The sequence below is a fragment of the Lithobates pipiens genome, unplaced genomic scaffold (assembly GCF_037356315.1).
Source record: "Lithobates pipiens isolate NorthernLeopardFrog02 unplaced genomic scaffold, aLitPip1_a1.2 Scaffold_30, whole genome shotgun sequence".
NCBI lineage: Eukaryota > Metazoa > Chordata > Amphibia > Anura > Ranidae > Lithobates > Lithobates pipiens.
The window spans coordinates 183,702,141-183,774,229 of NW_027507791.1; the positions used below are offsets into that span (position 1 = coordinate 183,702,141).

At 47.9% G+C, this 72,089-nt stretch overlaps 1 long non-coding RNA gene across 1 annotated transcript; it reads right to left on the bottom strand.

Annotated features, from left to right (window-relative positions):
- Positions 1-30,819: 30,819 nt before the first annotated feature.
- Positions 30,820-50,000, bottom strand: LOC143942300 (uncharacterized). Its single transcript, XR_013264750.1, has 2 exons — positions 49,844-50,000; positions 30,820-31,119 (listed from the first exon to the last, which is right to left on the bottom strand). It is a non-coding gene; the product is annotated as an uncharacterized LOC143942300 (long non-coding RNA).
- Positions 50,001-72,089: the final 22,089 nt, after the last annotated feature.

Sequence of the window (72,089 nt, forward strand, 5' to 3'; positions counted from 1 at the left end):
TCCACTAGCACAGCCCCCCCCCATCACTCCTCTCAGCACAAATTGCCTCAATCCTTCCTCCCAGCACATATCTTCCCATCACTCCTTACAGCACAAATCCTCCTAGTCCCTGCTCACAGCACAAATCCCCCCCAATCCCCCTTCTAGCACAAATTCCCCTCCAATCCCTCCTCACAGCAAAAATACCCCCAATCCCTCCTCCTAACAAAAATACCCCCAATCTTTTGTCCTAGCCCAAATCCCCCCCCCAATCCCTCCTCAAGCACAAATCCCTCCTCCTAGCAACAACTCCACCCCAATCCCTCCCCGTAGCACAAACCCCCCACCAAAAAAAATCTCCTTGCAGCACAACTCCCCCCAATCCTTTCTCCTAGCACACATCCCCTCCAATTGCTCCTCCTAGCAGAAATCCCCCAATGACTTCTTCTAGCATAGATCCCCCAATCCCCCTAGTACAAATCCCCCCCCAATCCATCCTCCTAGCCCAAATCCCCTCAATCACTTCCTCTAGCACAAATCCCCCCAATCACTTCCTCTATTCCTCTAGCACATGGAAGGAAGGGCTGGGGAGGGGCACGACTGAAATCTGGGTGGAAATTAGCACCCCCATGGATCCGCCTTGTCTGTGTCTCTCCATCTAGCAGCTAAAAGCTGGCGAGAGGAAGAAACCAGCTTTAAGATGCTGCAGAGAGCAGCACAGGGCATCGTTCTGCAATTGCTCTTACCCACCCCACCGTCTGATCCACCTGCTGTCCGAGCCCCCTACAGGAGAACCGTGGAACAACCCTGATGATGGCCCTGCTCAGGATCATTCAGTGACACAGTATGAAGTCACATACAATAATAAGTTACTTATTACACCAAAAGAAAGCTCTATTTGTGGAGAAAAAAAGGGCGGTAATTTTGTTTGGGTACAAAGTCGAACGACAGCGCAATTATCAGTTAAAGCGACATAGTGCTGAAACGCAAAAAGTGCTCTGGTCATTAAGGGAGTAAAATCTTCCGGGACTGAAGTGGTAAAATTTCCATATATATATATATATAAAATCTATAAAATGATATAACATTTATTTGGCTACAGTGTTACATGACCGAGGTATTCCCAGTCAAAGTTTCCAGGCCTGAAAAGTATTAGTTGGTGTGATCAGTTATTAGCACTTTATTAATCGCCCCCCCATCAATGTTACATATTACTCAAGTTTGTCTGAGGGGAGCAGCTCTTATTGATCACTGATTCTTCATTTATCATAGAGCAAGGGTGACACTTCATTTTCACATTGTCAGATTGTTTCCTGCGATTATTAGCATTTTTATTTACATTTTTTCTATTATTATTGTATATATTAATATTATTATTCATATTAATATTTTTAGTTTGTTATTTTCTTCAGTTACACCATCATTAAGATGCCACGACTCTCGCGTCAACGGCCCCGTGGAAGGCGATCCCGCCAGGAGGGAGGAGAGGCACCCATCGCCCACCGCACACGAGCACAGCTTCGGAGGAGACGAGAGGACGAAGCCAACAACGTGCGCCATCCTCCTGGAGACCACATCAGGGATCAGCAACCAGCACCCCAGAGACCGCCGGCACTGGAGCAGCCTCCTCAGAGACCGCCGGCACTGGAGCAGCCTCCTCAGAGACCGCCGGCACTGGAGCAGCCTCCTCAGAGACCGCCGGCACTGGAGCAGCCTCCTCAGAGACCACCGGCACTGGAGCAGCCTCCTCAGAGACCACCGGCACTGGAGCAGCCTCCTCAGAGACCACCGGCACTGGAGCAGCCTCCTCAGAGACCACCGTGCACCATCTGCCTCAGTGAGTATAGTGCAGAGGAGTCTATTACCTTATTTTGTGATCACGTATTCCATGCCGATTGTATCAACAGATGGCTCCAACTGAACGTGACTTGTCCTCTGTGCCGAGCGTTTACTCCATATTTTTTGGTTGTTCCACATGAAGACGGCGAGTTCCTGTATCCTGTCATGGGGCATGATGAAAATGGAGACCCCATCCTGGAAATCTAGACGGTATTGTATTCTATTTCTGATCCCCTGGAAACAACATGGGGTAATGTATAACAATATGTATATTTTTTTGCTGTTTCTGCTTATAGTAGATGATGCCTAAAAAAAAATATACTTCGGACATTCACCACTGAAAAGGAGTCGCTTCACCCTAATTGAGCTACCACCGCTCGGGTGATCACTCCAGACATTCACTGCCGAAAAGGAGTCGCTTCACCCTAATTGAGCTACCACCGCTCGGGTGATCACTCCAGACATTCACTGCCGAAAAGGAGTCGCTTCACCCTAATTGAGCTACCACCGCTCGGGTGATCACTCCAGACATTCACTGCCGAAAAGGAGTCGCTTCACCCTAATTGAGCTACCACCGCTCGGGTGATCACTCCAGACATTCACTGCCGAAAAGGAGTCGCTTCACCCTAATTGAGCTACCACCGCTCGGGTGATCACTCCAGACATTCACTGCCGAAAAGGAGTCGCTTCACCCTAATTGAGCTACCACCGCTCGGGTGATCACTCCAGACATTCACTGCCGAAAAGGAGTCGCTTCACCCTAATTGAGCTACCACCGCTCGGGTGATCACTCCAGACATTCACTGCCGAAAAGGAGTCGCTTCACCCTAATTGAGCTACCACCTCTCGGGTGATCACTCCAGACATTCAATGCCGAAAAGGAGTCGCTTTACCCTGATTGAGCTACCACCTATTAGGTGAACGCTCCAGACATTCACTTTATTAACATCTCAGAAAAAAGGAGAGGCTAAGAGGTGGAGGAGACCGGATTTATTTATTTTGTTTTGTAAAATCTTTATTTAGAAACATTTCCGCCACTCCAGCAGGGCATGCCCCATCGGTCTCATGTTTGTGGTAGGGGGAGATACAGATGCCAGTCACAATAAGGGGATTCATTCCCCCTCACAGCTAGCCACTATGACCATAACTCCAGTTATTTTAAAAGGTAAAACATAGAACCACATCCTGGTACCAGGGAGGCATTGGATAGTTAATGAACAGAAGATAAAGAGAGAGAGAAAGGAAGAGATTAGAGGAGGGGAAGGGAAAGCTGAGGGGGGAGGGTGTAGGGAAAAAGGGAGATGGAGCATACCTGTGGTCTGTAGAAGTCTTTCGATCCCGCACCGGGATGTAGAGAAGAAGGGTGTCTTTCACTGGGCAGTATTACCCCTATCTATGCGAGATCTAAGGGATGGTTCAGCCACAGTGGTAGCCCGTCCATAGGGGCCGCCCCCGCCCTCCCCCACCTGTGTAGTAAAAAAAAGAAAAAAAAAAAATATATATATATATATATATTTTTTAAAACGGCCCCTCTGAAAAAAAAGTCCTTTAAGTAAGTGCAGTGTGTTCAGACACCAGACACAGTGCACTATGGTAAGCGCCACATCTATGCAATCACAAGACGAGATTGCAGATGTTGCGTTTCACTTGCGGGTGTCTAGCCCGCCTTGCGTCGCTTTCTGAAGCACGAAGTAGCTTCCGCCCAGCGCCCATAGTATATATTACTATGGCTGGGCGGTTTGATTGACACCTGTGTTAGATGTCACTTCCTGTTTTCTCTAATTGCGCCCGAGAGAGGAAACGGGAAGTATTAGGAGTGGACTCCTCCATCACCGCTGGAAGGAGACACCGCAGGAAAGGAGAGGACAACACAGTCAGCAAGGTAAGTGCCACTGCCGCTGTGCTCCCGCAGAGAGGGTGGGAAGGTGAAGACTGGCAGCCTAGTCTCAGCAGGGGTGACCCTATGGTGGGAGGTGGACTGATCCCCTGGATTGCTGGTCCCCGAGGAGGATAAACCTTCTAATGGATTGAAGTTGAGCAGACACAGCAGGTGGTAACAGAGTCCGGTCCTTGCTGACAACAGATCCATCATTCTGTAGATGTGTCCTCTATGGATAAGGATCATGCATGCTCCCAGTGCATGACATCTGTATTGCCTGACACCTCCCGTGCTCCAACCTTAACACCCCTCACCCCCAATTCCCCTCCAAACCCGACCCCCCATAAACAATGACCAGACTGCGTTTGGAGTAAATGGCCATCCAGCCTTGATTTATTAATCAAAATATATATCTATATATATATATATATATATATATATATATATATATATAACAAAAAATAAACTTTTCATAAATAACTTTATTAAACATGTAAACAACTATTAATTTGTCTTGTATCATGGGTCATAAGTATACCCATCCACCTACTGGTCACTGCACACTACATCAGTCAGTACTTTAACCTCTTGACCTCCAGACGGAATCCCATGTCTCGGAGGCTATACCCAAACCAGTGCAGTGACCTACCCCTTTTACCCTTCACGGTTAACCCCATGTAACCGGGAAGTACAGATCAAACCACCCCCATCACCATGGATGGGTACAAACATATTCTCTACCTGCACTACTTAACCTCCTCAACTGACCCCCAACAACTGCCACAGCTCGAAAGGTGGTAAAACCTTACCCTTTTGAGCAACGCCACACTAACACCCAACGCTGAATCCCCTCCTGAAGGCCCAAGGCCCACATGTCTGTACCTACATCATTTAAATGTACCCCATCACTCCTCAAATACTTCCAGGTCTTGCATTCTAACTCCCGATGGCGAATGGCCAGCCCCCCCATTCTTGATAAATAATCTACTAACTTCCTTATTGACCTTAATCCTGGCCCTGTCCACCTTTTTGTCCGACAGCCCCCACCTCCACGACGTCCTGCTAACCATATCGGACCACACCAGTACCATTCCCGGGTAGGAATCCCTCAACCTAAGAAAATCGCACTTTATGCCCCGGGTGAGGTCCCTCATAGACCTCACCCCCATTTCGTTGTCCCCCACATGCAGAAGCAAGACATCTGGCAGCCGGCCCAGGCGAGTGAATCTATGCACCTCGCCCAAAACCCTGTTCCACCGCATACCAGGGACCCCGTTCCACACAATCTGCGTCTCATCCTTGGGTATCCGAAGTTGTCTGCCGTTCGGCCGAATGTCAGCTCTCTTTGAACCCCAAAAATCTTAGGAATGGCCCAAAATCCATACCAGGCCAGCTTCATAACCTGCAAACAAAAAGAATTAGATACACGGAAGAAAAACACATTCTTCTGCATAACAACAACAACACCACAACCCCTCCCATCCAAACAAAAACCTCAAGCCATCAGTTGTGGGCGAACATACAGCTTAAACCGCTCTGAATCCCACCTCCCAATCCTCCTAACCGCCTCCGAACTCAGTCCAGCCCTGGACGACTCGGTAGCTGCACCAATGCGGAAGGAATGGGATGAAAAATTCTGCGGGTCGAACCCCGCCCCCACCACGCACTTCTTAAAGACCACACTGAACTGAAATTTAGACAGGAAAGAACCATCCGCTTGCACGAAAAATGGGCCCAGGATCCTTGGCCGCAGGAGCAAAAAAGCCTCCACCGCCCTCACCGGGCAGATGCTGCTCTCTAATTTTCCCACCTCTACAAGTACTCCTTTTCCCTCCTGGTCCATCTTGGGCCTTCTCAACCAAATCCTAACCACGGTTCGGCCCAGTTCTACCTCACCCACCTCCAAACCCCCATGTTTTCCGCCTGGCTGGGCAAAACAGTTCACCAATCCAAAAAGCCCCCAAGAAGATCAGGGAAAAAGCCACCCGAAAAAGGACTTGCTCATATTCGGAACTACAGACCGTCCCCACCACGCGACACAGGCCGCAGAGCACCTCAAAGGAAACTGGGCGGCTCCCATCCCTTTGCCTATGTGGCTTCCGGTAACCCTTCGCCGCCTGCCACAGCCAGAACTCCTTAGTGTAATCCCGTTGTCCTCCCCATTTAAAGAGAAAGGCCAACCCCGCAAGCTTTTTGTCAATAGAGGCTGCCGAAGCCCCCCCCTGGTCCATAGCAGTGCTAAGGAAGTAGAATACCGCCTGAGCCATGCCCGCCTCACCCGGGGCCATGCCGATCGCTGCCAAGCACTCCGACCATTCCTGCCATACCCTCGAATAGACCTTCCAGGTAGCCTTGCTCACAGAAAATTCGATCAACCTTGCGACGGCTCCAACGCTGTGGCCCAAATCCATGCCGGGCAGCTGATCCCGTGACGCTCTGCCTCCGGTGCCAGACCCCGGAACCTGTCCCACTGAAAACGAGACAGAGCGTCAGCCAACGTGTTGTCAACCCCCAGCAGATGCACAGCATAGATGAAAGCTTTCACCTGCAAGCAACGAAGAACCAAATGGCGTAGAAGCCTGACCACCGGCCCAGAGGCCACCGTCAGCCGATTGACCACTTGAACCACCCCCAAATTGTCACAATTGAAGCGCACTTTCAAGTTCCTAAAAGACTCCCCCCAGATTTCCATGGCCACCACAATGGGGAATAACTCAAAGAGAACCAGGTTCTTCAAGAACCCGGCCTCCGCCCACTCCGGGGGCCAATGCTCCGCACACCATTGCCCTTTAAAGTAAGCCCCGAAGCCCGTGGACCCCGCGGCATCTGTAAACAATTCCAGGTCCCACTTACTAATGGGGCCCGACATCCATATGGCCCGGCCATTAAACAATGTCAGGAATTCCTGCCACACCTTAAGGTCGTCCCTGTGGTCCTGCTTTAGGGTCAAATAATGGGTAGGTGCCCATATCCCCACAGTAGCCGCCGCCAGCCGGTGGCAGAAAATTCGCCCCATTGGAATAATCCAACACGCGAAATTAAGCTTGCCCAACAAAGATTGCAACTTACGCAGTTGCAACTTCCGAACTCGGACAGTCCCTCGAATTTCCTCCTGCAGCAGTTCCAATTTGTCCAAGGGCAGCCTGCATTCCATCCGCTCCGAATCAATGACGATCCCCAAGAAAGTGATGCAGGCTGCAGGACCTTCCGTCTTGCCCGGCGCCAAAGGGACACCAAATCGTTCCGCCAGGTGTTGCAGTGTCCCCAAGAAGACCGCGCAAACATTCATTCCCGCCGGGCCAACACACAGAAAGTCATCCAAGTAGTGAATGACCGAGTTGATGCCCGACACATCCTTAACCGCCCACTCCAAAAAGGAACTGAACTGTTCGAAAAGTGCATAGGAAACCGAACAACCCATGGGCAGGTAACATAAAATTCTCCTTCCCAGGTACACCCCAGTAGCCGAAAGCTCTCCGGGTGCACCGGCAAGAGTCGAAAAGCCGACCCGATGTCCGACTTAGCCATCAGCGCCCCCTGGCCATAACGCCGGACCCACGACACCGCTGCGTCAAAGGAAGTGTACGTAACCGCACATACCTCTGGCGAAATGGCGTCGTTAACCGAACCCCCTTTTGGGAAAAACAGGTGATGGGTCAGCCTGAACTTGTGGGGCTCCTTTTTCGGGACCATGCCCAATGGAGAGACCAGCAAGTTGGGGAGAGGCGCCTCCCGAAGTGGTGCGCGGTGCTTGACGCCAATCGGCCTATTTAGGCCTGCTGCTGTGATCATTCAGGTGCTGCCTGATCAACAGCTTCTCGGTTCCTGTCCCGTTGTCCGTATCCTGTGTTCCTGTTTGCAGATCTCCTGATGACCCGGCTCTCCTTAGACACCTCTGACCTCTGCCTGCACCTGACCTCGGCCTGTTTGACCTCTTTTGCCTGCTCCTTCTGTGCCTCTGCTGCCCGCCTGTTGCCATACCCTGCCTGCACCCGGACCTGCCTGCTCTGCTCCTGCTCCGTACCCAGTTTGCCTGTGTCCTACCTACGCACCTGCTGCTGGAAGTTTCCTGCAAGTTCCTGCTCCTGGAGCCATACCACAGGCTCTCTTACCACTCCGCACTCTCAGCCACCTGTCTGCTCTATCAGGGGTTGTAAGTCGGACACGTACGGGAGACCACCCTCTGCCCAAGCGGACTCACCGGTTCGGTAAGTGCCAGTCTGACAGTATCAGGCAGCCATGACTGAGTCCGGGCAGGGGGCCTCCCCCATGGATGAGTTATGCAGACATTTGGCTGACCCAAGCCGTGAAGAGTCTCCAGGATGGCTACTCAAGGTTGGAGGAGCAAGTCCAAGCCTTGTCCTCCTCATCTAACCCTCAAGGAACCTCTCCCACCGGTCTTTCATCTGCACCCTCCGTAGTGATGCTTCCTCCAGAGCCAAGGGTACCTACGCCCGAGAGGTTTTCTGGCGATCGCACCAAGTATCGTGCGTTTCGCAACTCTTGCAAACTGTACTTCGCACTGCAGCCCCGGACATTCTCTCTAGAGGCAACCAAGGTGGGCTTTGTAATATCCCTGTTGTCCGGCGAGCCTCAGACCTGAGCCCACCGTTTGCTGGAGCAGAAATCTGGAACCCTGGATAGCCTTGATAACTTCTTCTTGGCCATGTCTCAGCTATATGAGGACCCCCAGTTGACTGCGACTGCAGAAGCCGCACTGCACTCTCTCCAACAAGGTCGCAGAGCGGCCGAGGACTATGCAGTGGAATTTCGCCGTTGGAGCTCCGACACGGATTGGAATGACGCCGCCTTGCGCCACCAATTTCGGATGGGACTTTCTGACCCCCTTAAGGATGAGTTGGCACGGGTAGGAATACCACAAACCCTGGATGAGTTAGTCAACCTCTCCATTCAGATTGATCGCCGTTTAAGGGAACGCCGGTCGGAGAGGTCCTCCAGCCACTTCCGTCCCACCTGGGTGCTCCCCAAGGTTCCCAGTTCTGCTGGTCAGTTCTCTTCTACCTCTTCTGCTCCCGCTCTGGAAGCTCCTGAACCAATGCAGCTCGGGTTACTTCGGCCCTCGTTGACCCCTGAAGAAAAGCAGCGCAGACGTGCCCATAACTTATGTCTCTACTGTGGGGAACCTGGGCACTATGTCAGGGCTTGCCCCAACAAGACACGTAAGTGTGTTTCCTCTTCCTTCATGTGTGCCTCTGTTCTACGAAAAAAACCCAGTTCTCACCTTGCCCTTCTCCTCACTTTGCAGCTTCCAGGAGGGAGTTTCCCAGTGTCAGCCATCATTGATTCCGGAGCATGCAGCTGCTTTATCGATCTGACTTTCGCTGCCAACCATCACATCTCGCTCATACCTAAGGCTCAGGGGCTTGCTGTACATCTAGCCGATGGCTCCGCTCTTAGTTCCGGTCCTGTCACGCAAGAGACTGTCCCTTTGCTGGCTACTATGGGCACCTGTCACCAGGAGCACCTACGTCTGGATGCCATCTCCTCCCCCTTGTTTCCCATTATCCTGGGGATACCCTGGTTGCAGGCCCACAATCCAAGCATTAACTGGGCCACAGGAGAAGTCAAGTTTCTTTCCGAGTACTGTCAACAACACTGCTTGGCCCAACCAACATACAATTCCTCTCAACTTCTCTGTTTGGATGTCGATCCGAAATTGCATCAGTCCGTTCCTGAACCCTATAAGGACTTTCTGGATGTATTCAGTAAGAAAGGGGCAGACACTCTTCCCCCCCACAGGCCTTATGACTGCCCTATTGAACTGTTACCAGGTACTGTAGTCCCTTTTGGGAGAATTTTTCCATTAACGGAGCAGGAGTTAGGCACGCTGAAGGAGTATATTGATGAAAACCTGAAAAAAGGGTTTATCCGTCCTTCTACTTCCCCTGCCGGTGCTGGCATTTTTTTTGTCGAAAAAAAGGACCATTCCCTACGCCCCTGCATTGACTATCGGGAATTGAACAAGAAAACTGTCAAAAACCGCTACCCTTTACCCCTAGTACCCGAGTTATTCCAAAGGCTGGGGTCTGCAGTCATCTTTTCGAAATTGGATCTTCGCAGAGCTTACAATTTAATCCGTATCCGAGAAGGAGACGAATGGAAGACAGCGTTCCGTACTCGTTTTGGGAACTTCGAGTACCTTGTCATGTCCTTCGGGTTGTGTAATGCACCCGCGACCTTTCAACATTTTGTCAACGACATCTTTCGCGACTACCTGGATCTATATGTAATTGCATACCTGGACGATATCCTAATCTTTTCCTCATCATTGGAAGACCATCGTAGACCTGTCCGTAGCGTTTTAGCTCGTCTCAGGGTACACGGGCTCTACGCAAAACTCAAAAAGTGTGAGTTTGAACGCCAGTCCATCCAATTCCTGGGCCTGGTTATATCTGTGGAGGGCATCAAGATGGATCCCCAGAAAGTATCTGCCATCCTGGACTGGCCTGCGCCTGTGGACAAGAAGGGTGTACAGCGCTTCATCGGCTTTTCCAACTTCTACCGGAAATTTATCAGGGGTTTCTCTGCAATTATTGCTCCCATCACCGAACTGACCAGGCAGGGTACCCGATTCTCTTGGACCCCTGAGGCTCAGCTGGCCTTTGAAAAACTCAAGATGCTATTTACTTCTGCCTCTATTCTGAAACATCCTGACCCAGCCTTACCCTTCGTTCTTGAAGTGGATGCTTCGGAAATCGCTGTGGGGGTGGTGTTATCCCAACGGCAGGGTGCCAAGGCCCTTCTTTTTCCGGTGGCCTTCTTTTCTCACAAACTGTCGTCATCCGAAAGGAACTATGATGTTGGGGACCGAGAACTTCTGCCCATTAAGGCGGCTCTGGAGGAATGGCGTTATCTATTGGAAGGTGCTGCACATCCCATCCTGGTCTACACCGACCATAAAAACCTGGAATATTTGAGAACTGCCAAAAGACTTAGACCACGGCAAGCCAGATGGTCTCTTTTTTTTTCCCCCGGTTTCAATTCCACATCACCTATAGACCTGGTTCTAAGAACGTCAAGCCGGATGCCCTGTCACGTATGTTTTCTAACCCTGAAAAGACTTGGCCTCCTGATACAATTCTCCCTTCTGGGAACTTCCTGCTCCTCCAAGGGGACCTTATCTCCCGGATCAGACAGGCTTCTGTTGGAATGCCCCCGAGCCCTGAGGTCAGCTGTAGTGAGGGGTTGTTCTGGCATAAAGGCAAGATTGTGGTCCCTGAAGCCTTGAAGGTGAACGTGTTGGAACTCTGCCACAACCATAAGATGGCCGGACACTTTGGTACCCTGAAGACTGCCGAACTGGTTCAGCGCACCTTCTGGTGGCCTCAACTTCTCAAGGATTGCAAGGACTATGTGGACTCGTGTAGCACTTGTGCCCGAAGTAAAAACAGCCGGACACGGGCTTGGGGTCTACTGAAACCTTTGCCTGTCCCTGAGAGACCGTGGAAAATGATTTCGATGGACTTTATCGTGGAACTTCCCCTATCCGAGGGGTTCTCTACTATCTTTGTTGTTGTAGATAGGCTGTCCAAAATGGCCCACTTCCTCCCGATGAGGGGCACCCCCTCGGCAATGGAGACGGCCAAGATCTTGATCAAAGAAATTGTAAGGCTGCATGGGATCCCGGCAAGTATTGTTTCCAATCGAGGTGCCCAATTCACTTCAAGGTTTTGGAAAGCGCTCTGCGGGTCTCTTGAAATTGAATTGGCCTTTTCCTCTGCTTATCACCCCCAGACAAATGGACAAACGGAAAGAACCAATCAGTCCCTGGAGCAGTACATCCGCTTTTTTTCTTCTTTCTCGCAAGATGACTGGGTCTCGCTACTACCTATGGCAGAGTTTGCATATAACAACTCCTTGCATTCCGCCATCAACCAAACACCGTTCTTTGCCAATTACGGCTTCCACCCAGCTTTTTTACCCAGCTCAGTCCCAGAATGCCTTGTTCCCGGCAGTTTCCGAGACATTGGACTTCTTTTCTAAAAACAACAAACTCCTAAAGGAGACTATGGCCCGGTCCCAGGAATGCTATAAACGGGCGTTTGACAAGAAGAGACATGGAGAACTCGTTCTGGCGCCCGGCAGCCAAGTATGGTTATCTACAGCCAACCTTAAGATGGCCTGTCCCTCCAGGAAGTTAGGCCCTAAATTCATGGGCCCTTTCTCAGTAAAGAGGAGGATAAATGAAGTTGCCTATGAACTTAACCTGCCTGACTCTTTTTAGAGTGCACCCGGTCTTTCACGTGACCTTACTGAAACCCGTTACCCCAAATCCATTTGCTGACCGCACTACTGGCCCACCCGAACCTGTTATAGTGGACAATGAAGAGGAGTTTGAGGTCAAAGCAATCCTTGATTGTAGGAAGAGGGGTAATGTAACCCAGTACCTTATCAAGTGGAAGGGTTATGGCCCTGAAGACAACTCCTGGGAGCCCGAGGGCAATCTGCATGCTCAAGAACTTTTGCGGGCCTTCAAGAACCGCCAGGTTTCCAGATCGGCTCACCTGGGCAGCCGGAGTCTGCCCTTAAGGAGGGGGCACTGTCAGGGTCCTTACCTGGATGGTCGCGGTGCTGCTCGTGTTGGTGTGCGCCGATGTCCTGCGGTGCGTGCTGGGGTGCGTGTTCCTGTGCGCGCGGTGTTGCGCGCTCCTGTGGGCGCTGGTGCACGTCGGTGTGTGCCCCCCCGGTGCGCGCTGTTGTGGGCACTTCGGGTGCCGCTGGTGTGTCTGCCGGCGTCCGGGTGCGCGGGTGCGTTAACCGAACCCCCTTTTGGGAAAAACAGGTGATGGATCAGCCTGAACTTGTTGGGCTCCTTTTTCGGGACCATGCCCAATGGAGATGTTATACCTGAAGGGTTCCACATGTACTGCCACTTTAAGGCTGGCTCCACCCAGGAGTGATGCCAAGGGTCAAGGGGTATAGTAGCCATCTTGGACACATGTAAGCAGCCTAATAAGATGTACTGTCCTGAGATGCATGTTGCAGTGTACACTGAGTACTGGAAATAAACTTCCATTGTTCCAGACCAGAGTCTTGTGTCCCTCACAACACAGAGGATATAACAATTGGAGTCAGTGGGGGGAACAGTGCTCCATTATTGGAGTCAGTGGGGGAAGAGTGCCCCATTATTGGAGTCAGTGGGAAGAATAGTGCCCCATCATTGGAGTCAATGGGAGGAATAGTGCCCCATCATTGGAGTCGGTGGGGGAATAGTGCCCCATTATTGAAATCAGTGAGGGAATAGTGCCCCATCATTGGAGTCAGTGGGGGAATAATGCCCCATTATTGGAGTCAGTGGGGGAATAGTGCCCCATTATTGGAGTCAGTGGGGGGAATAGTGCCCCATCATTGGAGTCAGTGGGGGGAATAGTGGCCCATCATTGGAGTCAGTGGGAGGAATAGTGCCCCATCATTGGAGTCAGTGGGGGAATAGGACCCCATTATTGGAGTCAGTGGGAGAAAAGTGTCCCATTATTGGAGTCAGTGGGGGGAATTTTGCCCCATTATTGGAGTCAGTGGGGGGAATAGGGCCCCATTATTGGAGTCAGTGGGAGGAATAGTGCCCCGTCATTGGAGTCAGTGGGGGAATAGTGGCCCATTATTGGATTCAGTCGGGGAATAGTGCCCCATCATTGGAGTCAGTGGGGGAATAGTGCCCCATTATTGGAGTCAGTGGGGGGGGGGATAGTGCTCCATCATTGGATTCAGTGGGAGGAATAATGCCCCATCATTGGTGTCAGTGGGAGGAATAATGCTTCAAGGGCAGGATAAAAGCAAGCAAAGGGCCACATCTGGCCCCAGGGCTGCAGTTTGGTGACAACTGTATGGCCCCTTTTACACGACTGACCCTCTCGGATCCATTTTCAGTCAGATCTGAGCCGGCCACTCATTGACTCATATGGGCAGGCGGATGTCAGTGAAGATGTGTCCGCTGACACCCGCCTGCCATCCGATCCGACAAGATCTGCTCAAAACAGACAGATGGCAATACGTTTGCCATCCGTCCAGCGGATCAGATGGGATCGGATGAGAACGGTCATGCAGTCCATTTTCATCTGATCTACCCATAGAGAACAGCGGGGCTCTGATAGGTCCATCCCTGCACAGGGAGCGGAGACAGACCTGTCATCTGCCGGCTCAGCGAGGATCAACGGAGCGATCCCCCACTGAGCTAGCGGAGCCCATCCATCCGATTCGTCCCGTGTGAAGGGGGCCTAATAGTTAAGGGTTTGAAAAAAATGTATAGAAAATGTATACATGTAAATGTATAAATATTTAACATCTTTCCTCTATACAGCATACTTCTAGCAGTTTTATAGTAATTGATGTTTTGAGAAAAAAAACAAAAAAAAAAACAAAAAAAAGAATTGTATGAATGTATAAGTATAGTAATAACAGATATTTTCTTTTTAGACTGGGTATTTTTATTAAAAAAAAAAAAAAAAAAAAAAATACAAAACATGCCTATACTTACCTGCTGTATGTAATGGTTTTGCACAGAGCAGTCCCTCTGGGTACCCCCCACTGGCACTCCCGGACCCTCCTCTTCATCGGGTGCCCCCACGGAAAGCCGCTTTCCCTGGGGGCACCTGTGCATGCTCACTCCCGAGACTCGCTGCTGCATCTATTGACACAGAATGCGGGACTCGGGCCACCGCGCACCCCCATGTCATCGGATTTAATTGAGAGCAGCTGTAGCCAATCGCTCCCACTACTATCAGTCTGTCCAATGAGGAGAGAGACAGCGGTGGAAGCTGGATCGGATGGGCTCAGGTAAGGAAAGGGGGGGTTGGGTGGGCAGCTTCAGCAGAGAAGGTCCTTCTCCTTAGTACATAGAATGCATTAAGGTGATAAAACTTAGGGCTTTAGAAGCACATTCAGATAGCCATACACTGTAAGATTTGGAGGGGTTGAAGGAAAGAAAACGACTGATTAGGAGAGAGCAGATCGCACACACAGATTATAGGATGAGGCCTACTACAAACATACATCCAACATTAGAAAAACGATGACTAGCATCCAGTAGGGTAGCTTAGTGTAGTTTAGTGTAGGTCCTGCCCTAGAAGAGTCTACCTTGTCGTGGTGGGCAGGCTTGGAATCTATTGGTCAAAAGTATGTTAGCGATTGGGAGAGAGGATCACTAGATCGTCACTTCTGACCAATCGATTTCACCAAAGGACTCTTGGTTTAATCAGAGCACATGAAAAAAGTTCATGAATCAGGTTTACATCCACTTTACGATGAAAGGAGGCTCCAGGCCTCAAGACAACCTTGTCCATACAAGTTTTATACAAGACAATATTGCTAGCACTCACCTCACAGACATGATGGCAATAAGGAAGGCCACCTTGTGAAAGTTGGCTGGGGATACACTTTAAAGTGGAGCCTACAATCCTAAAATGACCCCCCCTACATGCACTCACAGCCCCCACCCCCCTCTGTATAGTAAAATGCTATTCTTCAGTTAACTTTTTTCATACCACTCTCCTGGGATACCACATCATGTATCCTAGGAGGCTACAGGAGAAGGGATCCGCAGCATCTGATAGGCAGACGTGGCGTGCTGGTGTGGATCATCTGGAGGGGTGGGGGCGGGGCTTGTGCCTGAACCCAGAAGAGGCAGCCAACTCTCAATGACCAGGATGGCAGCATGGGACCCAGGATGTGACAACTGAGTAGCGGATCACAGCAAGACAACACTGGATTGTCTGGGCAGAGACAAGGCAGCATAAGAGGGACTTAAAACAATGTTATATATATAACCATATTATCTATACCAGCTTTTATCAGCCAGGATGTCCAGGCACTCTGGGGCACCGTGAGGTTTCTGCAGAGGTGCCTTGGCAAAATGCCTGAAAATTGCCCCAAAATTGCATACAAGCCAGCATGTGGATAAAGCTGCCTTTTAGCCACAGGTTTCCATTGTGCACCATTACAACCTTCTTGAGGGCACTTTAGCTGAGTGATGGAGAAAATTTGAGGGAAAAGAGAAACATTGGAATCCTAGTCAATACCAGTTTATAAAAGATGATTTGCTTTGGAAGAATAAATCCCCCCTAATGTTGGGGGTCCTACATGTGTGGATGCTGCTGTGTTATGCAAAACTATTAGAATAGTTTTTACCTTTTGAAATGGGGAGCCCCCAGACTGTCCATATTTTTTAAAGGGTGCCTTGACTGATAAAACTTTGAAAAATAATGATCTATACAATTAAAAGACTGAAAAAATTGTTCAATGTGCCATATATTTAATTGCCATTAACAATCAGGTCGCCTTCACACCTGGCCGACACATTGCTTTTTTTTTGGTGCATTTGTTGTGTGACAGCACAGGGCAGCCAGCGCCAAAGTAGCTCCTGTACTTTTTTTTTCAGCAGAGAGCCAAGCATATTTTGTCACAAGACTGCTACCCGGGTTTGGGGTGACATTGAGGGTCTGTTCACACAGGAAAGGGGCGTTCTGTGTACATTTAGGGGAAGGGGAACACGTTTCACCTGCGGTCTGTTTTTATTTGTTAGATTTTTAGTTGATGATATTGATTAGCCACTTGTTTACTGGGCACTTAAACACCCCTCCTGCCCAGACCAATTTTTGGCTTTCTGTGCTCTCACACTTTCAATGACAATTACTCAGTCATCCAACACTGTACCCAAATGAATTTTTTGTCCTTTTTTCCCCACAAATAGACCTTTCTTTTGGTGGTATTTGATCACCTCTGGGATTTTAATTTTTTGCGCTATAAATGAAAAATTTTGAAAAAAACACACATTTTTCTTTGTTTCTGTGATAAAATTATGCAAATTATTAATTTTTCTTCATAAATTTTGGCCACAATTTATACTGCTACATATCTTTGGTAAAAATAACCCAAAATAGTGGATATTATTTGGTCTTTCTGAAAGTTAGAGAGTCTACAAGCTGTGGTGCGAATCATAAAAAATTGATCACACCTGATGTACTGGTGGCCTATCTCATTTCTTGTGACCCGAACAAGCCAGGAAAGTATAAATACCCCCCAAATGACCCCTTTTTGGAAAGTAGACATTCCAAGGTATTAGGTAAGAGGAATGGTGAGGTTTTTGGTGTTGTAATTTTTTCCCACAATTCTTTGCAAATGAAGATTTTTTTCTTTTTTTCCCCCCCCCCACAAAATTGTCATTGTAATAGGTTATTTCTCTCCCATGACATGTGTATACCACAAATAATGCCCCAAAATACATTCTGCTACTCCTCCTGAGTATTACGATACCACATGTGTGGGACTTTTTCACAGCCTGGCCACTTAGAGAGGCCCAACATGCAGGGAGCGCCATCACGTGTTCTAGGAGCATAAATTACACATCTAACTTGTTAACTACCTATTACACTTTTGAAGGCCCTGTAGCACCAGGACAATGACACGTGACACTGACGTGGCACTGATGGCAGATGGCACTGATACATGACACAGATGGCACGTGACACTGATGACAGATGGCACTAATACGTGGCACTGATGACACTTGACTCCGATGACAGATGGAACTAATGTGTGGCACTGATGACACGTGACACTGATGTGGCACAGATGGCACTAATACGTGGCACTGATGACACCTGACACTGATGGCACCAATATGTGGCACTGATGACAGATGGCACCAATACGTGGCACTGATGACACGTGACACTGACAGGTGGCACTGATGACACGTGACACTGGCAAGTGGCACTGGGGACACATGGCACTAGGGACAGGTGGCACTGGGGACACATAGCACTGGGGACAGATGACACTGTTAGATGGTACTGGGGACAGGTGGCATTGATAGGTGGCACTGGGGACACATGGCACTGATAGGAGGCACTGGGGACAGATCGCACTGGGGACAGATGGCACAGGGAACAGATGGCACTGATAGGTGGCACTGGGGACAGGTGGGCATGTGTGTGTGTTTCACTGTGTGTCTGTTTTACTGTGTGTGTTTTACTGTGTGTGTACACTCACTGTCACTGATGCTGCAGCACGGAAGCTCTCCCTCCTCACACTCTGTCTCTGTGTGAGGAGGGGAGCCGGCGATGAGAGATGATCTCATATGTTTACATATGAGATCACCACTCATTGGACAGGCCGATCAAGTACTAAATGGCCGCTGTGATTGGCCATTTAGCACGATCTGTGATTGGCTGTGTCTGAGGGACATGGCCAACACAGAACTTCCCAGATGCGCGTCTGCGGCGGCGCGCATTGGGGAAGTAAACAGGAGGACATCCAGGGATGCCCTCCCGGCACTTAGCGTCCGCTCTGTAGCCATCTTTTGGCTATAGAGTGGGCACGAAGTGGTTAGGAGGTGATCATGGATTTTGTAAAGGGTGCTGCCTTTCAAGACGAATACGAATTGTATAGATTGACGTGTCATTATAAAATTTGACCACTAGATGGAGATGGATTATCCACTCTGAATTAAAGCAATAGTAAAGTCTTTTATGACATTTTTACCTATAGGTAAGTTTATAATAAAGCTTACCTGTAGGTAATAGGAATATTTAATAAACATGCACTGTTTAGGAGATATTCCAGTGAGCAGCAGCCAGTGACGTCACCAGTGCATGTACTTTGAAGAAACTGAACATTGGTGCCATTCCTTCAGAGCTCTGTGCTGAGGCTCCCGCACGAATGCGCTGGACTGACATTTTTGCAGCTACTGCATCCAAATTGCAATAGTGTGAACCCAGCCGTAGCCTCCCTGGCGGTATGATTATGTCAGATCTTTGCGTCTCAAAGCAGTACAATTATTTTGCATAGAAATTTGGCGATTTCTGTTAGGAATAACACACTTAAATCTGTCCAAACAAGAGTCTAGTAGACATCCCATCCTACCCCACCCCCGCCATCTTCATCCCCCATCCTACTTCACCCCCGCCATCTTCATCCCCCATGCTACCCCACCCCCACCATCTTTATCCCCCGCTACACCCCACCCCCGTCATCTTCATCCCCCCATCTTACCCCACCCCCGTCATCTTCATCTCCCATCCTACCCCACCCCCGTCATCTTCATCCCCCATGCTACCCCACCCCCGGCATCTTCATTCCCCGCTACACCCCACCCTCGCCATCTTCATCCCCCCATCTTACCCCACCCCCGTCATCTTCATCTCCCATCCTACCCCACCCCCGTCATCTTCATCCCCCATGCTACCCCAGCCCCAGCATCGTTATCCCCCGCTACACCCCACCCCCGGCATCGTTATCGCCCGCTACACCCCACCCGTGGCATCGTTATCGCCCGCTACACCCCACCCGTGGCATCTTTATCCCCCGCTACACCCCACCCGTGGCATCTTTATCCCCCGCTACACCCCACCCGTGGCATCTTTATCCCCCGCTACACCCCACCCGTGGCATCTTTATCCCCCGCTACACCCCACCCTGGCATCTTTATCCCCCGCTACACCCCACCCTGGCATCTTTATCCCCCACTACACCCCACCCATGGCATCTTTATCCCCCGCTACACCCCACCTCCGGCATCTTCACCCCCCTGTACTCCACTGTCATCTTCATCCCCCATCCTACCCCACCCCCATCATCTTCATCCCCCATGCTACCCCACCCCGGCATCTTTATCCCCTGCTACACCCCACCCCTGGCATCTTTATCGCCCACTACACCTCACTCGCTGCATCTTTATCCCCCGCTACACACCACGGATGGCATCTTTATCTCCCGCTACACCCCACCCCCGGCATCTTTGTACCCCGCTACACCCCACCCCCGGCATCTTTGTACACCGTTACACCCCACCCCCAGCATCTTTATCCCCCGCTACACCCCACCCCCGGCATCTTTATCCCCTGCTACACCCCACCTCCGGCATCTTCATCCCCCTGTATTCCACTGCCAGGTTTCTACCATCCCACCCACTATCATCATCCCCATCCTCCCCCTGTTCCCCACCACTAGCATCCAACCACCCTACCCCATCATCATCCTTCTCTCCATTCCCCCTATACCCCACTGCCAGCTTCCTACCACCCCGCCCATTGTCATCAGCAATCACATCATCCCTCTCTACCCCACCTCTGGCATCCTACCATTATAGGGGAGATATCATCTCCTCTCACCCCCCATGCTGTTATCCAGCCAAGTGCACCCCAACAGTTGCATCACACACCACAATACTGCCCTGCCACCCAGTGAGAGGTAATGATTTGCAGTAATCTCTAGCAACCAATCGTTGAGTGGTAATATTGTACAGTAACCTATAGCAACCAATCGGTGAGTGTGAACCAAATCTTTATGTTTACATTATTAAAGTTTTTTTTTGTATAAGTCTATGTGTGTGTTTGATTTTTGGGATGTTGGGGTGGAGAGCGAAATTGCTAGGAGTGGGGGAGCCAGGAAGATGTTTGTCCAGCCAGTATTAAAGGCGGCTCGGGGTGTCCCCAGGTGTGCAGGGTGAGGAGGTTGGCACACACTGGGGTAAAGTCATGAAGGTTCCAGCCAGCTGAACCCCCCTCCCCCACACAGAACATCTCATCAACTGTAGCCAATGTCGAGCTCTAATGCCATCCTAGCCTTCTCCCAAAGCATTGTTGTGCATGGCAGGAGTTGTCATGTCCGCACAGCCTCAGACCATCCCTTGTATCATGTCCGCACAGCCTCTACGAGGGCACAGGCCCTCAATGTGGGGGCGATTCTATGGAGCGCCCCCCAAAACACCTTGTCCACATGTTGATTGGTACAAGGACCCTAAAACCCTGGGCAGTGGTTGTGGGGTCTTCGGGCAGGGGGCTTATCCGAGTCTGGGCTGGGTCACCCGCTGACATCATCGGATGACTCCACCGCTCAGTTATTTGTCTGGCGGTGGAGCAGGCAGTTGGCGGGGAGCCTTCAATGACACTGAAGGGTTTTTTTTTGGATCGGACGGGCATCCTGATTAATGATGGATCTACATCTGGGGGACATTGTTTTTGATTTTTTTTTATAAAGGAATTGTCAAAAACTCGTGTTGTGTCTTTATTCACTTTTTGGGTTAATAGGTAGGCCTTATTCATTCATATGGAGGGCCCATGACTTAGGGGGACCACTTGTTAAAGGAGGCTTCCATAGACCGATAACCACCTGCCCGCAGACCGCCCCAACCACTGCCCTGGTTGTGGGCAAAAGGCATGTGGCCTGGTATGGTTCAGGAGGGGGCGATGCTCGCTTGTCTCGTCCCCCCCCCTTTCTTTGCTTGCTAGGCTACATGCTCTGATAAGGGTCTGGTATGGATTTTTTTTTCATTCTGGCGTGGGGTTCCACTTAAAATTCATACCAGACCTTAAGGGCCTATATATATATATATATATATATATATATATATATATATATATATATATATATATATATGTATGTGTATATTTTTTTCATAATTTTTTTTTTAATATATATTTATATTATTTTTTTATTTTATTTTTATTTACATTCAGCTGTCAGCGGGTGACTCATCGCATCAGTTAAGTAATGGCGGCAGACTTCAGGGCCCGATCCTTAGCAACCAGCTTGTCTTACATTCAGTTGTGAAAGAAAGGGCCTGGTATAAATTAGGGGGGGAGGGAACACGCTGTTTTTTTTCACAATGATTTTATTGCCGGCAATGCGTTTTTTGTTTTTTTTTTACATTAAGCTGTCAGCGGGGATCAGTTGATAAGGATGTGGCGGCCGGATTGTCAGCCTGCTTCTTAGCAGCCAGCTATTCTTTAACCACTTGCCGCCTGCCCTATAACAAAAGCACGGCGGCATAGTGGTTTCAAAATCCTGACCAGACGTCATATGACGTGATCAGGATTTTGAGCCGCTGGGCGCACATCGCGGCGATCGTTGTTGCGGGGTGTCAGTCTGATGGAGCCTCTTTACCACGTGATCAGCCGTGTCCAATCACGGCTGATCACAGTGTAAATAGGAAGAGCCGGTGATCAGCTTTTCCTCACTCGCGTCTGTCAGACGCGAGTAGAGGAGAGCCGATCGGCTGCTCCTCCTGACAGGGGGGATCGACTATCAGCGCAGTCCCCCCGAGGATGCCCACACTGGACCACCAGGGACGCCACCAGACCACCAGGGATGCCCAGCACAAGGTATGCCACCCTAGACCACCAGGGATGCCAATCAGTGCCCACAATGGATGCCAATCAGTGCCCACAATGGGCATCACTGATTGGCATGCATTATTGTTTGGCACCCATTAGTACAGTATAAAACAATACAATGCCACCTATCGGTGCCCATCTGTGCCGCCTATTAGTGCCCATCCGTTCCCATCTGTGCCGCCTATCCATGCCCATCTGTACCGCCTATCCATGCCAATCCGTGCCAGCTATCAGTGCCAATTTGTGCTACCTATCAGTGCCCATCCGTGTCCCCCATCAGTGCCGCCTATAAGTGCCACATATCAGTGTCCATCAATGCCATCTCATCAGTGCCACTTCATTGGTGCCACCTCATCGGTGCCCATCAGTGAAGGAGAAAACTTACTTATTTACAAAGTTTTGAAACTGAAACAAAAAAAAAATTTTTTTTTTTCAAAATTTTCGTTTTTTTTTTATTTGTTTAGCAAAAAATAAAAACCATAGAAGTTATCAAATACCACCAAAAGAAAGCTCTATTTGTGGGAAAAGATACAAATTTCATTTGGGTACAGTGTAGCATGACCGCGCAATTGTTATTCAAAGTGCGACAGCGCTGAAAGCTCAGAATTGGTCTGGGCAGGAGGGTGTTTAAGTGCCCGGTATTGAAGTGGTTAAATAAAATTTGGATCAATCGATCAATTTTTTGACCGATTCAAATTCTAATCGTTCCAAAAATGTGAAATTTGTTAGAAAACAGATTTATACAACGGATGTAAAAACGAAAGTCTGCATCCGCTTTTCATCAGATTTTCGTCCCAAAAAAATAAAAAACGTGACGAACGAATGAAGAAAATGGATTGGCCGTGTGAAAGGACCCTTAAGCTGCTTTTCCATCAGAATTAAAGAGGGATTTCACTGTGGAAAAAAATATTAAAAGCCAACAGCTACAAATACTGCAGCTGCTGACTTTTAATAAATGGACACTCACCTGTCCCTGGGTCCAGCGATGTCGGCAGCCGAGGCCGATCGATCGCTCGGCTCTCGGCTGCTGCCGCCACCATTTTAGGTGAGGGAATCAGGAAGTGAAGCTTCACTTCCCGGTTTGTTACTGCGCATGTGCGAGTCGTGCAGCGCAATAGGAATTGTCCGCACTGTCTCTGGGACAGCAGACAGCGCGCAGGGACAGGAAGAGGCATAGACTCCCGTGGGAGTCTGCCCGGAAGTGGGTGTAAATACCTGTCTTTGACAGGTATCTGCACCCCCCTCCCCCCTGAAAGGTGCCAATTGTGACACCGGAGGGGAGGAGGGTTCCAATCAGCGGAGGTTCCACTTTAGGGTGGAATAGCCTATCAAGACACTATGCTAAGTTCCATAAAAAAGACCCCTCATCCTTACAAATCTGAGGGATTCAAAAATATAAGCCCCACTGGAGAGGTGATAACAAAGTAATTAGGATAAGCCAAGCTGAATCCCGATGGATCCATGAGTTATGCACTTTGAAACCTTTCGGACACAACGTTGACTTTGATCTTAATTGTTTTATTTCTAATTATTGATATATTAAATTTTATATCTATTAAAGACTTTTATATATTATTATTTATTACCATTGGGGTTCGATGTCCCCATTTTTTCGGTTTTCCCGGGATACATTATTTTATTAATTTGCTCAATCAAATTCAACGTTGAGATCAGCTAGCTACCCCTTTTATTTATAATATGGTACTGTCATATTTGATTTTACTATGGATCTATATATGTATAGCTAAGCATTGCCTTTATAAAATGATGCAATATGCCTTTTCACCACAAGATGGCAGTGGTATTGAAATGGTATATTTATAATGGGATTTTATATTCATTTAAGCAGAGTGATTTTTAATTATTATGTGGCGTTTTGGGGATTCTTATAAATAAATATGTAAGTAGTTGATATAGGTTTTTACTTTGAGCTGTATTAGGAACTGATTTTTTATTCATGTATGCAGCGGTAGTTGTCTGCAGTTGCTATGGCAGCACCGCTTGCTCTATTTAAACTCCTTCGGCACCTGACTCCTTGACCCTTTGAAAAAGTCACGTGTCTGTGACGCAACGCGTCAGGGAGGAGCCAGGTGTCACGATCGTCACTTCCGGTCGCGGCCGAGACCGGAAGTTCCTGTGTTTACTATTTCGCAAGTGTTTCTACCTAACTGTAAGTGTGGATATTATTTTAATAAAGTGCTTTACAATACGTTCTACACATGGGAGCCCCCCTCTTGTGTTCTTTATTATCCGGTGCATGACTGGTGGACCTAATACATTGATGGGCTGACATTACGAGGAGAGGAGAAAGTAGCCAGTGGGACACACACATTACGCTGGATTTGGCCATTAATGGTCTTCATTGGAGGTGAGAGGCTGGGGGAAATAAGTGGTGCACAAGCCTAAGCACTGAATTATTGGTGGACTGTCACAGTTCTTTGGAGCAGCTTTTTTGGAGCAGCTTTATTTTCCACTGCATGGATTTATTATAGGATCACAGCATCTTGGAATTTATACTGCACTGATTGTTTGTGTGATTTATGAATCATCTGCACTTTTTGCACTTTTATGAATACTGCTGCTATTTGGATACTGCACTGCACTGATTATTTGTGTGGATATTATGGACTACACTGCACTTTGATTTTGTATTATAGTTTATAGTATTTTTTATTATATTGTATTTTGAATTTTATTGATTGCATCATATTGCACTTATCACTTTTTGTTGCCATTTTAATTTTGCTGATTTGCACATTTTCTTTGCATCAGGGTTATCGTTATTTCTTTATTTTTCATGTTATTTCAGTTTTTTGAGGAAGTTGGGTAGCGCTGCATATTTCTTTATATATATTTTATTTTGGTGTTGAGATCACTTTCTATGCTGGCTGCTTCACCTTATTGATTTTTCATATTAGCACAAGTGGAGCGCATTAGTATTATTATTTTTTTCTTTATACGAGTTTTAGATTTAATCTTTAGGGTTGTGCGCACTAGCACTTTATTTTGTTGTAGAGTGGGAGAATTATCATTTTATCTCTGGAGTTGATCCCCTTTTTTAAGCATGCCAATATCCTCTGGGACTGTGACATGATAATGGGCGGGGACATCATTCGGTGATGTCCCTATATAAGTCGCCGCACACCGCGTGTCCTGTCATAGTGACCGGAGACAGCGACGAGGCAACATCTCCAGAAGAGAAGAACAGAAGACGGCGACAGCGGCGACAGAAGACCAGGCCACCCCTTGTAAAAGAGCTAGAAGAAGGCGCGGTGGCCCGGCAAGAAGAACCGAAGAGGGGGACAGGACCCCCGAAGGGGGGGACAAGACCCCCGAAATCGGAAGAAGAGGGCAGCGAAGAAGAAGAAAGCCGGGCTCCTCCACTCGTGAAAGATCTAGCAGAAGAAAGACTCCTGGAGCTGTGCAATAAACTATTTTAACCCTTGTGTGTTGTGTTTTTTTTTTTTTTTTACTTTTTTTCACAGGTGAATGGGTAGGGGTACGTTGTACCCCATACTCATTCACATAGGGTGGGGGCCGGGATCCGGGGACCCCTTATTCCGATAAGCCCCCTGCCCACAGACCCCGACAACCAATGGACAGGGTTGTCGGGAAGAGGCCCTTGTCCTCATCAACACGGGGACAAGGTGCTTTGGGGTGGGGGGCCGCGCGGCCCCTCCTTCCCCAAGGCACTCCCCATGTTGAGGGCATGCGGCCTGGTACGGCTCAGGAGGGGGGGGAGGCGCTCGCTCGTCCCCACCCCCTTTCCTGGCCGGCCGGGTAGTGTGTTCGGATAAGCGTCTGATATGGACCTAGTGGGGGACCCATACCGATTTTTCGGCGTAGGGATTCCCCTTTAAGTCCATACCAGGTGACGGGGCCAGTGATACCTCCTTCGCTGGCCCCGGCTACCTGGAGCCGCGCTCAAAATGAGCAGACTTTTCTCCGGGCGGGAAAAGTCCGTTAATTTCTAAAGTACGGCGGACTGGCACACACATGGCCGTACTGTCTGCCGAAATGCGAGTCCGGCTTTTGGTTAAAAAAAGTCAGCCGGAGCCTACACACGGGGGGATTGTCTGGCGGACTTGAGTCTGCCGGAATTTTCCACCGGATTGTTTGATCGTGTGTACGCGACATTAGAAGCCATAGACGTTCAATTTTCACCTGATTGCCACCCAGTAGACTGTCTCTACAGACAAGAGCTATTCATTAGAGTCAAAAGACAATTACCGTACATTAGACTGTTGCTACAGACAGTAGCAAGATAGTAGGGTTAGGGGCCTTAGACATGAGAATGTCACCTGATTCCTATCAGATACGATGGTCTTTCATATGAACGCTGGCCAGTAGGGTCAGGAGCCTCTCGTAGATGTGAGATTGTCACCAGCTTCCCACCCAGTACTAATACTGCAGGCAGCTGCTGGCCAGAAGGGTTGAGGCCTCTCATAGACCTGACATTTTTACCCAGTTCTCACCTGATAGACTTTTTCCATAGGCAGTGGTCAGTCAGAAGGGTCAGTGACAATAGACATAACAGGTCCGGATATAGGGGGTTGGTCAGTGGGCTGTGCCTCCCCTAGATTTTAGCTGTGCCCCCCTAGGGCTCTAAGTGTGCATTCATGAAGCACTCTGATGAGGACAACTGATGTAAGGGGGCATGTTGGGGAAAGTTGATGTAAGGGGGCACTCTGATGGGGACAGTTGATGTAAGGGGGCATATTGGGGACAGTTGATGTAAGGGGCACTCTGATGGGGACAGTTGATGTAAGAGGGCACTCTGATGGGGACAGTTTATGTAAGGGGCACTCTGATGGGGACAGTTTATGTAAGGGGTACTCTGATGGGGACAGTTTATGTAAGGGGGCACTCTGTTGGGGACATTTGATGTAAGGGGGCACTCTGTTGGGGACAGTGAATTCCAAGTGCTTCAATAATATAACAATAGGTGTTACCAAAGAATTTTGTTAACACATTAAGGTGAGTGAGGGTGGGGAAGAGGAGGCTGAGCAGGGTTTTACAGGACAGTACATAAGCCTCTTTTAAAGAGGAAGTAAACCCTAAGAGTGGCAATGAAGTGGAATTCCCTTCCACAGACGGTGGACTCAGCGAGGGGCATCAATAGTTTCAAGAAACTATTAAATAAGCACCTGAACGACCACAACACACAGGGATATACAATGTAGTACTGACATATAATCACACACATAGATTGGATTTGATGTCTTTTTTCAACCTCACCTACTATGTAACTACTATGTAACTATGGACCTCTGGTTTAAATTCAAGTCCAGCTCCTTCTATAAAGATATTATGTGTGCAATCCCTTAAGTTGTACAGCCAGATATTGTCTCTTATTTTCCGATGTGGAATATTACGATTTTTACTCATACAGATTTGTTCACCCCATCTATTACCAGCACCCCATTACCTTCTCCCTACCCTTACCCACCCTCTCCTCTTCCTTTGCTCTTTCTCTTTCTCCCCCTCTCCATTTTATTTTCTCTTTCCCCTCAAATTCTCACTTTACCTACCATAATATTAGATTGCTAATAAGTTTCCACATGCCCACCCAGACCCAGGTTATTATTTGAGGCTTTGCCTTTTATCTCCTATTTTTAGGTCTTCCGTTCCTGACGGTCTTTGGATGATATTTGCTTACTTATGCATGTATTTACACAATATGCTTGTATTACCGTTGCTTACTCTGTTCGTTAGTGTCTTTAATAAACAGATATTAAACGAAAAAAATGTGGTAAGGTATGAAAGTGAAATAAGATGATGATTCCTACTTATACTGCATACACACAATCGGACTATCCGGCGGACTTTGCAGCTGAGGTCTGCCGAACTTTCAAGTGAACCGACTTGGCCAGACACGATCACTCCAAAAGTCCGACGGATTCGAACGTGATGAGGTAGAATAAGGAAGTTCATAGCCAGTAGCCAATAGCTGCCCTAGCGTCGGTTTTAGTCCGTGGACTAGCACACAGACGAACGGATTGTCCGCTAAAAGCCGAGTCCACCGGACAATTTTGAAGTAAGTCTTATTTCTAAGTCTGCCGGACTTTTGGGAAGAAAAAGTCTGCTGGAGCCCACACACGATCGAATTGTCCGGCGGACTCCGGTCTAAGTCCGCCAGATAGTCCGATTATCTGTACGCGGCATTAGGCTGCTTTGCCACTTCATGCAAAATCACATACTTGTACGTCATTTTGCTGAAGTAGTTGTATTGAAATGATGCCTGCAGCTGCAGGCTTTCTTGTAATAACAGATGCAGTTATGTAGCCGCACGGCTGTTATTACAAGCAGCAGGGGTGAAGCCCCCCCGCCACCTTCAGCCGCTCTGCCCAGGCACATCCATCGGCTGGCGGGAGACCCAAACAAAGCCAGATTCGGAACAGTTCTCTGATGTAGAAACCTGGAAGCAACGCCACAACGTCACTTCCAGTTTACTTGGCAGCCAACAGATCCAGTTTTTAAAAAAAGTCTGTATTAAAAAACGCTGATCTTGGCGTTTTGAAAAGTTTCTAATGCAGAGAAGGGGCTTGGGGTCCCAGATACCTCCATAAAGAGTACCTGTCACTGCCTATTACTGTCACAATGTGTACATTCCTTGTGACAGCAATAATAGTGATCAGAAATTTTTGTTTTAGGTGGACAGTGTAAAACTAAAAGTAAAAATTTAGAGCGTCCCATCCCTCCGTGATCTCGTGCCAAAAAAAGAGCATATGTAAGTCGCGGCTGCAAATTTAAAAAGCTCCTCTGTAACGCTAAACAGGTATCCGTTAAAATGTTTTTAAAACATCGTCTATGGAGAATTTTAGGTACTGTAGTTTGAGGACATTTCACGAGTGTGCGCAATTTTAAAGCGTGACATGTTCAGTATCCATTTACTGGGTGTAACATCATCTTTCACATTATACATTCTATGCATTATACAAAAGAATTGGGCTAACTTTACTGTTTAGTATTTTTTTATTCATTAACCACTTTCAGATCGGACCATTTTGCTGGCTTAAAACCAGACCACTTTTTGCAATTCGGCACAGCGTCCCTTTAACTAAAAATTGCCCGGTCGTGCGACGTGGCTCCCACACAAAATTGAAGTCCTTCTTTTCCCACAAATAGAACTTTCTTTTAGTGGTATTTGATCACCCCGGCGGTTTTTATTTTTTGCACTATAAACAAAAAAAGAGCGAACAATTTAGAAAAAAACACATTATTTTTTTACATTTTGCTATAATAAATATCCCCCAAAAATATATTTAAAATTTTTTTTCCCTCAGTTTAGGCCGATCCGTATTCTTCTACATATTTTTGGTAAAAAAAAAAAAAAATCGCAATAAGTGATTATTGATTGGTTTGCGCAAAAGTTATAGCGTTTACAAAATAGGGGATAGTTTTATGGCGTTTCTAATTTTTTTTTTACTAGTAATGGCGGTGATCAGCGATTTTTTTATTGTGACGGCGACATTATGGCGGACACATCGGACATTTTTGACACATTTTTTGGACCATTGTCATTTATACAGCAATCAGTGCTATACAAATGCACTGATTCCTGTGTAAATGACACTGGCAGTGAAGGGGTTAACCAGGAGGTGGCAGTGTAGGGGTTAAGTGTGTCCTAGGGGCGTGTTGCTAACTGTGGTGGCGTGGCTGTGTTTTACACATCACTGATCTCTGCTCCAATCAAAGGGACAGAGATCAGTGTCACTGTTGCTAGGCAGAACGGAGAGATGCTTGTTTACTTTAGCATCTCTCCGTTCTTCCTCCCTGTGACACAATCGCAGGTATCCCCGCGGTGATCGAGTCCGCGGGACCCGCGATTGGACTCACGGAAGTTCCCAACTGGCGCGCGCACGTGATGGCACGGCAGCACATTTAAAGGGACGTACCTGTACGCCCATGTGCCTGTCTGTGCCATTCTGCCGACGTACATCGCTGTGAGCCAGTCGGGAAGCAGTTAAAGTGCATTCTTTTAAAAAAATGCATTTGAAAAACCACTGCGCAAATGCAATATTTTATGTCACGCTGTAATGACTGCCATTTTATTCTCTAGGGTTTTTGCTAAAATATATATATATAAAATGTTTGGGGGTTCTAAGTAATTTTTTAGCAAGAAATACTGATTTTAACTTGTAAACAACAAATGTCAGAAATAGGCCTGGTCTTGAAGTGGTTAAAAGAATAGAATAAAACAAACTATAAAATAAAGGAATAGAAAAGAATTGAATGGATGGTTGCAGCTGTCCCCCGTGCACCCGAGCAGATTTCCACTCCACTCCACAGGTCTCTGTGTGATCCTGTGTCTTTATGTGCGGTTGCTGAGCTCAGCTGAGTGGCCACACATACAAATAATGGAATTTCACTTTGAGGTTTCATTAAAGTTTTGAAAAATGGTAAACAGTGCCTCGCTATGTAAAAACACCAAGTGACATCACCCCCTAGTGACACCACTGCCTTAGACGGTCATCACTGCAGCTGTTGCCTCAGTCTGAAAATTTTCCCCTCACCTCCTTTTCTGGAGACAAATCTCCCCAGCAGAAGCACACCAACAATACCAATTGGAAGGGGATCCCTGCTTCACCCCAAACTAAAATATGTTTTTCCTACACATACACTTCAATTGCTTACAATTTTCATAGCATTAATAAGTTTACAAAAATATTCTCATATGCCGGTGAGCTAGTCAGGGCCATCTTTAATATTGATTGGACCCTGGGCAAAACTTTTCTTGGGGGCCCCCCACCCCCCATGCAATTCCACCCTCCACCTGCTCTGAAACATACAATAATTAACAGCTAGACCCAAAATCCGTTTACTGAATCAGATCAGGCAGCTATTGCGATTGGTTGCCAGAGGTTACAGTGCATCATTACCACACACTGACTGGTTGCTAGAGGTTACATCACACATTACGGCTCATTGATTAGTTGCTAAAGGTTACAGCACATGTGTCAGAAACCATGAAACAGACTGAGACAGAAGTACAATCAAATCACACTTGTTTATTAATAAAAATATAAAGGTAAATAGAAAAAAGCGTAGTCAAGCATAGCCAGAGTCCTGTAGCCAGATCGGGTAGTCAGCCAGTCCAAAGTTCATTAACCAGATCGGGTAATCAGCCAGGCCGGAAGTCAGAGATCCAAGGAGAGCAACCACAAGCAGGATAAGAAGCCAGGAGGGATGTCAGCAAGCCAGTCTTGAAACAAACAGCAGGAGATGGTTCCTGGGCAGGAAGTCTTTAAATAGGCAGGTCAGACGAGCATCATCAGGAACAGCTGGTAACTGTGGAAAGAGAAGAGAGCTGGCAATTAGCCGACAGCTGAGCGGCCAGCCCAGAGGAGGAAGGGCTAAGCCAGCCCTGACAACATGATTTCTGCTTGTTGATTGGTTGCTAGAGATTACTGTGGATATGACCTCAGGGGGGCATGATATACATATCAATGCCGCCGGCCACCCCTATTTACATATGAATGCCGGTAATTTACATGTAAACACAGGGTCTACAGGTGAGTCATCTTTACACAACAATAGGGCAGAGCTGGGCAGCATTAGTAGCATCACTTCACATTGAGATATTGGGACATAGCACAGGACTAAAACCTCAATGGTCGAGGGAATTTAAACTAGGGTAGTTGTCAAGTATGAGGCAGCTGCTTTGGGCCCCACAACAATGGCAGGGCCCAGGGCGGCTGCCCCTTTTGTCCTGCCTTAAGAATGGCCCTAGAGCTAGTGAAGTCTTCTGTCTTTGGTTAGGCCCCTTTCACACTACCACGACTTGAAAGTCACGCGATTTCAGGGAATGTCTGTGTAAAGTTGAGGTCTATGGACCAAAGCAGTACAGGGACTACTTTGAAGTCACGCAGATATGAATAGTATTCATTTGAAATCATGGACTACGACTTTTCATGTGACTTTGCAGTCCCAAGTCGCAGGACAAGTCACAAAAGTGTGAAAGGGGCCTGAATAGTCATTCACAGATCTCAATTGTTCCTCATGTGAACAAAATCCCTCTGGCCCACTTTCCTCCTCAGTTGTATCTCTTTTTGGTCTGATGTATAAATCTCTATTAAAAAAATAATAATCCATCAGAGTGATTTATGGCATCTAACCTCTTATCACATTTGTTATTTTGAAATGTTATTGGTAAAGGAAAGCACTTATGGGTTTAACCAACAAATATTGGTAATGAAAGTGGTTGTAAACCTCAGACATGAAATATGAACAAAGTATAACCCTCTATAGTGTGTATTTGTCTTGACAAAGGGCAATTTCTCTGCTTGGTCGTAGATGAACCACCAAAACAAACAGCTCCAAGCTCTGCAGAGTGCAACTGCAGCTCACTGACCCCTACTTTCTGGAAGTTCAGAGAAGCTGTATAAATTCAGCACTTTGAATGGCTGTAGGGAAAAACAGACTGCGAATAAACAGGTACAACTTATGTAGGAGGATTAGTTTCCTCTCTCTATCACCTGAGGTCAGTTACTTCACTGGGTACATGTAAGGGTTTACAAGCACTTTAATTCTTTACGGTATGGGTGACTTGGCACGTGACAGAGGCGTCTCCTTTGCTTAAATAATATGTGCTGAAAGGTGTTGCTTTTCCAGACAGTTGAAGGGTGTTGTGAGTACTAGCTTCAAGAATAGAGCTCACAAGGAGGCAGACATCCGATGCTTCTTGCCCCCTTTTAATTTCTCCGCAGAGCAAACTCAGCAAAGAAAGTTCACCCTTGTAGGAGTTACCAGAACATAAAACTGGAACATTCGGGTTCTTTCAAGCAGGCTTTCCCAATAGGCCTGTCGGGCAGTTTTTCAGGTGGATCTGATTGGAAGGTCCATGTAGTTCTATGGGCAGGAGGCAGATCTAAACAGACATGTGTCCTTTTAAATCAACCTACCTCCAAGTCCACCCAGCTTGTGTGTGAGGTGCATTGGTGCAGTCCAGGTGCAATTAGTAGAACTTGTGTTGTAGTAAAGGCAGAATAATTCACAACAAACCCAGTGGGAGAAGGCCCAACCGAGAACACTCACTGATGCAAATAGTGTGTCAGTTCGGCTGGTACCTGCTCTGCTACAATGTCTGCTTGGAGGGGCAGAATGCGGCCTGGCCATCTTGTGCCCAAACTGGAAGATGTCTAAAGAGATTGTGAGCCCTAAGCTTTCCCTTCTCATCTGGAACCTTTTCCCTGCTGCTAATACTGTTCATGACAGATGGGTAACCTGTCCCAAATACTACCCACATGCGAATGTGCTCCAAACCGAGAAAAAAGGGTCCAAAAAGGCTCTGCCACACCCAAAATGGCAGCCAGAGTCACATGGGCAGCCATCATTCAATAGGATCACTCCCCCCCAGTGACTCAGGAAACCATGTTCCTCATGACTTCCTCTCTCTGCATTGGCACTGCAGTTGATGGATTGGAGGCAGCCTCATGTAGAAAGACACAAGTCCATTTACATTCGGGAGTCCATAGATCGAACACAGGTCCACAAACGTCTGCAGTCAAATTACAGGAAAAAAACTGAATGGCATAGATGTCACAAAAGGGACATCCATTCCGTTCTGCTCTGAATCAGCAGAGGATCTTTTCATGGATCCCCTGCTGAATGGATCTGAGCACACCCATGGGTCCTCTAGATACAGCAACATCATGTGCTAAAGCCGCATACAAATTGACTGATTTAGCTCTGGATAGGATGCTACAGAAGTGTAGGCTCTATTACCTGTATAAGCGGTTACATCTGAACAGCAGCAATGCTGACCATTGATTGGTACAGAATACTAATCTGACAGCCATTGTTGACAGTCACTGCTGGTGGTACACAGTGTGTGCAGGCAGCATTTAGAACCACCAGCAAGAATCTACTGGCCATGTGAATGTAGGCAAAGTCTTGTAGCGTGCTAGCTGTTTGCTAATCTACACTATATTACCAAAAGTATTGGGTCTTTACACGCACATGAACTTTAATGGCATCCCAGTCTTAGTTTGTAGGGCTCAATATTGAGTTGGCTCACCCTTTGCAGCTATAACAGCTTCAACTGTTCTGGGAAGGCCATCCACAAGGTGTAGGAGTGTGTCTATGGGAATGTTTGACCATTCTTCCAGAAGCACATTTGTGAGGTCAGACACTGATGGGAATGAGAAGGCCTGGCTCGCAGTCTCCGCTCTAATTCATACCAAAAGTATTCTATCGGGTTGAGGTCAGGACTCTTTGGGATGGGGAAACTTGACTGGCCTGCACACTCGCTCATCCATGTAAAGGGCCATTCCCAAACTGTTCCCACAAAGTTGGTAGAATGAAATTGTCAGAAATGTCTTGGTATGCTGACACCTTAGTTCCTGTGAAAAGGGGCCACCAAATGATTCGGATCAGTGCACAAAGCACAATCCATAAAGCCTGGAATTAGCATGTTTGGGGTGGAGTAACTTGACTGGCCTGGCCTCAACCCAATAGAATACCTTTGGTATGAATTAGAGTGGAGACTGCGAGCCAGGTGTTCTCTTTCACATCAGTGCCTGACCTCACAAATGCGCTTCTGGAAGAATGGTCAAACATTCCCATAGACACATTCCTAGACCTTGTGGACAGCCTTCCCAGAACAGTTGAAGCTGCTATAGCTGCAAAGGGTGAGCCAACTCCATATTGAGCCCTACAAACTAAGACTGGGATGCCATTAAAGTTTATCCTGTGTGTGATCAAATACCACCAAAAGAAAGCTCTATTTATGGGGAAAAAAAAGGACGTCAATTTTGTTTTGGTGTAACGTCGCACTCACCGTGCAATTGTCATTTAAAGGGATGCAATGCCGAATCGCAAAAAGTGCTCTGGTCAGGAAGGGGGTAAAATCTTCCGGGGTTGAAGTGGTTAATACGTACCTTCATGTGATGCCAAGATGAGTCAGTATTGCATTGGAATTCAGTGAATATGCAGTAGATATTGCGAAATCTGGCATACCCTTGGGCATGACCTTGTGATAGTGACATGCTGGTAATGAGCCATCAAGGATATTTCTAATGATCCTGATGACTCTTTGTGCTTTCAGAGCTGAACTCAAAGCAGGGCTCCACCCTAAAGTGGAGCTTCCGCTCATTGGAACCCTCCCCCCCTCCGGCGCCACAATTGGCACCTTTCAGGGGGGAGGGAGGTGCAGATACCTGTACAGTACAGGTATTTGCACCCAGTTCTGGTATAGATATCCGCAGAATCTGCGGATATTTACGCCACTTCCTGCGGGTCCCCCGCTGTCCGCTGGGAAACACACGGATCCCAGAGACAGCGGGGACCATCCTTATTGCGCAGCGCGACTCGCGCATGCGCAGTAGGGAACCGGGAAGTGAAGCCGCAAGGCTCCACTTCCTGATTCCCATACCCAAGATGGCGGCGGCAGCACCCGAGAGACGATCGAGAGATCGGCTTCGGGTGCCGACATTACGGGCACGCTGGGCGGGTAAGTGTCCTTATTTTAAAAGTCAGCAGCTGCAGTATTTGTAGCTGCTGACTTTGTCACTGAACTGTATTTGTAGCTGCTGACTTAAAAAAAAAAAAAAAAATCGGCGGAACTCGATTTCCCGATGAAACTACACAAGTCCCTCCAGGAACAACACATTCAACTTTCCCATTCACTTTACTGTTTCTTTTCATCCTTCGTTAGCACCAAATAGGTTTTCCATCCATTACACAGGGGTTTGGGATCAGCAAATCTGCCGGGGTTTAGTCTGCAGACAGTTGTGGGAATCGTCCTCAGAGTCGGCCAATAGAAGTCTATAGCCTGCTACACACCATGAGATTATCCGACAAATAATCGTTTCTGTTTTTTATGCTAATCTCATATGGAAAATGAAGAGGGTCCTAAACTTCCACACAACAGAATACAACCTCGGGAGATGTAATGTGCTGAATTGTTCTGTAATGTATTCTTTCTCTTCCGAGCATGCGCAGTCTTGCTCTTACGTCTTTTTTCGGAGGAAAGCAGTACGGATTAAACGAATATCAGACGTTATGTTCACTTCCGATAAACATTGTCTAGCGCACCTTCAGGTTTTGTTGTCTGAAAAGTCGGAATCGGCTGTCATAAGCACTATGTTAACGATCAGATAATCGGCCGATTGTTCGCCCTCCAACATTTTTCTTCCGATCTTCTAATGCCGCGTACACACGACCGGACTTTCCAGCAGACCAGGTCCCACGGAATCAGTTTGTCGGACAATCCGATCGTGTGTGGGCTAATCTGATCGTTTTTCATTTAAAAAATCTGACGGACCTCGAAATAGAACGTTTCAAATCTGTCCGATGGACTCAATTCCTATCGGAAAACCGTTCGCCTGTGTGCTGGCCGATGGACCAAATACGACGCAAGGGAAGCTATTGGCTACTGAACTTCCTTTTCTAGTCCCGTCTTACGTCATCACGTTCAAAATGAACGGACTTAGTCATTTGTGTGTGGCCACGTCCGCTCGTTCGGAAGTCCGCCGGAACTCCTCTGAAAGTCCATCGGGAAGACCGTCGGACCTGGTCTGCTGGAAAGTCCAGCCATGTGTACGCGCCATGACATCTGTAGGACTCTAAGCCCAGTGTATTATAAACCTTTTACTCCTCCAATTACCCTTAACCACTTCCCGTAACCCACCTTAAACAAACGACTGGACTACATATGGATTAAATGGCCATCCGGCCGTAATTTATTTAACAAATCTGTTTCATAAATAACATAAATAACTTTAAAATAACCGTAAACCTTCCCAGCCTTTAAATGGGTCATGGGTACTAGCATAATAACATACTGGTCACTGCGAATGACTTTTGAACTTTGACCTCTTGACCTCCAGACGGAAACCCCTGTCTCGGAGGCTATACCTAAATCGTCGCAGTGACCTACCCCTTTTAACCCTTCCAGGTTAACCCCTCGTAACCTGGAAGTACCAATAAACCACCCCCATCCATGGATGGGTACAACAGTTTACTACCCGTACCTCCCATTATTACCTTAAAACTGCCAAAGAACCGCCTGGCTCCCCTTGGAGCACTAAAAAACCTCCCAACAAACGACCCTCACTCTACAACTAGGGAGGGTGGGTGGGGATCACTTCCTCCTCCGCTCTGTGACTGAGCGCAGCACGCACTGTAATCACGGAGCTACGCGCTAGGCTCCGCCCCTGGCTCCGCCCACCTGGCCTCCTTAAAGCGGCCCTGATCTTCCCTAAAGACGGCGACTGTGCAGTCCAGCACATGTCATGCCGTCCCTGCGCCCACCCCCTACGGCTGCTAGCTCCGGGACTCTCTTTATTATGTGTATGGGCCTTATAGATGGCAAATCCTATTATTACAATTCTGCCCACTTGTAGGAGCAGAAAGCCAATGTCATACAAAAGACATGGGGAGCTGGGAATGGCATGGAGGGCATGCCAAAACAAAACAAAAATGAAAATAAACAAACGTTTATTCATTGATAAACGATCTGGAGGATGGGATATACGGCCCAATCTCAGTATTCGCAGACAATACAAAGTTCAGCAGAGGAATAACATCTACGTAGGATGTGGAAAGCTTGTAAGACGATCTAAACAAATGAATGGGGTGGGCGACTACATGGCAAATGAGGTTTAATGAGGAAGTAAACCCTCTCTAAAAATAAAAACACCCTGCAGGACAAAGGCATAATGAGCTAGTATGCATAGCATACTATCTCATTATGAATTACTTACCTGAGATCGAAGCCCCCAAAGCAACCCTCGTCCACGTTCTCCATCACCGCCATGAAACCCGGCGTGACTTCCGGGTATCGCTGCTCCGGCACTGTGACTGGCCGGAGCAGCGATGGCGTCACTCCGGCGCATGGGCGCGGGAGCCGCCACTAACGGCACGCTCAGTGCGCCTGCGCCATAGACCTCAGTGCCAGTTTTTGGGGAAATATCTCCTTAACCGTGTAGGTTAAGGAGATATTTCTTACACCTACAGGTAAGCCGTTATCTAGGCTTACCTGTAGGTTAAAGTGGTCTGTAAGAGTTTACAACCACTTTAACTGCTTCCGCCCCGGAAGATTTACCCCCTTCCTGACCAAAGCACTTTTTGTGATTCGGCACTGTGTCGCTTTAACTGACAATTGCGCGGTCGTGCGGCATTGCTCCCAAACAAAATTGACGTCCTTTTTTTCCCCACAAATAGAGCTTTCTGTTGGTCGTATTTGATCACCTCTGCGGTTTTTATTTTGTGAGCTATAAACAAAAAAAGAGCGACAATTTTGAAAAAAAAACATTTTTTTACATTTTGCTATAATAAATATCCCCCAAAAATATATAAAAAAAGCAATTTTTTCCCTCAGTTTAGGCCGATACGTATTCTTCTACATATTTTTGGTAAAAAAAGAATCAATAAGCATTTATTGATTGGTTTGCGCAAAAGTTATAGCATTTACAAAATGGGGGCCATTTTTATTAATAATTTTTTTTTTTACTAGTAATGACGGCGATCAGTGATTTTTATCGTGACTGCGACATTATGGCGGACACATCGGACATTTTTGGGACCATTGTCATTTATACAGCAATCAGAGCTATACAAATGCACTGATTCCTATGTAAATGACACAGGCAGTGAAGGGGTTAACCACTAGGGGGCAGGGTAAGGGTTAAATTTGTCCTGGGGCATGTTTCTAACTGTGGGGGGAGGGGCGTGGCTACGTGTGACACATCACTGATCTCTGCTCCTGATGACAGGAAGCTATGATTAGTGACACTGTCACTAGGCAGAACAGGGAGATGCTTGTTTACATTAGCATCTCCTCGTTCTTCCTCCCTGTGAGACGACTGCGGTTATCCCCGCGGTGATTGAGTCTGCGGGACCGACAACCCGACTCACGGAGGTCCCGGCCAGTGGCGCGCACACGATGGCATGGCGACATATTTTAAGGGACGTACAGGTACACACATTTTCCCAGCCATGCCATTCTGCCGACGTACATCGCCGTGCGCTGGTCGAGAACCGGTTAAAGTTGAATTATGTAAAATGATGCATTTGGATGCCAAAAATATGAATGCAATTTTCTCGCTAGGGGAAGAAGCTCTGGGGGAATCTAGGATGGAAAAGGACCTGGGGGTCCTAGTAGATGATAGGCTGAGCAATGGCATGCAATGCCAAGCTGCTGCAAGCAAAGCCAACAGAATATTGGCATTAAAAAGGGGATCAACTCCAGAGATAAAATTATAATTCTCCCGCTCTACAAGACTCTGGTCCGGCCGCACCTGGAGTATACTGTCCAGTCCTGGGCACCAGTCCTCAGGAAGGATGTACTGGAAATGGAGCGAGTACAAAGAAGGGCAGCAAAGCTAATTAAGGGACTGGAGGCTCTCATCTATGGGGAAAGACTGCGAGCACTGAACTTATTCTCTCTGGAGAAGACGCTTGAGAGGGGATATGATATCAATGTACAAATACCGTACTGGTGACCCCACAATAGGGATAAAACTTCTCAGTGAAAAGAAATGTAAAAAGACTTTCACTAAAATTAGAAGAGAAGCAGTTTAACCTTAAACTGTGTAGAGGGTTCTTTACTGTCAGAGCGGTGAGGATGTGGAATTCTCCTCCACAAGCGGTGTTATCAGCAGGGACCATCAATAAGATATTCATCTTATAGTTTTTTTAAATTAAAGACCAAAACATACAGAGATATACAATGTAATACTGACATATAAACACACACACAAGTTGCACTGGATAGACTTGTGTCTTTTTTCAACCTCAACCTTCTATGTAACTATATAATATAAAAAAAATAAAAAAAAAAAAAAAAAAGTTTCTCTCTCTGCAGAATTTTTAGCTTTACCTAAAAGCTCAACACACTGACAATATGGCTACTGTGAGGCACTTTCTATAGAAATGAGTCGGGTTATCCTGTACCCTCAGAGGACCGGGGTGAAGGCTTTGCTCTTCATTATAGGTTGTTCCTTAATTCTGGTGGCAAAGCAGCCTAAGGGTCCTTTCACACGGCCAATCCATTTTCTCCATTCGTTCGTCACGTTTTTGTCTTTGGTAGAAAATCTGATGAAAAGCGGATGCAGACCTTCGTTTTTACATCCGTTGTATAAATCTGTTTTCTAACAAATTTCACATTTTTGGAACGATTAGAATTTGAATCGATCAAAAAAATTGATCGATTGATCTAAATACTATTTAGACCAGGGCTTGACAAATTTGCTTAGAATCTAGGAGCCAGCTGAAAAAGTTAGGAGACAGTTATTTAAATCCTCTGCCCAGCGCTGCATGTCTGGGGCATCGGACAATAAGAATTTCTCATGCCTGATGCCAAGAGAAAAAGACAATATTTAAAAATGAAAAAAAATCAACTTTTGTTTTGTTATAAGATTTTGCAAATAAGTTTTTTTTCTCCTTCAATGATGTGCTTTGATAGGCTGCACTAATGGGCACAGATGGGGCAGCATTGAGGTTGGAACTGATGGGCACTGACAAGTGGCACTGATGGGCACCAATAGGCAGCACTAAGGTGCCACTAATGGGAACTGGCAGGTGGCACTGATGGGCAGCATTGGCAGGCGGCACTAACTGGCATTGGCAGGTGGCACTGGCACTAACTGGCATTGGCAGGTGGCACTGGCAGATGGCACTAACTGGCTTTGGCAGGTGGCACTGGATTGCACTGGCAGGTGGCACTGGTGGGTGACACAGATTGGCAAGTGGCACTGGATTGCACTGGCAGGTGGCACTGGCAGGTTTCACAGCCGATCATGTAACTGTGAAACTGAATGCTCCCTGCAGTACTGCACTGTGTGAAACTGTATGGAGAGAGAGGAGCTCACAAACTCAGCGTGATGTCAGAGGTGGGCGGGATCCGGCAGCTATCCAGCCAATGATTGGGCTGCTTAAAGAGGAGGGCCGGTTAAAAAAAAATTAAAGTCAGCAGCTGCAAACACTGCAGCTGCTGACTTAACCACTTTCAGACCGGACCATTTTGCTGGTCAATGACCAGAGGTCTTTTTACAATTTGGCACTGCGCTGCTTTAACTGGTAATTGCGCGGTCATGCAATGTTGTACCCAAACAAAATTTGCGTCCTTTTTTTCCCACAAATAGAGCTTTCTTTTAAAGGTATTTGACTGACTCTGCGATTTTTATTTTTTGCGATATAAACGTAAAAAGACCGCAAATTTTGAAAAAAAATGATATTTTCTACTTTTTGTTATTAGAAAAATCCAATAAACTCAATTTTAGTCATACATTTAGGCCAAAATGTATTCAGCCACATGTCTTTGGTAAAAAAAAAGTCAATAACTGTATATTTATTGGTTTGCGCAAAAGTTGTCACATCTACAAACTAAAGCTGGCCATACACCTATAGATTATCTGCAGATTTTCTATGGTTAGATGGAAAAAGTGCAACGGATTTCTCCATGTTCGCTAAAAGGTGTGGATGGATTAATCTCCCACTTTTTCCATCTAACCATAGAAAATCTGCAGATAATCTATAGGTGTATGGCCAGCTTTAGGTACGTTTTCTGGAATTTACGCAGCTTTTAGTTTATGACTGCCTATCTCATTTCTTGAGGTGCTAAAATGGCAGGGCAGTACAAAACCCCCCCCAAATGACCCCATTTTGGAAAGTAGACACCCTAAGGAAATTGATAAGAGGCATGTTGAGCCCATTGAATATTTTATTTTTTTGCCTCAAGCGATTTTTTTTTTTTTTTACACAAAGTTGTCACTAAACGATATATTGCTCACACATGCCATGGTTATATGTGGAATTGTACCTCAAAATACACTCTGCTGCTTCTCCTGAGTACGGGGATACCACATGTGGTCGACTTTTTGGGAGCCTAGCCGCGTACGGGGCCCCGAAAACCAAGCACCGCCTTCAGGCTTTCTAAGGGCGTAAATTTTTGATTTCACTCCTCACTACCTATTACAGTTTTGAAGGCCATAAAATGCCAAGATGGCACAAAAACCCCCAAATGACCCAATTTTAGAAAGTAGACACCCCAAGCTATTTGCTGAGAGGCATGTTGAGTCCATGGAATATTTTATATTTTGCCACAAGTTGCGGGAATATTACAAACTTTTTTTTTTTTTTTTTTTACAAAGTTGTCACTAAATGATATATTGCTCACACATGCTATGGGCATATGTGAAATGACACCCCAAAATAAATTCTGCTGCTTCTCCTGAGTACGGGGATACCACATGTGTGGGACTTTTTGGGAACCTAGCCGCGTATGGGGCCCCGAAAACCAAGCACCGCCTTCAGAATTTCTAAGGGTGTACGTTTTTTAATTCACTCCTCACTACCTATCGCAGTTTTGAAGGCCATAAAATGCCAAGATGGCACAAACCCCCCCCCCCCCCAAAATGACCCCATTTTGGAAAGTAGACACCCCTAAATTTAGGGGTACACTAGTGAGACTCACAGGTAAAAAAGCACCTAGGCTGTCAGCGACTGTATCAAAACGCTACAAAAAAAACTGTTAGCGATCGCAGGGATCAGGCCTGACTCTGCGAACGCTGCAGTTATGTGTGTTGTGTTTTGTAAGTGACAGTGATCGATCGATACTGCACTTGGGTGGGCTGGGCTGGGCTTGGTGGAGGGGCTAAACGCAGGTGCTAGCAGGTATCTGGGCTGATCCCGCTAACAATGCGTTTTGGGAAACCTAAACTGCTGGCGACACTAATATAGATCTGATCAGATACTATATTACTAAGGGAGGTGTATGCTTTGCGCGTGGGTGTTAGCGGTACTGGCACTAACCTGACGCTGCCTGGGGCGACGCAGACCCTATCTGACCCTCAAACTTATATCACCCGCCGGGTGATCAGGGGGTTAAACCTTTATTAGGTAATAAATGGCGGGTGCCCTGAAACTATAAAAAAATAACTAACCAACCAGCATCACCTGTAACAGTTATATGGTGATCACTGGTGAAAGGGTTAACTAGAGGGCAATCAGGGGGCTTTATGCGGTAGTATATGGGGGTCCCTGGCGCTATAAAAAGCTGCGGCGAACCTAAATACCTACCTGCCTAACTAGCGTCACCTGTGACACTAATACAGCGATCAGAAAAACGATCGCTTATTAGGCTGGGTTCACACTGGAGCGATGCGGGAACGCCACGAATCCGCGGCGGGTTCCCGCATCACACTGCCCTATGCGAACTGCTGGGAGTGTCAGTGAAATGTTAATGACACCCCCAGATCAGTTCGCATATTGCAGTGCGATCTGCAAACTCGGACAGGAATCGGATCACATGGTGTGAACACCCATGCGATCCGATTCTGCTGCGGACCAAAAAAAGGGTCCCGTGCGAGTTTGCGGCGGGTGCGATGCGAATTCAGCCATACTATCTGTATGGCTGAACTCGCATCGCACAGAGATCGGATGTGATTTGCACTGCAGTGCGGTGCGAATCACATCCGTTCTCATAAACCGCTGCAATGTGAACCCAGCCTTAGTGACACTGGCGATGGGGGGTGATCACGGGGTTAAACCTTTATTGGGGGGGTTAGGGGGGTACCCTAGAACTAAAGGGGGCTAACCCTAACTGCCCTAACAGTTATTACAGTCACAAATGACACCAATGCAATAAAAAAAAAAAAATGCAATTGGTGTCACTGTGACTGGGGGTGCAGGGGTGATCGGGGGGGGGGGGTGAGAGTGTGCCTGGCATGTTCTACTGTGTAGTGTAGTGTTGGTGCAACTCACCGATCCTCTCTCCTCGGTGCCGGAACGAAAAATACCGACACGGAGGAGAGATTACATCACTTCCTCTGCCTGTGTTTACATTACAGGAGAGGAAGTGATGTCATGCTGCACTTCCATTCGTCAGGAGCGATCGCGAGGGGGTGGCTATGAATGAATGGCCGCCCCCTCATCCCGGATCGCTCCTGAACGGATTCCGACCGTCGCTGGCACCGGGGGGGGGAAGGTACGTCGACAGAATGGCCTGCCCGTGCCATTCTGTCGACGTACATCGTCGTGCGGCGGTCGGCAACTGGTTAATAAGCCGACTTACCTTCCTTTGTTTTTCAGGGTGGCCCTCCACTTTAAGAAAGGGGAGGGGCCACATACACATATTGGTCCGCCCAGATCCCATCCCATTGGCTGGTGTTGGAAAGCTGGGTCCCGCCCACCCCGACATTCAGCCTCCATTGTGACAGCTCCTCTCTACACACAGTTCCACACACTGCGGCGCTGCTCTGCCAACAGTGTGTGGAGAAGGGAGGAGGATGTCAGAGGCTGCTGAGCCGCTCTCTTCCTGCTCCATCCCAACTACCAGACACAGAGCAACAGAGGCTCCTGTCAGTGACAAAAACCCAGGCGCCAGGGCACAATTTCTAGTCGCAACGGCGACCTGGCGCCTGGGATTTGTCGAGCCCTGATTTAAAGAATAGCTGGCTACTAAGGAGCGGGCTGACAAGCCGGCTGCCACGTCCTTATCAACTGATGAGTCATCGGCTGTCATCAGCAGGGTCTGGTATGGAGTTTAAGTAGAACCCCACGCCAGAATGAAAAAAAAATTCATACCAGACCCTTATCAGACCATGTAGCCTGGCAGGCAAAGAAAGGGGGGGAGGGGGGGAGACAAGCGAGCATCGCCCCCTCCTGAACCATACCAGGCCACATGCCCTCAACATGGCTCTACCCCCCCCCCCCCCCAAAGCACCTTGTTCCCATGGGGACAAGGGCCTTTTGCCCCCAACCAGGACAGTGGTTGGATCGGTCTGCGGGCAGGTGGTTATCGGTCTATGGAAGCCTCCTTTAACAAGGGGTCCCCCCCGAGTCATGGGCCCTCCATATGAATGAATAAGGCCTAACTATTAACCCAAAAAGTGAATAAAGACACAACATGAGTTTTTGACAATTACTTTATTAAAAAAATCAAAAACAATGTCCCCCAGATGTGGATCCATCATTAATCAGGATGCCCGTCCAATCCAAAAAAAAATAAAAAATCTTCAGTGTCATTGAAGGCTCCCCGCCAACTGCCTGCTCCACCGCCAAATAACTACACGGTGGAGTAATGCGATGATGTCAGCGGGTGACCCAGCCCAGACTCAGATAAGCCCCCTGCCCGAAGACCCCCACAACCACTGCCCAGGGTTTTGGGGGGAAGAGGTCCTTGTCCCAATCAACATGTGGACAAGGTGCTTTAGGGGGGTGCTCCATAGAATCGCCCCCACATTGAAGGCATGTGGCCTCGTATTCTTCAGGGGCCCCTAGTCATTTCCCCCACTTTCCTGACCTGCCGGGCTGTATGCCCGGATAAGGGTCTGATGTAGTTTGGGGGGGGGGGGGTTATGTCTTTTTACCTTTTGTCATGAAGTTCCCCTTAAAATTAACCCTTTCATGACTAAGCCTATTTTTGACATTTGGTGTTTACAAGTTCATCCATATTTTTTGCTAGAAAATTACTTGGAACCCCCAAACATTATATATATTTTTTTTTTAGCAGAGACTCTAGAGAATAAAACGGCGATTGTTGCAATATTTATGTCACATGTTATTTGCGCAGCGGTGTTTTAAATGCAACTTTTTGGGAAAAATTGACACTTTTTCATGAGTTTTAAAAAAACGAAACAGTAAAATTAGCCCAATTTTTTTTCATAATGTGAAAGATGATGTTATGCCGAGTAAATAAATACCAAACATGTCACACTTTATAATCACACGCACTCGTGGAATGACGACAAACTACGGTACCTAAAAATCTCAATAGGCGATGCTTTAAAAAAATAAATCCAGTTACCAGGTTAGAGTTACAGAGGAGGTCTAGTGCTAGAATTATTGCTCTCGCTCTCACGATCACGGCGATACCTCACATGTGTAATTTGAACACCGTTTACATATGCGGGCACGACGGTTTCTTTGCTGCGCGAGCTCACGGAGATGAGGGGCCCCTTTAAAAAAAAATGTTTTTCTTATTTTAAAATTAATAAATTGTTTTTTTTTTTTAAATATATTTTTTATCACTTTTATTGCTGTCACAAGTAATGTAAACATCCCTTGTGACAGTAATAGGTGGTGACAGGTACTCATTATGGAGGGATCAGGGGTCTAAAAGACCCCCCACCCCTCCTTTACACTTCAAAGTATTCACATCGCCTTTTTCGGCGACTATGAATACTGTATATAATTTTAAATCCGGCACCATTGGCAGCAGAGTAAACGGGAAGTGACGTTATGACGTCACTTCCGTGTTTACAATGAGACTGGAATAAAGCCGCATCGGTGCTCCTGATTGAGCGGGAGCACCAGTAGGAGCGGCTCCCAAAATCGGTAGCGGGATGATGCCTGCAGGTGCGGGCATCATCCCGGTATAACCCCCGGAAGCCGAGTACACACATCTGCGTACGCTCGGCGGCAAGGGGTTAATATCAGACCCCAATATTAGGGGGACCCCCACGCTGTTTAAAAAAAAAAAAACACACACAATTTGTGACCAGAGATCACCTTATATCAGATTGCACAACATTCCCTTTACATCAGGGTCTGAATACTTCCAACTTGCATTTAAAACGAGAACTCTAATGTGTGTGTGTGGGGGGGACGACTCTTGTCAGAGATGGTCAGAGGCTGTGCGGACATGATACAAGGGATGGTCAGAGGCTGTGCGGACATGATACAAGGGATGGTCAGAGGCTGTGCGGACATGATACAAGGGATGGTCAGAGGCTGTGCGGACATGATACAAGGGATGGTCAGAGGCTGTGCGGACATGATACAAGGGATGGTCAGAGGCTGTGCGGACATGATACAAGGGATGGTCAGAGGCTGTGCGGACATGATACAAGGGATGGTCAGAGGCTGTGCGGACATGATACAAGGGATGGTCAGAGGCTGTGCGGACATGATACAAGAGATGGTCAGAGGCTGTGCGGACATGATACAAGGGATGGTCAGAGGCTGTGCGGACATGATACAAGGGATGGTCAGAGGCTGTGCGGACATGATACAAGGGATGGTCAGAGGCTGTGCGGACATGATACAAGGGATGGTCAGAGGCTGTGCGGACATGATACAAGGGATGGTCAGAGGCTGTGCGGACATGATACAAGGGATGGTCAGAGGCTGTGCGGACATGATACAAGGGATGGTCAAAGGCTGTGCGGACATGATACAAGGGATGGTCAGAGGCTGTGCAGACATGATACAAGGGATGGTCAGAGGCTGTGCGGACATGATACAAGGGATGGTCAGAGGCTGTGCGGACATGATACAAGGGATGGTCAGAGGCTGTGCGGACATGATACAAGGGATGGTCAGAGGCTGTGCGGACATGATACAAGGGATGGTCAGAGGCTGTGCGGACATGATACAAGGGATGGTCAGAGGCTGTGCGGACATGATACAAGAGATGGTCAGAGGCTGTGCGGACATGATACAAGGGATGGTCAGAGGCTGTGCGGACATGATACAAGGGATGGTCAGAGGCTGTGCGGACATGATACAAGGGATGGTCAGAGGCTGTGCGGACATGATACAAGGGATGGTCAGAGGCTGTGCGGACATGATACAAGGGATGGTCAGAGGCTGTGCGGACATGACAACTCCTGCCATGCACAACAATGCCGGCTTTGGGAGAAGGGTAGGACGGCATTAGAGCCTGATATTGACTACAGTTGATGAGATGTTCTCAGTGTGGGGGAGGGGGGTTCAGCTGGAGCCTCCATGGCTTTACCCCAGTGTGTGCCAACCTCCTCACCCTGCACACCTGGGGATACCCAGAGCCGTCTTTAATACTGACTGGACAAACATTTTCCTGGCTCCCCCACTCCTAGCAATGTCGCTCTCCACCCCAACATCCCAAAAATCAAACACACACATAGACTTATACCAAAAAACTTTAATAATGTAAACAAAGATCTGGTTCACACTCACTGATTGGTTGCTATAGGTTACTGTACAATATTACCACTCAACGATTGGTTGCTAGAGATTACTGCAAATCATTACCTCTCACTGGGTGGCAGGGCAGTATTGTGGTGTGTGATGCAACTGTTGGGGTGCACTTGGCTGGATGACAGCATGGGGGGTGAGAGGAGATGATATCTCCCCTATAATGGTAGGATGCCAGAGGTGGGGTAGAGAGGGATGACGTGATTGCTGATGACAATGGGCGGGGTGGCAGTGGGGTATAGGGGGAATGGAGAGAAGGATGATGATGGGGTAGGGTGGTTGGATGCTAGTGGTGGGGAACAGGGGGAGGATGGGGATGTTGATGACAGGGGTCAGGGTGGTAGGATATCAGAGGTGGGGTATGGGGATGATGATAGCAGGTGGGGTGGTAGGAACCTGGCAGAGAAGTACAGGGGGATGAAGATGCCTGGGGTGGGGTATGAAGATGACAGAGGGCACACAGTAGGTCAGATCAGGTGGTATACAGCAGGGCATGGGGCACATTACATGCCACGGGGTAAGCAGTAGGGAAAATAGCAGGGCACAAACCAAAACACAGGGCACACAGCAGAGCACTGGGATCCTCTAGACACAGCGTCTCTCAGGGCAGCCGTGGGGGAGAAGGCACAAGGGGACACCGTGGGTGGAGGACACCGGGATACGGGGGCACACTGTGGGTGGAGAGGATACAGCAGGACACGGGGGGTCACTGTGGGGGGGACAGGAGGACAATTTGGTTGGAGGGGGGTGGACGACGCAGGGGGACACCGTGGGCGGGCGAGTGGAGAGGACGACAAAGGGGGAGGGGCACCGTGGGCGGGCGGGTGGAGAGGACAACAAAAAGGGGGGGCACCGTGGAGAGGACAACAAAGAGGTGGGGCACCGTGGGCGGGCGACAAAGGGGGGGGGGGCACCGTGGACGGGCGAGTGGAGAGGACGACAAAGGGGGGGGGCACCGTGGGCGGGCGAGTGGAAAGGATGACACCATGGGCGAGCGAGCGGGGGACGACACAGGGGGACACCGTGGGCGAGCGAAGGACGACACAGGGGGACACCGTGGGCGAGCAAGTGGAGGATACAGCAGGACACAGGGGGTGACTGTGGGGGGTGGAGGATACTGTGGGTGGGTGGAGGACACTGTGGGACAATTTGGGTGGGTGGAGGATACAGGGGCACACCATTGGGGGGGGGTGGACACTGTGTGTAAGGACACAGGAAGACACAGGGGGACGTGGAGGACGACACTGTGGGACAATTTAGGTGGGTGGAGGATACAGGGGGGCAATTGGGTGGGTGAGTGAAGGATACAGGAGGACACCGTGGGGGTTGGAGGACGCAGGGGGACACCATGGGTGAGTGGAGAGCAGGATGTGGGGGGACACCGTAGGGGGGTGGAGGATACTGTAGGACAATTTGGGTGGGTGGAGGGCACTGTGGGGGGGGGGGTGTGGAGGACACAGGGGGACACTGTGGGGTGGGTGGAGGATAGACAAAATGGGACACCGTGGGGGGGATAGAGAATACAGCAGGACACAGGGGGGTCACTGTGGGGGGTGGAAGATACTGTGGGACAATTTGGGTGGGTGGAGGATACAGGGGGGCAACATGGGGGGGGGGGGTGGTGGACACTGTGTGTGAGGACACAGGAGGACTCGGTGGGTGGAAGATAGAGGGGGACATTGTGGGGGGGATAGAGAATACAGCAGGACACAGGGGGCCACTGAGGGGGAGGGGGGGGGTGGAGGACACTGTGGGACAATTTGGGTGGTTGGAGGATACAGGGGGGCAATTGGGTGGGTGAGCGGAGAGCAGGACGTGGGGGGACACCATGGGGGGGGGGGGGGAGAGTGGAGAATACTGTAGGACAATTTAAGTGGAGGACACTGGGGGGGGGGGAAGGACACAGGGGGACACTGTGGAGGGGGGGGGGCAACCTGTAGACTATCACGTACATCTGGACTGTCTGCCATGGGCTCCTGGAGAGCGGATTGAACAGATCTCCGCACACATTATCCGACCTCCCAGCTCTGCACATGACAGGAAATGAGAGCAGAGGCCGGCAGAGGGGGAGGAGCTGAGGGAGGGGAGTGCTCGGAGTCAGACAGTCTCATACCTTCATGTAAATAAGTTGTGGCCATAAACACATCTATGCGAAAGGTCCCCCCTATGTCCCGCGCGCGCTCTCTCTCTCTCTCAACCAATGGCTCGCGCTGCCTCTGATTGGCGGAGGGCTGTGACGCAGCCGCATTATCAGGCAACCGAAGGCTGAGCGGGCGCCATTATCTTCCTTGGCAACCAGAAAGGAGGTGTGTCTTCAGAGAGCTCCGGTGACAGATCAGGACAGTGCCCTATAGCGGCATCCTCTGACACTACGCCCTCCGCTCCTCCATCGGAGATATAGTAAGTAATTTCTGTCCATGTAATCTTTGCCGGTGCTCAGGGGGGACATCCAATACAGATGTGGGGGGCCAAGAACATTGTCCTGTCCGGGTGATCACCTGCAGAGCATCGCACAGGACTGCCGTCACTGATCAGGGAACTCTGTAGGGGTTTCTATCCGTGAAATCTGCAGAGTATTGCACTGAAAACGTCCCATATGGGCCGCTATGAGTGATCAGAGAACTCTGCAGAGCATCGCACATGATTGATCCTAGGGAGCTGGTATGAGGGATCCCTGCAGAGTATTGCATAGTGATCAGAGAAACCTGGAGATTTTACAGGACTGGGTTATAGGTGTTGGTACCACTGATTGGAGAACCTGCAGAGTATTGCACAGGACTGATTGGGGGAGGGGGGGGGCTGGTAATGGGGAACTCTGCAGAGTATTACACAGATAACTTTCTTAAGAGGCTGGTATCCTTGATCAATAAACTTTGCAGAGTATTGCACACGACAGGCTATGTGGGGCTGATATCAGAGATCCCTGCAGAGTATTGCACATGACAGGCTATGTGGTGCTGATATCGGTGATCAGAAGTCCCTGCAGAGTATTTCACATGACAGTCTTTGTGGGGATGATATCAGAAATCTCTGCAGAGTATTGCACAAGTCAGGCTATGTGGGGCTGATCTCAGATCTGTGCAGAGTATTGCACAAGACAGGCTATGTGGGGCTGACATCAGAGATCCCTGCAGAGTATTGCACACGACAGGCTTTGTGGGGCTGATATCAGAGATCCCTGCAGAGTATTGCACATGACAGGCTATGTGGGGCAGATATCAGAGATCTCTGCAGAGTATTGCACAGGACAGGCTATGTGGGGCTGATATCAGAGATCTCTGCAGAGTATTGCACATGTCAGGCTATGTGGGGCTGATATCAGAGATCCCTGCAGAGTTTTGCACAAGTCAGGGTATGTGAGTCTGATATCAACGATCAGAGATCCCTGCAGAGTATTGCACATGACAGGCTATGTGGGGCTGATATCAGAGATCCCTGCAGAGTATTGCACAGGACAGGCTATGTGGGGCTGATATCAGAGATCTCTGCAGAGTATTGCACATGTCAGGCTATGTGGGGCTGATATCAGAGATCCCTGCAGAGTTTTGCACAAGTCAGGGTATGTGAGTCTGATATCAACGATCAGAGATCCCTGCAGAGTATTGCACATGACAGGCTATGTGGGGCTGATATCGGAGATCCCTGCAGAGTATTGCACAAGTCAGGCTATGCAGGGCTGATATCAGAGATCCCTGCAGAGTATTGCACAAGACAGGCTATGTGGGGCTGATATCAGTGATCTTTGCAGAGTATTGCACAAGACAGGCTATGTGGGGCTGATATCAGTGATCAGAGATCTCTGCAGAGTATTTCACAAGACAGGTTATGTGGGGCTGATATCGGTGACCAGAGATCTCTGCAGAGTATTGCACAAGACAGGCTATGTGGGGCTGATATCAGAGATCTCTGCAGAGTATTGCACATGACAGGCTATGCGGGGCTGATATCAGAGATCCCTGTAGAGTATTGCACAAGACAGGCTATGATTAGAGATCCCTGCAGAGTATTGCACAAGACAGGCTATGTGGGGCTGATATCAGTGATCAAAGATCCCTGCAGAGCATTGCATAAGAAAGGCTATGTGGGGCTGATATCAGAGATTTCTGCAGAGTATTGCACAAGACAGGCTATGTGGGGCTGATATTGGTGATTAGAGATCTCTGCAGAGTATTGCACATGACAGGCTATGTGGGGCTGATATTGGTGATTAGAGATCTCTGCAGAGTATTGCACAAGACAGGCTATGTGGGGCTATCAGTGATTAGAGATCCCTGCAGAGTATTGCACAAGACAGGTTATGTGGGGCTGATATCAGAGATCTCTGCAGAGTATTGCACAAGACAGGCTATGTGAGTCTGATATCAACGATCAGAGATCTCTGCAGATTATTGCACAAGACAGGCTATGTGGGGCTGATATCAGTGATCAGAGATCTCTGCAGAGTATTGCACAGGACAGGCTACGTGGGGCTGATATCAGAGATCCCTGCAGAGTATTGCACAAGACAGGCTATGTGGGGCTGATATCAGTGATCAGATATCTCTGCAGAGTATTGCACAAGACAGGCTATGTGGGTATGATAGCAGTGATTAGAGATCCCTGCAGAGTATTGCACATGACAGGCTATGTGTGGCTGATATCAGTGATCCCTCCAGATTATTGCACAAGTCAGGCTATGTAGGGCTGATATCAGAGATCTGTGCAGAGTATTGCACAAGACAGGCTATGTGGAGCTGATAACAGAGATCCCTGCAGAGTATTGCACATGCCAGGCTATGTGGGGCTGATATCAGTGATCCCTGCAGAGTATTGCACAAGACAGGCTATGTGGGTATGATAGCAGTGATTAGAGATCCCTGCAGAGTATTGCACATGACAGGCTATGTGGGGCTGATATCAGAGTTCTCTGCAGAGTATTGCACAAGTCAGGCTATGTGGGGCTGATATCAGTGATCAGAGATTCCTGCAGAGTATTGCACAAGTCAGGCTATGTGGGGCTGATATCAGTGATCAGAGATTCCTGCAGAGTATTGCACAAGTCAGGCTATGTGGGGCTGATATCAGTGACCAGAGATCTCTGCAGAGTATTGCACATGACAGGCTATGTGGGGCTGAAATCAGAGATCTCTGCAGAGTATTGCACAATTCAGGCTATGTGGGGCTGATAGCAGAGATCCCTGCAGAGTATTGCACAAGACAGGCTTTGTGGGGCTGATTTTAGTGATTAGAGATCTCTGCAGAGTATTGCACAAGACAGGCTATGTGGGGCTGATATCGGTGATCAGAGATCTCTGTAGAGTATTGCACAAGTCAGGCTATGTGGGGCTGATATCAGTGATCAGAAATCTGTGCAGAGCATTGCACATGACAGTCTATGAGGGTATGATAGCAGTGATTAGAGATCCCTGCAGAGTATTGCACATGCCAGGCTATGTGGGGCTGATATCAGAGATCCCTGCAGAGTATTGCACAAGACGGGCTGTGTGGGGCTGATATCAGTGATCAGAAATCTCTGCAGAGTATAGCACAAGTCAGGCTATGTGGGGCTGATAGCAGAGATCCCTGCAGAGTATTGCACATGCCAGGCTATGTGGGGCTGTTATCAGTGATTAGAGATCCCTGCAGAGTATTGCACATGAAAGGCTATGTGGGGCTGATAGAGTTCTCTGCAGAGTATTGCACAAGTCAGGCTATGCGGGGCTGATATCGGTGATCCTTGCAGAGTATTGCACAAGTCACGCTATGTGGGGCTGATAGCAGAGATCCCTGCAGAGTTTTGCACATGCCAGGCTATGTGGGGCTGATATCAGTAATCAGAGATCTCTGCAGAGTATTGCACAAGTCAGGCTATGTGGGGCTGATATCAGAGATCCCTGCAGAGTATTGCACAAGTCAGGCTATGTGGGGCTGTTATCAGAGATCCCAGCAGAGTATTGCACAAGACGGGCTATGTGAGGCTGATATCAGAGATCTCTGCAGAGTATTGCACAAGTCAGGCTATGTGGGGCTGATATCAGTGATCAGAAATCCCTGCAGAGTATTGCACAAGTCTGGCTATGTGGGGCTGATATCAGTGATCAGAGATCCCTGCAGAGTAGGGCTGCAACTAACGATTATTTTCATAATCGATTAATCGACCGATTTATTTTTTCGATTAATCGGATACAATCACAAAAAAAAACGTAATGTTCAATTTTTTCGTTTATTTAAAAGTAATAATGAAAAATCTGGGCCACTAATGATGGGGCATTATTCCTCCCACTGACACCAATGATGGGGCATTATTCCCCCCACTGACACCAATGATGGGCCACTATTCCCCCCCACTGATGATGGGGCACTATTCCCCTCACTGACACCAATGACGAGGCACTATTCCTCTCACTGACACCAATGACGAGGCGCTATTCCTCCCACTGATGCCAATGATGGGGCACTATTCCCCCCCACTGACACTAATGATGGGGCACTATTCCCCCCCCACTGACACCAATGGTGGGGCACTATTCCCCCCCACTGACACTAATGATGGGGCACTATTCCCCCCACTGACACCAATGATGGGGTGTTATTCCTCCCGCATTGGTGTTTCGGGGGGGGGGGGGAATAATAGAGCCACATTGGTGTTTCAGCCGGGGGGGGGGGGATAGTGCCCCATCATTGGTGTCCCCGAGAGGCGCTGCTCCTCCCAGGGACACCAATGATGGGGCACTATCCCCCCCCCCCCAGAAACACCAATGTGGCTCTATTTCCCTCCCTCTCCCTCCCAGGAAAGCAAATGATGATGGGGCACTGAATGTTGTGTGTGCTTTTACTGGGTACTGGGTACAACTTGCCGATAGCTGCTACCCTTTTTTTCACTCTGTGTGCAGCTCGGCTCAGTGTCCTCCTCACAGATTCTCGCCCTCGCCTCTCTGTTCCCTCGAGGCAGCAGCGGGCGGGGCTGAGATCTGTGTGAATGATCATCATGTGACATCAGCGAGGAGAGGCGCGCCGCGGACGTGCAGCGGCGAGTGCGTGCCTGGTCACAGAGAGTGCCGCCGAGGACACAGGAGGGATGACATAGGAGGGGAGGATTTTTTTTTTCAATGAACAGACAAGCGGAAGGTGCGGACCAACTAATCAATAATGAAAATCGTTGACAACGATTTTCATTATCGATTATTATCGATTAATCGTTGCAGCCCTACTGCAGAGTATTGCACAAGACAGGCTATGTGGGGTTGATAGCAGAGATCCCTGCAGAGTATTGCACAAGACAGGTTATGTGGGTATGATATCAGTGATCAGAAATATGTGCAGAGCATTGCACAAAACAGGCTATGTGGGGATAATATCAGAGATTCCTGCAGAGTATTGCACAAGACAGGCTATGTGAAGCTGATATCAGAGATCTTTGCAGAGTATTGCACAAGCCAGGCTATGTGGGGCTGATATCAGTGATCCCTGCAGAGTATTGCACAAGACAGGCTATGTGGGTATGATATCAGTGATTAGAGATCCCTGCAGAGCATTGCACAAGTCAGGCTATGTGGGGCTGATATCAGTGATTAGAGATTCCTGCAGAGTATTGCAAAAAAGAAAAGGAGTACGCACCAATCTAGTGCATTACCACTAATAGAGCTTTATTCAGTACAACACAGTAAAATATACACTCACAAACGAGTATTGATAGACGGCATAATCAATAAAGCAGAATCCACTATTCCGAACATCGACAAGCCTGGACTACAACTAGCTATATCTATGTAGACATATAATAAAAAAATGATCATGCATATAAATAGCTCGAGGGGACTTATTTAGAATAACTCCCTACAGAGAAACCAAATACCCGTTACCAATTGCATAGACCAATAGCACAGTAAGCATAGTGTTACAGAAATACAGAAAGGTAAAAGAAGGAGAAATAAGACGAAACAAAAACAGAACCAAAAACAAAACTGGTGTAACTCCCTAACCTGTCTGCACCTAAACCTAACGCAACAACTGCCTACCTATTCAAAGGAATCCCAATAGATCCCAACTAAGAGAGCCTATACTCGACAAAAGTGATACCCTAGTTCTACACAACAATACACTATCAGATATAATGGCTACACAATAAGTTGTTTTAAGTGCTGAACCTCGTTGAAAGGATGGGGCCCTCATGTAGCAAATGGATCCAGTAAACAAGCCCAGTGAACATAGCCATACCCCAAGACATCCCACAGACTCACAGAGACAGCAGATCTCATACGAGATTATGCAATTTAATTTCTTTGTTCAAGCCCTTTGGGGCCATAGTCCCTAAGGAGAAAATCCAGTAGGTCTCTCTACTACACAATAGCTGGTGTTTTTTGCCATTGTCCAAATCATTTGGCATGGCGTCAATACTAAACACCCTAAGACCGTCTACATTACTGGCGTGGATCTCCTTAAAATGTCTTGGTATCGAATATTTATCCTTCGTCAGAATGTTGCTTCATTAATTCTGGTTCTCGTTGGCCTTGAAGGACGGCCCAGATACAAGAGGCCACATGGGCACAGGAGGCCATAGACTACATATGGGGTACCGCAATTTATGAATTGGTTGATCTTGTGGGTTCTGCCGTCAACACCTACTACATCCTTCTTCCTATGGTACATGTATGTACAATTCCCGCAGTTGGTACTCCCACATTTGTAGCTGCCCTTTTGATTGAATACCGCTGTCCAAAGGCTATTTAGGCCACTATTTCTAATCTTTTTCACCCTACTTGGGGCAATGATACTCCTCAGGTCCTTAGGTCTCCTAAAGAGCACATTTGGGCGTGGAGCAAGACTGGTCCTCAGGATGGGATCTGATTCTAATATCCTCCAGTTCATTTTGAGGATTTTTTGTATTGCAGGGGCCTTATTGCTGAACCTAGTACAAAAACGTAACTGTAGTTGTTGATCACTATGGGGTTCTATCTTCCCCCCCCCCCTTCCTCCCCAGCATTGTGGTACAAAAACAGATATTTCCAACAGGCTTCCTCTATATGCTCATCCTTGTATCCCTTTTCCTTGAATTTACTCTTAAGGACAAGACTTTGTTCTTCATAGTCTCGTTTGAGGGTACAGGTCTGCTCAGTCTACAAAATTGTCCGAAAGGGACTTTTCGAATCCATCTGGGGTGGTGATGACTATGTGCATGAAGATATGAATTGCCAGCACTTGGCTTAAAATGAGTTTTTTAATAAATTCTTCCCTCATCGTCAACACGCAGCTCCAAATCCAGGAAAACCAGAGAAACGTCATCCACCACATGCGTAAATGTAATTCCAAAGGATTTTCTGCATTACGTGTTAGGAATCTGTCAGGGCTGGCTTAGCCCTTCCTTCTCCGGGCTGGCTGCTCAGCTGATGGCTAATTACCAGTTCTCATCTCTCTCCAGTTACCAGCTGTTCCTGTTCCTGCTGGTCTGACACGCCTACTTAAAGCTGTGCAGCTCACTTCATCTCTGCCTTTGCCTTGGTCACATCACAAGAAACCATCTCCCGGTCCCCTTCCCCAGCAATTTGGGGGCGATCCAGTTCAAGGCAGAGGGTTTCTCAATCAGGTTGAGATATACTTTGAGATGCTGCCCCAGGCGTTTCCCACGGACTGAAGCAAAGTAGGTTTTGTGATATCTTTGCTTTCTGAGAGAGCTTGGGCCTGGGCTAACCCTCTATGGGAGACGCAAAAACCTGTTGTCTTGAGTTACCCCGAGTTTGTGGCCTCCTTTAAAAGGGTATTTGACGTTCCCATATGCTCCGCTTCTGCTGCCAAGTGTCTCATGTCCATCAAACAGAGTACAAGAACTGTTGCCGACTACGCCATTGAATTCCGTACTCTGGCAGCAGAGGTTGCTTGGAACAATGAGGCCCTCGTGTCCGCTTTTTCTCATGGTCTCTCGGATTCCATTAAAGTGGTGTTGCCACCAAAAAATTAAAAGTGCTTAAAATAAAAAAAATAAATAAATAAAAAAATAATTGGCAAAAAAAAATTTTTTTACTCACCTCTAAATACCGGTTGCTAGGGGGTCCCTCGTAATCTGCCTTCCTCATTGCCCAGGCTGGTGACATCACTTCCCCTCGCGCCGCACATTCACCTGGGACCTGTCATGTGTCCCAGGTGACTGTACGGCGTATCACGGCGCCCTGCGCCGCTCGCGCATGCGCAGTGGGTGCCCGGCATTGAAGCCACAGCCAGGTGCCCACAGTATGCATGACGGCGCCGCGAGCGGAGCGGGGAGCGAGGGGGGGGGCTTCGTTCCCCCGCATCGCTGGACCCTGGGGCAGGTAAGTGTCCGATTATTAAAAGCCAGCAGCTGCAGTATTTGTAGCTGCTGACTTTTAATTTTTTTTTTTTTTAGGGGGTACCCCACTTTAAGGATTAGATAGCAGCCCGAGATATACCTACTGAGCTGGAGAGCTTGATCTTGTTTGTCATCCTCATTGACTCCAGACTCAGAGAAAGACTTTCTTTTAAGGAGCGCTTGCCGAAGTCTCCTGTACATTTGCCTCTGAGCTTTGCAGTCCCACCCGTGCTTCCCTCACCTCCCATGCCTCTTGGTACCGAGTCGGTCAGTGAAGAGGAACCCATGCACATGGGCTTCACACGTCTCTCTGTGGATGAGAGAGCCTTTAGGAGGAGGGAGAGATTGTGCCTTTATTGTGGCCAGGCAGGTCACTTTTTGAAGTCTTGTCTTACCCGTCCAGGCAACGCCCGAACCTTGAGGTCCTGTCACGGACAGAACTTAGGTGACGTTGTTTCATCCCCAGTTATCCAGAAGGATAAGCCCCTGGTTTTGGTCACCCTTTCTTGGGCTGAGTCGTCCATCGAGATACAGGCTCTAATCGACTCTGGGGCTGCAGGCCTGTTCATTGATGCTGCATTTGTTTTGCAGCATTCGATTCCGCTGCAGTTGCGTGACACTCCACTTGCCATTGAGGCTCTTGACGGGAGACCTTTACAGCCTGCCCATGTGGCTCTTCACCATGAGGTAATCCAGTTCCAAGTTATTTCCTCACCCAGGTTTCTGCTGGTTATTGGTTATCCTTGGTTACAGAGGCATAACCCCTCTTTTGATTGGCTCCGTGCTAAGGTTCTCTCCTGGTCACCACAATGAGATTGGTGACAGAGAGCCATTGGCGATCATTTTGGCCCTGAAAGAATGGAGACATCTCCTTGAAGGTACCACTGTACCGGTTCTTATTCTTACTGATCATAAGAATCTTACATTCTTGTCTGAGGCTAAGTGCCTCTCTCCCAGAATGGTGCGATGGGCTCTTTTCTTCTCGAATTTTAATTACATTGTCTCATTCTTACCCGGTACTAAGAATGTAAGGGCTGATGCCTTGTTACATCAATTTTCCTCCCCTTCCAACTCGGAGTCTGTACCGGTTCCTGTGTTTCCTCCTGATCGTATCTTGGCTACGGTTCGCACCAGTCTTACTTCTCCTTTGGGTAACAAAAGTTTTGCTGCTCAGGTCCATGCTCCTCCTGATAAACCTTGTGACCGCTGCTTTGTCACAGAGAGTCTCCGTACTGCCATGCTCCAGACTTGCCATTCTCCCAAGGCCGCTGGTCATCCTGGGAGGAATCAACTCATTTGGGCCATTTCCCCAACGATTCTGGTGGCCTAGTCTACAGGCTGATGCCAGTGCCTTCGTAGATGCCTGTTCTGTGTATGCTCAGAGTGAGACTCCACGACACCTTCCAGTGGGCCTCCTACAACCCATACCCAATGGAGAGAGGCCCTGGACCCACCTGTCAATGGATTTCATTGTGGAGTTGCCCAACTCCCAAGGAAACACGGTTATCCTTATGGTGGTTGACCGGTTCTCAAAGATGTGTCATTTTATTCCACTTAAGAAGTTACCTACTTCTAAGGAACTGGCTTCCATTTTTGCTTGGGAGATGTTTCGCTTACATGGGCTGCCCAAGGTGATTGTCTCGGACAGGGGCAGTCAGTTTGTCTCCCAGTTCTGGCAAGCCTTCTGTGCACAGTTGGGAATCCAGCTTGCTTTCTCTTCTGCGTATCACCCGCAGTCTAATGGGGCTGCAGAGCGAGCCAATAAGTCCTTGGAGCAATTCCTAAGTTGCTATATTTCTGACCAACGTTACAACTGGTCAGACCTATTACCATGGGCAGAGTTTTCTCACAACAGTGCCTTGAATTCTGCCTCCCGATTGTCTCCATGTATGGTGAATTTTGGTTTCCAACCTTCCATGTTGCCTGACTCATTTGTTTTGCAGAGTATTCCTGCATTAGAGGAGCATCTTCGTGGTCTTCGTTCCACTTGGGTACAAGTCCAGGAGGCTTTGCGTCATGCTAATGATAGGTACAGACTCCATGCTGACCGCAGACGCCTGCCTGCACCTTCCTACCAGATTGGGGATAGGGTCTGGCTGTCATCTCGCAACCTCTGAATTTGTGTTTCCTCACTGAAGTTTGCACCTCGGTTTATTGGGCCTTTCCGTATCCTTCGCAGGATTAACCCAGTGCCTTATTTGTTGGACCTTCCTCCTAGTATGCACATCTCCTAATGTGTTTCATATCTCCTTATTGAAACCGTTGGGCTGCAACCAATTTACCACCTCAGTGCCACGTCCTCTCCCTATTCAGGTTGAGAACCATGAGGAGTATGAGGTACAATCCATTGTTGACTCCCGTAGGTTCCATGGGTGCATATAGTACCTGGTGCATTGGAAGGGGTTTCATCCTCGGACGGTCAATGCCCTGTCCTCCTCCTCAAGTTCCATAGGCTTTTTCCCCTCAAGCTCAGTGGCCCTCCAAGGGAGAGGGGTCATTGAGGAGGGGTACTGTCAGGGCTGGCTTAGCCCTTCCTTCTCTGGGCTGGCTGCTCAGACTAATTGCCAGTTCTCATCTCCCTCCACAGTTACCAGCTGTTCCTGTTCCTGCTCGTCTGACCTGCCTACTTAAAGCTGTGCAGCTCACTTCATCTCTGCCTTCGCCTTGGTCACATCACAAGAAACCATCTCCTGCGTACCTGGTTAAAGACTGGCTTGCTGATATCCCTTCTGGCTCCTTATTCTGCTTGCTATTCCTCCACTTGGATCCCTGACTTCTGGCCTGGCTGATTACCCGATCTGGTTATTGAACTCTGAACTCTGGCTTGGCTAACTACTCGATCCAGTTACTGGACTCTGGCTATGCTTTGACTACGCTTACTCTATTTACCTTTTTTATTTTTATTTAATAAACAAGTGTGATTTAATTGTACTTCTGTCTCTGTCTGATTCATGGTTTCTGACAGAATCCTTCTACAGTATTAAGTTCCTTCCAAAAGGATTGTTGGCCCAAATATAGTTCTGCTCCAGGGCTCAAGTCCTGGGAAAAAAAGTGTGGGAACTCCCACCCAAGATCCACTCCCCCACCAATAATTTTTTTTTTTTTTTTTTTAAATGATACGCTCATATGCATATATATTTCACAGAAAATACAGTGCAACATTTATTGTAAAGTGCCAGTTTACAAAAACAAAATAAGTTACCTTGTCAAGCTAACAGAATAATCACCACAAGAACGGAGGGGGACAGCAGAATGGAGGGTGTAATGGAGGGGGAGTGGGACAGTAGCAGAATGGAGGGGGAGTGGGGGAGACAGGAGCAGAATGGAGGGGGAGTGGGGGAGACAGGAGCAGAATGGAGGGGGAGTGGGGGACAGGAGCAGAATGGAGGGGGAGTGGGGGACAGGAGCAGAATGGAGAGGGAGTGGGGGACAGGAGCAGAATGGAGGGGGAGTGGGGGACAAGAGCAGAACGGAGGGGGAGTGGGGGAGACAGCAGCAGAACGGAGGAGGGGGAGTGGGGGAGACAGCAGCAGAACGGAGGAGGGGGAGTGGGGGAGACAGCAGCAGAACGGAGGGGGAGTGGGGGAGACAGCAGCAGAACGGAGGGGGAGTGGGGGAGACAGCAGCAGAACGGAGGGGGAGTGGGGGAGACAGCAGCGGAACGGAGGGGGAGTGGGGGAGACAGCAGCAAAACGGAGGGGTAGTGGGGGAGACAGCAGCAGAACGGAGGGGTAGTGGGGGAGACAGCAGCAGAACGGAGGGGGAGTGGGGGAGACAGCAGCAGAATGCTGGGGGAGACAGCAGCAGAATGCTGGGGGAGACAGCAGCAGAATGCTGGGGGAGACAGCAGCAGAATGGTGGGGGAGTGGGGGGGACAGGAGCAGAACGGAGGGGTAGTGGGGGACACAGCAGCAGAACGGAGGGGGACCATGCTCACTGTAACTAACAAAGTGTGTGCAACACACTAACCTGGAAGTTTGTCAATGACTCTGGCGGGTGGCAAACTCACGGCAGACCTTGGGGGCGGGAGGACTCTGAGGCTCAGCTCAGGAGAGGAGACGTTGAACTGGAGAAGTCTGGCAGCTCAGAGTTGGGCTGGCAATGTGCTACAGCGGCTGCAGGAGTAGTTGGCGGTGGCCCCGGGACTGTCTGGCACTGACTGGGCAGTGGGCACAGGCTGGATCCTTACCAGCAGTAAGTGTGGCTCTGTCTGGTGTGGTGTCTGTGGCGGGCTGCTCTGTCAGAGGCGCTGCTCAGCCTAGCAACCAGTTACTCAGGCATATGCAAGACGCGGCTGCTAATGGGAACTGAGTTCCTGTTGAGGAAAAAGTACAGGAACTCCGTTCCCATGCGTTCGCGCAGGACTTGACCCCTGTTCTGCTCCCAGTAGCCCATGAATTGATTAGCGTAACTAGGGGCAAACCTAGCCCCCATAGCTGTGCCTTTTACTTGCCTATAGAAGCCTTCCATAAACGTAAAATAGTTGTGAGTCAAAGTGAACTTGATACATTCATGTATAAATTTAGCCTGCACAGGTTTAAACAGGTATGCTTCTGCCAGATAATTCTCAATTGCTCTCAGGCCAAATTCATGCTGGATAGAAGTGTACAATGACGCTACATCTAGCGACAACCATCTGTAGCCTTTTTCCCATGTGTACGCGCTAAGGATATCCAGGGCATGGCCAGAATCCTTTATAAATGATGGCAAATTAATTACCAGCCTTTGGAGGAAGTGATCAATATAACTGCCAAGATTGCTGGTCAAGCTATCCATTCCGGCAATAACTGGTCTGCCTGGGGGCTTCTCCAGATCCTTATTTACTTTTGGAATATGATAGGATAGGGGACTACTGGGTGCTTGGAGTACAAGAATTGGTATTCATTCAGAGTAATAACCTGGTTGGATAGTGCTCTATCCAAGAGCTCTTTAAGTTCAATACTGTAAATGGCCGTAGGATCCCAAGTGAGCCTCTCATACGTATTCTTATCCCCAATTAGTCTTAATGCTTCCTCCAAGTAATGTTCCCTATCTTGTATCACCAAGCCTCCCTCTTGTCTGCCTTCCTTATTACGATTTCTGAGTTTTTTCTCAGGCTATTTAGAGGGCCATCCAAAAACACTTCATGGCCCTTATTGTATTTACGAGTGTGGCTTCCACACAACCTTCTGAATCCTTCCATCACCTCCTGATAGAAAGTCGGTATAAAGTTACCCTTATTCCAATGGGGGTAAAAGCAGGATCTTGGTCTAAACCCGGTGTTAATCATCTTATCTTCAAAGATCAGGGAGGAGATCTCATCCATAGACACTTGACCTTCTTCCACATATAGCTCCTCTAGGGTCTCCAATATTCCTTTGTCACAGGACTCACTGGGAGAAGTAGGAGTAGTCATTGCAGCACTCATATCGGCTACTCCATTAAGTTCTTTCAGCCTGAAGTGGCGTTTCCCAGTGAGATTTCGTACAAACTTATTAAGATCTATGAAGAGTTCAAACAAATTGGAAGGACTCTCTGGAGCATAGTTAGGACCTCTTCTAAGCAACTTGAGCTCTGATTCTATGAATTCACATTTCGACAGATTCAATATTTTAATTGTAGAATATCTACTGCTTTAGATTTCTTTGTATTTTTCTGCCCTCCCCTGCAACCTCTTCTCGTTTGCTTTTGTTGCCTCCTGGTGTTTGGGGGTGGTAGTGATCGGGGTGCACTGTTTTGCTGTGCTGCAGGTTTTGTCCTTCCCGCAGCTCCTTCCACAAAAAAGAAATCTCATCATTTAATTCTAGTCCTTTGGTATTGGTAGTTTTTCCTGTACCCAATATATCATGGGGTCTTGGTCCTTGAACAGGCTCCTGTTTCTTTGATACATCCATATTTAGATGTGTCATCAAAGATAGATCTAGTCCCCCCTCTTGTGGTGTGATCTCTTTCTATGGTGGTAGAATAACTTCACTCGCATTATCCTGTCTAATACAATCTCCAACCACCTGGTCCCCTTGATCCCTTTGGTCCCTAATAACATTGGGACCAGAGGGTACGGGTAAGCCTCCTGGTGCTGGGAGGGGCGGGAAATCATCACTCCCTCTACAGAGTATTGCACAAGACAGGCTATGTGGGGCTGATATTGGTGATCAGAGATCTCCGCAGAGTATTGCACAAGACAGGCTATGTCTTTTTTTTTCTTTAACCCTTTTATGACTAAGCCTATTTCTGACATTTGGTGTTTACAAGTTAAAATCCATATTTTTTTGCCAGAAAACCCCCAAATATATATATATATATATATATATATAATTTTTTTTTTTACAGAGAATCTAGAGAATAAAATGGCGATTGTTGCATATTTTATGTCACATGGTATTTGTGCAGCTGTGTTTTAAACGCAACTTTTTGGGAAAAGGGACACTTTCATGAATTAAAAAAAAAAAAAAAACAGTAAAGTTATCCCCGATCCCTCCTTTGCACGTCATAGTATTCAGATCACCGAAAACAGTGCATCTTAATACTGTATATTTAAAATCTGGCGCCATTGGCAGCCGAGTAAACAGGAAGTGACATTGTGACATCGATTCTGTGTTTACATCCAGGAGACTGGCACAAAGCCGTTTCCAGCTTCGTGCCAGTCTGTCAAAATTGTCAGATTGTCAATCGAGCCTCCCGGTGGGTCTGGAGTTAAAAAGGAGTGGTGGGTCTGGCACCCCCCTATCCTAAAACTTCACCAGCCGCCTCTGTGTCCTCATCCCAGGGCAATAGAGAGCTGGACCCGGCTTGTGCTGTCATGACCTGTCCGTGTTTTCTCTTCTCTCCTCCTTTCTGGTTTGAGGGAAGAGAAATCACTTTTCACACTCAGGATCAGAGCTGCCATTAGAGATCACAGGGCCCTCCGAACACCCTACCTGACAGCCCCCCCTCCTCCCAGTTCAAGTGTTTGCTCCCCAATCCCAAATCACATCATCCCCGCCCCCCCAGCAGAAATCTACTCCCCAAAATTCCCCATAACAGCACAAATCCTTCCCAATTACTACTTCTAGCTCAGATCCCATTAATTCGTCCAACCAGCACAAATCCCCCCAATCCCTCCCTCCTTACACAACCCCCAATCCCTCCACCTTACACCACCCCAATCCCTTCTCCTTACACAGCCCCCCCCAATCCCTCCTACTTACACAACCGCCCAAATCCCCCCTCCTTACACAACCCCCCAAATCCCTCCTCCTTACACCCCCCAATCCCCCCTCCTTACCCAATCCCTCCCTCCTTACACAATCCCCCAATCCCTCCTCCTTACACAATCCTCCCAATCCCCCCTCCTTACACAATCCCTCCTCCTTACACAACCCCCCAATCCCTCCTCCTTACATAACCCCCACAATTCCTCCATTCTAGCACAAATCCCCCTCCCCATCCCTCCTCTTAGCACATCCCCTCCATCCCTCCTCTCAGCACAAATCCCCTCCATCCCTCCTTTCAGCACAAATCCCCCCCATCCCTCCTCTTAGCACAAATCTGGGTGGAAATTAGCATCCACCTGGATCCGCCTTGTCTGTGTCTCTCCATCCAGCAGCTGAAAGATGGCTAGAGGGAGAGAGGAAGAAACCGGATTTAAGATGCTGCAGAGAGCAGTACAGGGCATCGTTCTGCAATTTCTCTTACCCACCTCACTGTCTGATCCGCCTGCTGTCCAGGCCCCCTACAGGAGAACCGTGGAACAACCCTGATGGTGGCCCTGCTCAGGATCATTCAGTGACGCAGTATGAAGTCACATACAATAATAAGTTACTAAGAATTACAGCCAGCAAAGGGGACAAGAGAAGTGGTACTGTGCAGGGCCCATACATACAGAATAAGAACTGATACAGAGAATTATACTTGGCATACAGGACAAGAGAAGTGGTACTGTGCAGGGCCTATACATACAGAATAAGAACAGATACTGAGAATTATACCCAGCATAGGGGACAAGAGAAGTGGTACTGTGCAGGGCCCATACATACAGAATAAGAACAGATACTGAGAATTATGCTCAGCCATTAAAATGACCATAGTACAGTTTAACCACTTGCTTACCCACCTGTCAAATGATGGCAGGATGCTGTGGCTCTTGTTCTGGGTAGACCCCATATGATAGCGCACCAGGACGGCCGTTCCTGCGATGTCAAGCTGATGCGGCTCTTTAATCATGTGATCGGCTGTGTCCAATCACAGCCGGTCATATGTAAACAAGGAAGTGCCGGTAATCCGCTCTTCTCGCCTCCCACTGACAGAGAATGTGGTTAGGAGAGCCAATCAGCAGCATTTTATCACAGGGGACAGTGAGAAATGTAATCGGGGCACTGATGATCGGTGTCCTGATTACATTAGAGCACCACCAGTGCCAGCAACCCATGCTAACCAGTGCCAACAAACAGTGCCCACCACAGCCAGAAATAAGTGCCCATTAATGATGCCAGTCAGTGCTGGCTTTCAATGCCGCCTATCAGTGATGTCTATCAGTAAAGCCCATCAGTGCCACCCAATAATGCTCATTAGTGGCCATAAGTGCCGCTTATCCATGATGCCTATAAGTGCCCACCAGTGCCAGCTATCAGTGTCTACCAGTGCCACCTATCAGTGCCCACCGGTGCCACCTATCAATGCCCACCAGTGCCACCTATCAATGCCGCCTATCAGTGCTCATCAGGGCCAGCTATCAGTGCCCATAAGTGCAGAATATTAGTGCCACCTCATCAGTGAAGCCTATTAGTGCCCATCAGTGCCACCTCATCAATGCCCATTTACTAACAGAAAGAAAAACTTTTTTTTTTTTCAACATTTTCGTTTTTATTTATTTAGGAAAAACATAAAAATCCCAGCAGTGATTAAATACCACCAAAAGAAAGCTCTATTTATGTGAAGAAAATTCTAAAAACGTCACATGGTTACAGTGTAGCATGACCGGGCAATTGTCATTCAAAGTGTGACTGCGCTGAAAGCTAAAAAGTGGCCTGGGCAGGAAGGGGGTAAAAGTGGCCAGTAGATAAGTGGTTAATTATATGTAAAATCTAAAAATGGATATAATATTTATTTGGCTACAGTGTTACTTGAGGAGAGAGAGAGAGGGGGCAGGGCTGAACCACGGCTCCGTGTCTGAATGGACACACAAAGCAGCGGCTCGGGGGGACCTCCAGAGCAAGCTGTTTGCTGTGGGGGTCACTCGATAGGAGGGAAGGGCCAGATATGTTGGCTAGGGAACCAATAAGAGAAGGATCTGGGCTGCCTTGTGCAAAATCACTGCACAGAGCAGGTACGTTTAACATGTTTGTTATTTAAAAAACAAAACAAAAAAAAACAAGACTTTAGTATCACTTTTATATGTTGATTTCCTATAATCATCAGCGCCATCTAATGCTCATAATGTGGTACTTTTCCTGGAATACTTCAATCAGGAAAATACTGCATTATGGCTGCTAGATAGAGCCGATGAGGTCACTGAATTAAGCAAAATACAGTCAGAATCTGTGAAGGATGGGCAAATGCTTGTTATATATATATATATAATATATATAAATCGGACCCCTTTATGTTTTCCCACTTACTGGGATGGCAGCACAATAATACGTTGCGTTTCATGCATAAAAGATCGCTGGGACTTTTTGCCATGTGTGTGTTTATTTTTATGGTTTATTTTTGAGCACGCATTTGCAGATTTTTTTATATTAAGATCTCTGACATTTCATCCAGAAAATGGGTAGGATATTGATATTTTAAGGCTCTTTTCACACTAGAGGACGGATCTGGTTCACCTGTCAATTTATCAGGAGGACCCAATTGGACCTCCAGTCTGCTCTATGGACATCTGATCGACTAAAAACAAGGGGATCCGTTCCCCATCCATCTGGCGGATCAGATAACAGTCGGGTTAGACAATTGGTCCGTTTACATTCGGCTGCCCATAGAGCGGGCTGTGTCTGCATAAGCGGAGCGGGCATGGACCAGCCATCTGCCTGCTCAGCGGGGATTAGCTGAAGGATTCTCTGCTGTGCAGACAATTTAACCGCTCAGCCACTTGCCTACCAGACTAAATTCTGACATTTCTCTCCTACATCATCATTTCTTCTCATACATTACAGGACACAGAGCCATAGTAGTTTCTATGTGGGTTATAGGCCACCTTCAGGTGATGGACACTGGCACTCCCTAAGACAAGAATTTGCCCCCCTATATAACCCCTCCCACTACGGGGAGTACCTCAGTTTTTTCGCCAGTGTCTAAGGTGTTGGATGGGAGCAAAGATGTGCTGTGCTGAGCTCCACTGGATCAATCTTTGCTGGGGCTAGCCATGCTGACCGGATCCATTCAAAGTGTCCTGTTTTGGGCCAAATTGAATGGTACCCAGTCCTCATATCCGAAGAAATCAGGCTTTTGCTGTGACTGCTTCTCTTTTTAGAGAGCTGGACCCTGGGATCCAGTACTTTTTGGTAGTCCATAACGTTTTTTACTGGCAGTGTGCTGTTGCAGGTCCAGGATTGTGGGTTTCCTCTAGGATCCCCTGGTCCTGAAGGTTTAACAGAGCCCACCATGAAGGGTGAAGATTGGTTCTGTGCTAAGTGCTGGAATGGAATCATGGGGTAAAAACGCTCAGATTCATAAAAAAAAAAGAAAGAAAGAGGGAAAGCGCAGCGGCGGCTTTGTAACCCCCCCTCCCACCATGCTCTCTCTGGGTCTGAGAGGACCTGTAGTCTGCCGCTTATGCAGGAAAACCCTTCCTTTTGAAATGGGGGTGGAGCCGTAGGCAACGCGGTGGGGGCGGGGCTAACATCGTTGGTGTTCTCTGATGCCAGGTGCACACAGAGGCAAGTGTTTAAAAGCAGACTGTGTGCTGCTGCAGGCTGTGGAGGGACACGAGCAAAGAGGTGGCATTATCAGGTTTGGTGACACAGGCATTTCCTTTTGACACATTGTTACTGCTTCAGGCTGGGCATTAATAGCAGCCATTTTTGCTGGACTATAGCCCTAGCAGTGTATGCATTCCTTCTGGTAGTGCCTCTGCTTTGTGCATCAAGCTATGAGCGGAAGGGGGGAAAGGAACACCTCAAAAGATTGATTGTTATACGACAACCTAAATCTATGTCTGAGAATCATCCTCCTCTGAGAGTGATGCGGCCGGTCAGAGTGAGCTGTCAGGGGGGGACTGGTGTTACAGCAACACTGGACACTTCATGCTTAATGCTATGGTTGCTTCCCAATGGTTCCAAGCATAGCAGATCCCCCATCCAGTGCTCAGGACCCTCATACTGAGGTGCAAGGGGCAGGGGATCAGGAAGTTCTTCCAAAAGATCAGGAAGACACTGATATCTCCTCTTCCGAGGATCCTAATATGGAGGGAGCAGTCTCACAAGAAAGACTGTTGGTACACTCCCTTACTAAGTTGGTTCGCTCAACTTTTTTGCTGCCTGTAGCGCAATCTGTTGATGAGCCCACCTCTGGTTTTGGATCACTAAAGCCTCCCCCTTCTGGGGATGCCTTTCCTATCCATTGGTGGCTAAAAAAAAGTTGATGTATTCTGAATGGGAACACCCAGATAAGCATTTATTTCCTCCAAAAAAAGTCTTCTATACTTTATCCTATGGAAGAGGAATTCTATAAGAAATGGGGGGGTTCCAGCAATCGATGCTGCAATCTTCTTGGTAAATAAAAACCTCACTTGTCCTGTAGACAATGCGCAAATGTTGAAGGATCCAACAGATAAAAAGTTGCAATTTATTTCTTAAGAACAACTTTTCTCTGGCAAGTTCAGTGGTGTAGCCGGCTCTTGCGGCAATTGGAGTATCTCAGTCCATAAAGGACCAGTTTGTAGAGATACTTAAAATTATTCCTAATCAGCAAGCCCAGCAATGGGCTGGCATATCAGAAGCATGTTTTACAGTGGATGCTATGAAAGATTCTACTATTCAAGCCTCACAGCTTATGCTAGGACTGGTACATACACGCAGAGTCCTATGGTTGAAAAATTGGTCAGCTGATGCGCCGTGTAAAAAGCTCTTGGCCAGTTTCCTATTTCATGGTGAACAGTTATTTGGAGACGATTTCGATAAATATATCCAAAGGATTTCTAATGGGAAAAAGTTCTCTTTTATCAGTGAAAAAGAAGTTTAGGCATTTCTCCTTTAAACGTGCATCTTGTCCAGTGCCAGGAGCATCTGCCTCTAGACAGTCTTGACGGCCTCCACCATCGAGCTCAAGAGGAAGACCTCAGGGGCAGTCCCAGGGACAAAAGAGGACTTGGGGCAGGAATCCCGCAAAACAAAATACTAAAGCTTCCTTATGAAGGGAAACAGCTGGGTGGCTTCCTCAATTTCTCTAGGTTACAAACTAGAGTTAAGAAAATTCCTGTCTCCTCGTTTTTTAAGATCAAACGTTCCCAGAGATCCAGGGAAAAGGAAGTCTCTCTAGCGCTGGATAATCTCTTGACCCAGAAGGTGATTATCAGAAGTTCCCACGGAAGAGCAGGGTTCAGGGTTTTATTCAAACCTCTTCACGGTTCCAAAACCGAACGGGGAGGTAAGACCCATTCTAGATCTCAAGGGTCTGAACCGGAACTTGAATATTCGGTCCTTTTGCATGGAGTCAATCTGATCCGGTTGTTTCATTCTGCAAGGAGGGGAATTTTTAGCATCAATCGATATCAGATCTCCACATGCCGATATCACAAATTTCTACGCTTCGAGGTAGAAAATCATAATTTTCAGCTTGTGGCTCTGCCGTTTGGTCTAATCACCACACCGTGTGTGTTCACAAAGATCCTGGCACCTCTGTTAGCCAGGTTAAGGGTTCAGGGTATAACTATCCTAGCCTATCTAGACGATCTGCTTTTATTAGAGCAATTAGTCACCGGTCTAAACCAAAGTTTAATCTCAGCTATAAACTACCTGGAATTCCTAGGCTGGATTTTCAACCTAGAAAAATCTTCCTTAAAACTGTCAAGGAGATTACGTTACTTAAGGCTGATCATAGATACTGTTCAAAAGAAGGCATTCTTACCCCAGGCAGGAGTCCGCTCCATAAAGGAACTGATTTAACTATTCAAAACATTCCATTCGGCTGTGCATGAAATTGTTAGGAAAGATGGTGGTCTCTTTCGAGGCTGTTCCTTATGCACAGTTTCATTCAAGACTGCTATAAAAAGCCATTCTGTCGGCCTGGAACAAGAAAGTCCAGGCTTTGGACTTTCCAATGCGTTTATCTCCCGAAGTGCATCAGAGCCTCAATTGGTGGTTGATATCCAGCAACCTCCAACAGGGGAAATCCTTTCTACCAGTATTCTGGAAAGTGGTAACTATGGATGCCAGCCTTCTAGGCTGCGGAGCAGTCCTGGAAGAGGCTTCTGTCCAGGGGAAGTGGTCCAAGTCAGAAAGGACCTTACCCATCACTGTTCTAGAAATTTGAGCGGTATGTCTGGCCCTAGAGGCCTGGACGCTCAGATTATGAAATGTTCCTGTCAGGATTCAATCCTACAATGCCACGGCTGTGGCTTACATCAATCACCAAGGGGACGTGAGAAGTCGTGCAGCCCAAAATGAGGTCAATCAGTGGAAAGAAAATTGGCAGGCAGACTACTTGAGTCCCTTCACCCCAACATCTTTCTGTCGATATGTCAAAAATGGGGTGTTCCGGACATGGATCTGTTTGCTTCCAGATTCAACAACAAAGTCCACAACTTTTTATCAAGGACAAGGGATTCACTGGGATGCGGAACAGACACTTTGGTCTTTTCATGGGATCAGTTTTCACTGATATATGCCTTCCCTCCAGTTCTGCTGCTTCCGCGCCTTCTTTGCAGGATCAATCAGGAAGGAAAAGAGGTGATTCTGGTGGCCCCAGCCTGGCCCAGATCTTGTTTTGCTGAGATCAGAAAGATGGCAGTAGGGGATCCTTGGACCCTGCCTCTGTGGCCAGACCTTCTCGCACAAGGTCCGGTATTCCATCTGATCTTACAAACACTAAATTTAATGGTTTGGCTATTGAAACCCACATTCTAAAGGACCGTGGGTTATCTCCTTCAGTAGTGTCTACTTTGTTT